The 72,089-nt window shown below is 33.2% G+C and overlaps 3 protein-coding genes across 4 annotated transcripts; 1 reads left to right on the forward strand and 2 right to left on the reverse strand.

The window, feature by feature from the left end:
* Positions 1-313: 313 nt before the first annotated feature.
* LOC124373886 (alanine aminotransferase 2-like) lies at positions 314-16,931 on the forward strand (the record flags this gene model as incomplete). Its single annotated transcript, XM_046832205.1, is given in 13 exon segments — positions 314-403; positions 1,885-1,993; positions 2,310-2,440; positions 3,916-4,029; positions 4,119-4,248; positions 11,553-11,632; positions 11,804-11,924; positions 12,238-12,341; positions 12,343-12,360; positions 14,162-14,347; positions 15,277-15,339; positions 15,342-15,430; positions 16,727-16,931. Coding segments are annotated over 13 exon segments (1,326 nt in total), but the record flags the coding sequence as incomplete, so codon positions are not given.
* A 959-nt stretch (positions 16,932-17,890) lies between these two features.
* LOC124373885 (mitotic spindle assembly checkpoint protein MAD1-like) lies at positions 17,891-52,558 on the reverse strand. The gene is made up of 12 exons (XM_046832204.1): positions 52,115-52,558; positions 47,217-47,389; positions 42,996-43,163; positions 41,319-41,531; positions 35,484-35,614; positions 32,614-32,883; positions 30,258-30,402; positions 28,189-28,369; positions 24,660-24,834; positions 23,604-23,776; positions 22,183-22,373; positions 17,891-18,464 (listed from the first exon to the last, which is right to left on the reverse strand). The coding sequence occupies exons 1-12, from the start codon at positions 52,398-52,400 to the stop codon at positions 18,312-18,314; spliced, it is 2,259 nt and encodes a 752-aa protein (XP_046688160.1). The 5' UTR covers positions 52,401-52,558; the 3' UTR covers positions 17,891-18,311.
* A 3,238-nt stretch (positions 52,559-55,796) lies between these two features.
* LOC124373884 (alanine aminotransferase 2-like) lies at positions 55,797-69,698 on the reverse strand. 2 transcript variants are annotated; one of them, XM_046832201.1, is made up of 7 exons: positions 69,527-69,698; positions 67,804-67,883; positions 67,402-67,519; positions 66,635-66,756; positions 58,649-58,834; positions 58,062-58,210; positions 55,797-55,934 (listed from the first exon to the last, which is right to left on the reverse strand). In XM_046832201.1, exons 1-7 carry the CDS (start codon positions 69,663-69,665, stop codon positions 55,844-55,846), a joined length of 885 nt encoding a protein of 294 aa, XP_046688157.1. In that variant the 5' UTR covers positions 69,666-69,698; the 3' UTR covers positions 55,797-55,843. The 2 variants fall into 2 exon arrangements, with proteins under 2 accessions (XP_046688157.1, XP_046688158.1); XM_046832202.1 differs by lacking the exon at positions 58,062-58,210.
* Between the last annotated feature and the right edge of the window lie 2,391 nt (positions 69,699-72,089).

A 72,089-nucleotide genomic window follows, 5' to 3' on the forward strand; every position in this document is an offset into this window, starting at 1 on the left:
CAAAATAAAACGTTGCTATTTGTGACATAAAAGAACATTAACATACAACTTTAAGTTTATGTTATTGTTTTGATATGAGTTTATACAACAAGTAAAAATTGCTCGTTCTTTGCTATGACTAAGCGCATCATCGCACATTCACGGTGCTTATTGATAATTAAATACCTAGTAGATTTTTACTAAACACAATTTTGGTTAAAAAAACATCATGCAAATGGAAACTTTTATAAAATTATTTATTTCATAGTTTATTATTCTCTTGTAAAGATTGATGTATGCAATTTGAAAGATTTAATGATATTTTTTCTTCCAGGGAGCAAAGAAACCTTTTACTGAAGTTCTTAAGGCAAATATAGGAGATAGTCATGCCTTAGGCCAGACTCCTATAACGTTTATCAGGCAGGTAAATCAAACCAAAGACAAAAAGTGGTTAAACATTGTGAGTACTCCATATTCTATGTGATTAGTATATTTTATTCAAGTAGAAATTAGCGAAGTTCTAATTTTTTATGTATTTCAATTGCCAAAACAATTTTAAAATGTTGGCATGAGTGAAAGGTAGGTGAAAGACACGTGTAGTATAATAAATGTTGAGGTTCAATGAATAATTTCAAGTTTATAGCTTATTTCATTAATGAAGATGAAACGACAAACAATCATACACGAAAAAGAAGTTTTTACTTCCCTCGGCAAAAAAAGAGAAATGTTGTCAACCTACTGAGTGATAGACTTCAACGACATGTAGCCAAATTTCATGGTCGGATATGCAACATGTGCATTGTGAAATCTTTCTCGAGGTGTCTTGTCACACGATGCATTCAAAATTTTACATTAAATTGGGTTTCATACCAGTGTTTAAATAATAGAAGTCTCCATATTAAGTCACCATAAAATAATGTTGGATGTGTTGGGGTATTTAGGCTACATGAATTAATATGTAACATATTAAAATATCCTGTGAGTATGTTGAACTCTCTTATTTGAAATCTATAAGTCAGTTCGTTTTCAAGATATCGTGCCGATAGACAGACAGAAATTAAATTTTCCGGTCCTTCTAGTGACAGGCTCCGCTAACGCTGGGTAAATAAAAAAGTTTGTTGGTCGTCTCTCAAAGCCATGTAAAAACTTTGAATTGTCAAAAACCTCTCGAAGTACTAAAATATTCACACGTACACCAGTACAAGCATTTAATATGATGCTTGATTTATAAACAAATACTCCAATAATTAGACTATTAAAATTTTTGTGTGAGGCCTTTCGTGTTCAAGAAACACATAACTGAAATTAAAGTGGTTATGTAGGTCTGATGATGTGTTCCTTGAACACGAAAGGCCTTACAAAAATAAAATTTAATAATTATTGGAGTGTTTGTTTATAAATGAATTATTATACTCCAATAAGAAGAAACTGGTAGAATGTATTTAATATGATGATTAATATAAGCAATTGGAAACACTTTCCACAGTAATTTACAAGAATTCCGGTACACAACTAGATCACTCCACAGCAAGGCTCTGGTCTTAACAATTCCTTTCAAAACATTTCTTAGGCAACACATTTATATTTAATTTCCATGAACAACCCTCATGATCCAGCACCCAAACCGAGACCACTTTATTCCTCTCCACCAGTCACTTGGAGCATAAGAGTTTAGTAACTTTAAATAATATTTAGGTCATGACATTTTCTGACTAGGTTATATATGAGGGAAATTCAGCGTACTTGAAGAGAAATGGGGGATATATGCGAAAAATACCATACCTTATTACGACATATTACTGTGTTTGGATTAGGTTTTATACAAAAAGTATTTACATCAAAGCAAAAGTAAAAGTTTACGGTTATAAATATTATAAAATACATTATTTATTCAATATGTCTCAGGTATTGGCGTTAGTTCTTCTGCCAGAACTTCAAAATGACTCCAAATTCCCGGATGATGTCAAAAAACGGGCCAAAGAAATTCTTGCTTGTTGCAGAGGTGGCAGTATCGGTAATTTCTTCTCTTTCAATTACTATAATTATTTTTCCTGCATCAATTCATATAATCAGAAATTAAAGTTAAGTACTATGTTTGTAACTGAGCACATATTTATAACGAAAAAACTGTATTCAAGATTAAGAAATTTAATTCTGGTTTTTGATACTCAACTCGAGTGATGAGACAAGAACTTGTTTAGTTTGTAGAAGGGTTAATATATATATATATATATATATATATATATATATATATATATATATATATATATATATGTAAATATAAAACTTTGCATTTATGCACACGATGATAAATATCTGGTTGCTTGAAGGAGCCTACTCGGACACTTGTGGTATCAACATAGTTCGGAGACGTATTGCAGAGTACATAGAACAGAGAGATGGAGTACCTAGTAATTGCGATAACATCCTGCTTGGCAGTGGTGCTTCAGAAATAATAAAGGTAGAAATTAATATAACAGTTGTGTGTTGTGTTAGCTTTATAATATGAATTATAATCATGATCAAACGGACGTATCGATGTCAAATCTGTCAAACTTGCAGATTAAGCTGGTAAATATCTAGAAGTTGTATAAAATCCTCCTAAAACTTTCTATATTTCATGTATTTTATACAAAATTCATATGTTTAGGATTTTTTAACCCTTTAAATAAAGCCTCAAACAATTTTAATTAATATTTATAGCCCAATATAAACTTTAAAATGTCACAAAACGTATATTTCTCAAGTATTTTATCCAAAAGCTACAAAACTCCATTGGTACGGTTAAATTGCGTTGGAATAATGGAATAAAAAGGTCGGCAGTTTGTTCTTCCTGTTGGGGATAAAGGGAATATTTTAATTAAATTTGAAATGTATTCTAAGCTTTGTTATAAAATGTGATATACTTGTATGCATAAACTTTACGCTTTAAATTATCTAGTTATTTTATTGAAGTATCCAATATTTGTTCATAAAATAGTTCAAAAGGCATTATTTTGTTTAGAACTTAGGGTTTGTAAAAACAGGTTTAGTTTTAATTTATTGACAATATGCATTACACGCCATGAGAATTCAAATGATTTCAGGCTAGACTATAAGCTATTGAAAATATTTTATACATTATAAATAAAGATTAGATGCGTATTAAATTAATATGTAATATGAGACATCTTTCCATAATTCTAGGAAAAAATAAGTTTTTTACTTTTAAAATATATTTTATGGGACTAAAACCAAGATGGCCACCAGTATAGCCGACTATAAAAAAGTGCAAAGGCATCTTCCAAATCACAGTGTCGATTATGACTTGAGGGCACATTTCAATTGGCATGGCCGACATTAGCATAGGCAAATACTTTAAACTTGGCTTGCAACCAATATTAGGTGTTGCAAGAGTACTAAAGGCTTTGCTTTCGATACTTAAAGATTCGATAACAATACTAATGAAGTACAAACTCATGTGTTACCAATTTATTTCATTTCATAAACTGAGATTTAGATTAGATTATATATTATAGAAGTATAGACTTTTTTCCTGTTCAAGAAGGTTTTGAGTACCTACTACTAGATTACTCAATTTAAATTATTCTTGTGAATCTAGATAATTTTTTAAGTTGAACTTACTCACGTCTCTCCAGATGAAGAATGAAATTAAATCTCAATTAAAATTTTCTAAAACCTTGAAAAAGAAACTAATATTCAAATATTTTTTAAGAATTAATTAAAACGAGGAGTTATTATATTTACAGAATGGATCTTGAGAACTTTCAGAACTTGATTAAAGAATTTATTCATTGGCCTTACTTCAAGAATTAATTTTGGACTCTGTCATGTATATCATTGTGATTTTCAATTCTGTCGTGCAGATTTCTTAATAGTGTTTTGAATATATCTCCATATTCACTTTGTTTTTACATCCAGTTTGTTTATGTTCAGAGCATTCTTAGTTTGTTGAATGGACCTGTGGAGGGAAAAAGACCTGGGGTGATGATTCCTATTCCACAGTATCCGCTGTATGCGGCTCGCATAGTTGAGTTCGGCATGGAACAGGTAAATTCCACACATGTGACATTTCCTGTGAAGTAGCTTGATGTAACTTGAATGGATTTTGCATTACTAATCTCATGCATGTGTGACAGATAGGCTACTATTTGAAGGAAGAGAACAATTGGTCTTTGGAGACAGAAGAGTTGGAGAGAGCCTACCGTGAGGCTGCCAAGATCTGCAGACCTCGAGCTATTGTTGTAATTAATCCCGGGAATCCCACAGGTGAGTTCAATATTGATATTATATTATATATGAATTATTATAGAATTTTGGTTATTATAGCCATTAGATCAGTTATTCTTTTTTAACTACAGTGGTACACATTCTCATGAGAATAAGAATGGATATACAAAGGGGTAATCAATTTAATTATATGTGGTAACTTCCAACTTAATTAAGCTTTAGCGTTTCACAATTTTTATAATGCTTATGATCCTATAGTTTCAGAGTAATATCACTTGAAACTGCAGGTACACCCCTAATAAATTAATCTTCACTGAGGGGCTCTGAAATTCATTGAAAAAACTATTAATTCTCATTAAAATCATGCTTTTCTTATATGTTAAGAAATTAATGTATGTACATGAAGCATCATTGATATATAAGTTGTTATACTAAGAATTATGCAGTGGCGTAGCAAAGGGAGGCGGCGGGGGCGTGCCGCAATGGGTGTTACCTTTTTTGGGATGACACCCTACCTGGTCTCTCAACGATATGTATTGCTTTTTCTATTAAGCAAATGCATCTTAGTACTTATAGTTTGAATAAGTGTACCTTTCAAATCCTCTGACCTTGTGTATAGAATTCTAATATTCTCCATTTCTTCATTTTTTTGCAAGTCACTGTCAAAAGAGTCTATATAAATATCCGCATATCTAATGCGATTTTTTATTCCAGTTTTGGAGTACAACGCCTACAGACATTCAGTTCTACGGATTGGTCCTTCTCCTTTGACTTTTTCTAGGCCTACATTAACAATAATAAAAATGACAAAAATTTCAGCTAATCTAATCATTGTTATTAATCTCATTTACGGTTTAATATATTATAAGTAATTGGTCTTCAAATCCCTTTTTTGTCTTTAAATATTTCTACTATGCTTTTTTAAACTTAAATTTTTATGTACCCTCTGGCAGCATATTTTTTACTGTTTTATAGTTTATTTAAGAGTCCTACAGCTTTCGTATGACCAACATCAGATAGAAAATCTTTAGAGCGTTACTAGTTTACTTTCTTTTTTTGTATGTGAAGCCTCTTTCCCTCTGTCTTTCCTTCTATTTTCACTTTAAAAGAGTCCCCATCTGGTGGTCCTCATGCATAATCGGTCATTCTCAAGATATTAAGGCAAATTACCTGCACCATTCTTCTTTTCGTCTGAATTTAGCAACTTTAGGTTTTTTTTAAAAATGTTTCCAACCAAATTAAAACTTTACCTGACACACCTGAAAAAACAATTCAATCTGAGGTATGTTGTTTTAATTGTATTCTTAACATAATCTAGTTATTTACAGCCTAGAAGTCTTATAAAAGTATTTTCTTCTGATAGCATGTTAACAATAGAGTTAAAACCGTAAATAATGTCAATTATGCATCCGTACCTAATTAGTGTGTCACGTCCGTAACACAGATGTCTTAGTAAAATATACTTTATTCATGTCAATAACATACATATTAGTTGAAAAGATTAAGTCCTTTCCTTAGAAAAGTTTCAACTCCAAAAGATAATTTATACAAATTTCATTAAAACTTTGAGATGTTTTATGTTACAGGCGTATATATTTGTTCTTCTAAATTGCTTAGAAACTTGTTCAGTTTTACTTATTTGAGTTAACTACTTTATATTATGCTGATGCAGAAATCTTCAAACTTCCTTAACAAAATCCCTATTTATTCGAAGGAAAACCAACAGTTATCAAAATCACATATTCAAAATATAAATGCTTGTTTATCCACAAGCAATGATAATATCAACTATACACTTAAAAATATAAGAAACTGGAATATTTACCCTTAATTTGTTCATCTAGGGTAAATTTTCATGTTTTTGTGATGTTTTATGTAGTTTTTATCAAAAATCTTTTAACAATAATTTTGTATTGTATGGTGTATGTTTGAAAAGAATGGCTGTATTATTTGTTAAATCTAACAAAAAAGATGGAAAGGCAACGTTTAGAGAAATGATATTGATACTCTGTTTTGTATTAAAAATGCATTAACTTATGTTAATTAAACATTTAACTGCAGTATTTCCAGGGCAATCCATTGTCTTAGCATCAGCTAAGTCTATTGGACAACGCAACGGTACCTTACATCAGTCTTTCCGCACGATATGTTGAAAACTAATTGAGTTATAAACTTTATAACCTACATTAAGTTTGAATCCTACAATGGAAATATATCAAGTTTGATGATATCTCTCAATGGGATTTGCCTAAGCATTAGCGAAGCCTAATATTAAACAGGATATCTCGAGAAAGAAGTGTGATATAACTTAAAATTTTCATTAAACAATTTTTACTTGAAGGAAATGGAGTTTGATTATTGTGCATGTCATTAAGGTTTACCTGTCATGAAGGTGCCAAAATCTCTATTCTATCTGGTTATCTAATTTTGTGTCTGTCTGTCTACCCATAGAAGGTCTTGAGAACGAAGTTCTATGACATTTTGTATGAAACTTCAGTGAAGTCTTTTCACGACACGCGATGTCGCATACTCATATCTGGTATGAGATTAGGAAAAGTAAATGTGTTCATTAGTTCACATTTTCCTTCGCAACATGACATAGAGATAAATTGATTCATCACTCTATTAAATAATGATGAGTACGCATGTAATGGTTTAAGAAGCTGTTTTGTTTCTGTACAGAACTTGGGATACAGAATCCGATTATTTGTAGAAGTTTTAATGTCTGTCAACAGTTTCAGAACATACCAAATTTTTAATATATAGCATTTAAAAAATCAATAATCTATGCATTCCTCATAACATATGAGTTTATGTATTTGGCCTCAACCTAATTCTTCCTGTGTATCTCTACCTGCTGCATTACCATGTCTACACTTTCCACTTATAACAAAAACTTTAACCATGTACAAGTGTTAGGAAGTTTATAACAAAGCGGACATTTATTACAAAAATTAAAAATAATACACCTAAAATAACTACTATGCAGGTTTTACAAATTTGAAGAGGTAGGTGAAGGAATGACGTATTGGAGGACATTTAAATAAAGGATTTGCATATATTGTTTTTATCATAGGCCTAAGTGTCTAAGTGGGTCTAAGTGTAGGCTATAGTTGCGATCCTCAACTTACTTTCAAACGATTGGCGTATCACGTAAACAAAACCATGGCCATGTTAAAGATTGCACGGAATGCAAAGTACAAACCAATAATATGTATTTCATATTTATAAATTATACACTGTCTACATATGTATTGTACTACTATTACACCTTAATGTCAAGTTTTAAGTCATCATCAAACTTCTATCAAATTTATGAGTTTTGGCGTTCTCCATCGAATGGCATAAATGTTTGGCTCGTCGAGTTTGTGAAAACTCTTAGGTTTATGTGAATTTTTATAAATGTTTGCAATAACATGATAAACTACAGTTTGCAATGAAAATCATTCTAGTTTTTGTATGGATAGAAATAACTAGGTGCCGTGTAACCATTGTGACTCAACAATCAAGACTCTAACACCCTACTTTTTATTTGTTGACACAAGACATGATGAATGTGTATATTAGCATCAGCTACCAAGCAACTGAATTAGTGCGATTACACATCATCTAGTTAATATTAAGAGTGAAGTGCTCTCCAAAGATATGGCCGATATTATACTATCATAATTCTATGATATAAATATGTTATCATATGTCTACATAATTTATTTCCATAGACAAAACGTATCAAATATATGATATAGATCTGTCACAGACAGGGCCGCTCAAAAAGGGCGAAACACGACGCCGATCGTCGTGGGGCCCAGCACTCGGTAGTGACCATGGTCGAGATAATACATTTAATTCTGTGGTATGTGTACTATTCTAAGGAAATAAATGGAGCATGATTGGTACACTAGTATTTTGGTGTTATCCACGATTTTTGGAAGAGTTGTTCTAACCAGAAACCTAAACAATTACATTATTAGACAGCTTTATTTGGTAATATGAAAATTTTCACATTAAGCCAAATAAAGTCTGTTTTCTCTAAGAATATGATATATGTTAGGGTGAATGTTGAGGGTTGCACGCAAGAATGAAATAAATTAATCCAAGTCCATTATATATTCACACTTGGTACTCGAACTTGGTCAGTATTCATTAAGTTAGCAAATCTGTCATATAAGTAGAAATATGAGACATATTAAAGCCTTTTTTATTTCAAGAAAAATACGAATAATAAGGATGAAGCAATACAAGTACAAAAGAAAGACAATCCAAAACTTAATAATGGAGTATCTTGACAATTTGATAGAAACTAACGTTTGAAATAGATAGTTTAAATTTAAACAACATTTCTTCGACTGATGTGAAAAGTAAAAGTCTCCCACTAATATTCTTCGATAAAATTTATAATTTGAAACTTATAGTTTTTGTGTTTTGTACTCCTCAGTTTTTTTTTGCATTTGAGGAACAAACCTTTCTTTAGTGAAACACTGTTCAAGATCCACTTTAGGAGCAATAGAAACTAAATCATCTTACTCTGTTTTAAATTGAACATGAACTAGCATACAGAATTAATTATCTGTCATGGACAAATTTATGGAAGCAAAAGTTAGAAATTCAAAATGCCGAAGAAGTAAAAATGTGTATAAACACCAAGTTGCCAAGATACAGTGTTTTATATAACACGGAAAAAATTACTACCATGAGAATTAGGCAGTGGTCAGAGAAGGATTATATAGGATTATAGTAATCGCTTCGTTTTTATTTTCTTTGAGAAAAACAATTTCTTCATATTGTATTTATATTTTGAGATTCATTGTAGTAGAACTTTTAAGGAGAGGACTCAATTCTAACAGTGTGGGGAGCCCGTCAAGGTATGAGCGGCTCTGGTTATAGAACTAACGTAGTGTAATACCGCCTAATGCATGGTGAGAGCCCTATCCTTATAATGTGGGGAGCCCGTCAAGGTATGAGCGGGCCTGGTTATAGAACTAACGTAGTGTAATACCGCATAACGCAGGGTGAGAGCCCTATTCTTATAATGTGGGGAGCCCGTCAAGGTATGAGCGGGCCTGGTTATAGAACTAACGTAGTGTAATACCGCATAACGCAGGGTGAGAGCCCTATTCTTATAATGTGGGGAGCCCGTCAAGGTATGAGTGGGCCTGGTTATAGAACTAACGTAGTGTAATACCGCATAACGCAGGGTGAGAGCCTTATTCTTATAATGTGGGGAGCCCGTCAAGGTATGAGCGACCTTGGTTATAGAACTAACGTAGTGTAATACCGCATAACGCAGGGTGAGAGCCCTATTCTTATAATGTGGGGAGCCCGTCAAGGTATGAGCGGGCCTGGTTATAGAACTAACGTAGTGTAATACCGCATAACGCAGGGTGAGAGCCCTATTCTTATAATGTGGGGAGCCCGTCAAGGTATGAGCGGGCCTGGTTATAGAACTAACGTAGTGTAATACCGCATAACGCAGGGTGAGAGCCCTATTCTTATAATGTAGGGAGCCCGTCAAGATATGAGCGACCCTGGTTATAGAACTAAGTTAGTGTGATACGGCCTAATGCAAGATGATAGCCCTACTCATATTCACTTTACAGTGACTGTTAAATCACTTCTGTCCACTATTATATTGTTAGCCTAATCACGCAGTTCATCAGAAAATTTTTTTTGAGTCACTGAACAACGTCAAATCTTGAACCTGCATGTAGTTTTTAACACTTTTCATTGCTGCGCAATAACAAAGAATATATATTTTGCTGAATTTAACACTTTTTCTAAGTCACAAACTATTATCTCACTTTTTAGCAATTTAAACTGTACAATATTGTCTAGCTTATAAGCAGAAACAATTCTGTAACGGCACCTTTTCCTTGTCCTACAACTAGAGAAACCAGAGCAGTATTGTCGATCAATATAATTTTGTTTTAACATTAAATTAAAAGGTTTATCTTAGCTGAGACTGACCTAACACTTTTTATTCTTAACTATTAAAGAGTTACTATTAGTCTGTCCTTACTGAAAAGAAGTGAATAACTTTTAACAATACATTGAAACAGTCAATCACTATCAAACAAAGCCTCTTGGTTGTAAGGAAGGGTAAAAGTTATCATCTCTGACTTCACCCTGCCTGGGTGCTGTGCTACGATAATCTTCCAAATTATTCAAAAACCCTTGATCTACATTCCTCGTAAGATTATTATGTTCTAGTATATTCAGTAGCGTAACTGGAACTTGGGCTTTTTGAGAGGGGATGAATCTGATTGATGTGCAGACCACACCAGGGAGTATCGAATATAAATCTGAATACATCTAAATTTGTATTGATTGAATAGTAAAACATTTGACTGCTGCACTTTAGACAAGATTGATTGATGTTAATATTTTATTGGTTCTTGGGAAGGGTCCTATCTCGTGGCGTATAGTTGTGTATACGTGTGGGAGATGAGGGGAGGGTGGCAAATATAAGGATGGCCTTAGAGAAGCATGAAGTTAATTAAGGCCCTAGTTCTATCCATCTCATCTTCCACTATAGTTATGCCACTGAGAATGGCCAAAATAGCTCACAAAATACTGTACAAATAGGTACTTTGTATGACTGAAAAGCAAAAATCTAACATATTTATTCCAGTTTCAACATGCAACCTAATATTAACGTATTTAATGTCATTATAAGTCTAGAGTTCTTTTTTATATAAAATTAATGTACGGAACTAATAAAAAGTAAATAATATATATATATATATATATATATATATATATATATATATATATATATATATAATTAAAATAATTGTGTTCTACAACATTGTTCATAACTTGTTTATTTTCGTTCCTATAAGCTTTTCTCATTTAATTACAATAATATTAAAATAACAACATAAAAAATAAAAAAAAAGATTTTAGTTTAGTTTTAAATCATGGATAAACCAAGGAGTTTTATATGTCATTAGACATTGCAGGAAAACAATTACACATGTTTCTTTGTTCTTTTAAAATGGTTTAGTCAGATTATCTAAACCTCTATACTCTATGATGGTGAACACCTAAGTGATCTACTGTCACTTTCTAAAATAACACACTTACTGTTAGTCAGTTTCTACAGATTGTTGGAGAAGTTGATCATTTATTAAAACTAAGTATTACACAGTAAAGTAAATCAGTACATAAAAAACTATTTGCCTTAATTTTGTAAGATCGTCTAGGCGTATGAAAATTTACTGATAGGTTTCTATGGAGGCGGAGCCTGCTTTTTAGATTATACCCACAAATTTCATCCAATTATTGATAGAAACTCACTTTTGGGTGTTTTACTCCTACATTTTATTTGTGACTTAATTTTCCAGGCCAGGTCTTGACGCTTAAAAATGTTCAAAGCATCATCAAGTTTGCGCACAAATACAATCTGTTCATCTTTGCTGATGAGGTAACTTTTAAATGTCTTTGATCATGTGACTATATTGATTTTTTAATGTAGATCAGTACCGATTCACAAGGCTATGAAAGCCTTTCTTTGGATTTTTATTTATTAATTACTTATAGAACCTTTCCAGAGAAGTAATTTAGCAATAAAAATCAGTCATTTGTTCTGTCATAGGTTTATCAGGACAATATCTATGCCGAGGGAAGCAAGTTCCACTCATTTAAGAGAGTGATGACACAGATGGGCTCCCCATTTGACAAGATAGAACTTGCCTCTTTCATGTCTTGTTCTAAAGGTACGATAACATTTGTACAGTATGTGTTTTTGGAAGAAAGTGTCATATTTTCTGTAGCATTACAGACTTAAATAGTACTCTTCAGCTAGCTTGCAAAAATCATGCTGAGTGCAGATATATGATTCAAACAGTGATGAACACACATCATTCGGCCATCTTCACCTGTTTTTTGTTACTCCTCCTATTTTTCCACTGTCTTTGCTGATTGAGACTGTCAAAAAAACAATTACTAGCACATTTGAACAAAATTTCTTTCTGTTTGCATTAAAACTCGAGTAATTGCTAACATTTTGTCTGTTCTATATCTGAACAGGATACATAGGAGAGTGTGGACTGCGAGGCGGCTACTCAGAGCTTGTCAACGTTGATTCCAAAGTGATGGGAATATTGGTAAAGTCTCTTGCAACAAGAAGGTGTCCCCGGTACTATTGGCCAAGTCAGTATAACATTCCCTATAGAGAGACAAAAATAGTTACTCTATAAGAATAAATATAAACTACATTTTGAAATGAAAATAAGGTAATTTGTGTAAATAAATTTTAAATCCAAATAGTGATTGTAGAAATAATAAATTACACCATATAATAAGTTTGATACTTTGAAACTCACATAAGAATCATCATTAGGAAATTGCTTAATTTTTTATTTATAGTAGAAGCAAATAAGCATATCACTTGATCTGGAAATTGTCATACTTGTGATAAAGAACAGTAAACATTTCAATGTCACATCTGTGGGAAAATGCACTTAAAATTCAATTGTTGATTTTAAATGAAGACTGCAAATGTTACTATAAAAATCACAAGGGGAAATCTAATGAAACAAAAATTGGGTACCACATTTGCATGAGTTTAGCCTACCTGCCAAAAAAGTATGTATGATAAGACAATGTGGTACTTTGGTATTATGTGGAGGCCACTCTGTCCCTATCAAATCCTGATTATTACGTGCCATAAGTAGGTGGTAGATACTTTAGTAAGTATATTAAATCGAAAAAGTTAAAGTTAACTTTAACGAGTGCTTCGTGACCTGCGCTTGAATTTAGATACTGTCTTGAGAGATGTTTTCTTCTTTCGCCAGAAGTGCAGGTTTACCGAAGCCTGCACTGATAGCCAGGGGTATTTCCAAAATCAGATCACGTTGGACGATATGGCATGTGATCTGAGTTTGGGAAAGTACCGATCGGAAATGACCCTAGCCATAAGTGTGGGGCTTCAACCTTTCACTTCTGGCAGAAAGAAAAAAAAAAAACAATTCTCAAGTTAGTACCAAAATTCAAGCTCATATCCCGTGAACGCTTGAAAAGATTAACTTTAACTTTGGTACTACTAGTACCAATATTCATGACAACCTAATCCAAACCTACTTATATCGCGTAACAATCAGTAGTAAATAGGTCACAGTGGCCTTCGGATAATACCAAAGTACCGACAAAGTTAACATTTTAATGTTCAGTATTGGGATAGTTGAGAGACTAACATAGGTTTTTTCATCTAAAGCTGCAACAAAACTCTCTGTGGTTTGTTAGATGCCAGTATATGAATATATACAATAGTAACGGATGCTGTAGGCTTGGTATCTACTAAGAAACAAGCCAACGATATATATGTAGTCGATTCTTCAGTATACTGTAAAGGGATAGACCTATATTTTCTTATCAATGAGAACAATACTGTATTGATTCTGTTTGTTTCAAATCACTAAAGATTCACGTAATTTTATCCTCAACTTTTTAAATTCTTACCGACATCAAGAGGGTCTAAAAGAGCTTCAGAAGGTGGAATAAAATAATACCAAAGCGTGTTACACAGTAATTTGCTATTGATGTGAGAGTTAATTTTAGAAGAGACCAACTGTGGTTACAGACTCAGGTTTTTGAATACATAAATACATTTTACAAAAGTCTGTGTAGGATTAGGTATCTGAACAAGTTAAAAGAGCATCACTAATATTTTGGTGTATTAGTAGACAAGTGGTTGAGTACAAGAAACATGGTACCTACCTAATATTTTGAGATTATTATCTCTTCAAAAAAAGCAACTAACCTTGTTAACCAACAAGTTGCACCGAACTATGAAATTTGGGTATTTGTTCCATCATTGAAAAAAACAACATTAAGTTAAACTAAACTCACTGTACAACTCAACAACACAATTTAAAAAAAATTGACAAATTTTCTAATTTCAGCTCAAATAAATACTTTGTTCTGTACCAATATATGTATATTGGTGTTACAGACAACAATGTTCTGCTTGGTAAACCCTCCCAAGCCCGGAGAGCCCTCATATGAGAAGTTCAAGTCAGAGAAAGAAGGAGTGCTCAAATCTCTGGCAGAAAGAGCCAAGATGGTGGCAGACACATTCAACAGTATCCCTGGCATGAGTTGTAATGCAGTGCAAGGCGCCATGTATGCCTTTCCTCAGGTGAATTAATACTTATAATTACTTATTGGTGGATCTAACAAATAGCCCATATCTCAATTCTGATCAGATATTACTTTTGAGTCTGGAGAGTAGTCTTTTCTAGATTCTGATTGTTTCTACTTTTGGAAGTTCACCGTTTCATCAGTACATGTATTTTATATTATACATTATTCATAAACTTGGGGCCCTATTTTTGTAAATTTTAATTTTACTTATAAACAACTTGTAGTCTTCTGTACCAATAACAGAAACAATGCTAGATTGCTAGACAGCTCTTCATTATTAAACAGTGGTACCAACTGCAGGAACAGAAATTTCCTTTTCAATGAATGTCTCTTTAATAAGATCCTTTTTCACTCTACCTTGTGTAATCACTATCATGCAGGTTTGAACAATGCATCATGAATTACTAACTGAATTTGCAAGTAAAATGGAGCTCCATCAGGAATTGGTTAATGATAATAAATTCATAACACTTTACCAGCATGCTTAAATTTCCATAATATATCAAAATGCCAACTAAAAAGTTTTGATACTTTAAAGATAAATAAGAAATAAAAATTGTATTTTAATCATATACAAATTACTGACCAGTGTTACTAGTTTTTACCAACCTTCTCCTTTTCTTCATATACTTATTTTAGCAATGTTTTTATAAACAAATTTGACTTTTATGTCTTAAGAATTTACTCTTAAAGTCCATTGACTGCTAAAACATTTGGGATTTTTTAAGATTTTGTAATACTCTAAAAATTTGTATACTTGCCAATATTATTGTGTACTCTAAATTGCCCATGACACTTGCTGGCTTTTAATGAAAACAACGTTTACATTTAAGTAAATTATATTAAAAATGCTCAAGCACTAATTGCTCAACTTATAAATGCTATCATAATGCAGTTTTTGTTGTAGTTAATATATTTTTCCAGCTGAAGCTACCTGAAAAGGCTATAGCGAAGGCTAAAGCATTGAACCAGTGCCCGTCGACATTCTAACTAACGTTTTTCAGTTACTGGAGAACACTGGAATCTGTGTAGTTCCAGGAGTTGGTTTTGGCCAACAGCCTGGGACTTACCACTTCAGGTACGACACCATACTTTTCATAATTATATTATATTAGTAGAGTACTACACAAAACGCTCTCGAAATAACAAACCAGATTTTCGTTTTTGCAGCAGGTATTATGAGTTATTTATGTTTTCTTCAAATAATATGTTTCTTTAATATTATGAATTGTATTGAGGTTAAATGTAATAGTCTTTTAATAAAACCAAGTCTACACTAGAGATTGAAATACATATTATTGTTAAGTTTTTATGTAAAAAATGACAACCGCAGTAGAAATATCACTATATCATAATAAAGCCATGAAGGGTTCATTTCCGTTTGGATTAGATCTGTCCAAGTAGGACCTAATACAGACACAACAAATTGTGAACTAATCTCGTTTACATAAGGGCAACCATTAGATGTCGGTCTAGAAGAAACAAGTATACAATCCAAGATGTTGAGATAATGAGGAAGGGGTAATTTGACTAAAACGTCCAAATTTACTGCGGAGAATAATGGTTGACGTTGGTGGTGTTCTTTCAATTCCAAAAGTAATAAACAGGCATAGGTAGGGAAGAAATTTGACTGGTAGAAGCTAAGGTCAGTGTTAGATGTTCTTTCTTAAAAAATAGCTAGAAAAGCCCTATGGTGAATATTTTTTGGATCTCGGCAGGACATCGCACCATTCTAGAAAACATTAAAGGTTTAGAAGCATGAAATTTTAGAATTTCTTGGCTTTTGGACAAACAAAAGAAACTGCTAAAGAATGGAACAAACTTATTTGTTTCATATAGTAGATATTGCATGTCACCACTTTTACACAATCAGAGACTTCATGAAAGACTAGGTTGTCTGGTTACATCATTTTCAGATCACATTGTTTCAGTTGCACTTAAAAAAGTATTGAGCACAGTCTAGAAAATTTTTAAATTAAAAAACTGATAAAATTATAAAGCCTAATTTTACTGTAACCTATACAATTTGGGAGCTATATTCTTATTTTCTGTGAAATAGCTATTGATATTTTAAAACTTATTATGCAATGGAACAAGTTTTCAATACAGTCTCTTCGAAAATCTGCTGCCTGCAATTCCAACCTTTTGGCTTATACCATCATACAGTATGGTGTTAGTGTGGACTGTCTTTTTGTTTTACAACTGATAAGCTTCATCCAAGTCATGTCCCTAGTTATGATGCGATTGATAACTTTGAAACCATTGTATCAGTTTTTACATTGTTCTTACATTTAACAGCTGATATTACTAGCTCATAGTTCTTATCTTGAACAATACATATGAAATTTGTTTGCTATACATTTTACTTTTACAGGACCACAATACTGCCCCAGTCTGAGAAGCTGAAAAACATGATGGCAAAGATAAAAGAATTCCATTTGAAATTTTTGGAGGAATACAAATGACACAAACGGTTACTTGATAAAAGAGGAAGAATTTGCCATTATTTATATATAAAATATAAAGTATATATTATCTGAAAAGGTTGTTTTAACAAAATACAGATTTTATTAGCTGAAACTAATTTAAATGATCTTTACTACGTTTTAGAAAATTGGGTTTTATGAGCGAACGTCTCAGAAACATTACAACTTACATATAACATACTCGCCCTGCAAGTAAGAGACCCGGGGTCCAAGTCCCGACAGAGCAAGTACTTTTTGTGATTCAATTTTTATTGAAAAATTGTATGTATATATCAAAGATAGGTTAGGCTAGATATGTAGTAAATACACAAGATGAAATTATTTACAATTTCCATCTTACTTTACACATTTTTCACATGTATATCACCAGTTAACACTTTTATTGCAGCATGATACATGTACTTACTGACCTTAGGATAACTGGAAAAGTCGTAAGATATGTCCACCGTCACCAATTTTGTTTATTTTAGAATAACGAGGATGTTTTTTATTCACTCTTTGGATTAAAAGAGAAAACTGGATTTTTAGCTCATAAGATAAAATAGTTTGTAATTGCTTAACACCTTGGTGTCAAGTTCAGGGCAAAAGTGCCACAATAAAGAAAATTTGCTGTATCTACATTTTTTCCAACATAGTAATCTTCTCCCAATTATTCATTGTAGTTTAATAATAAACTGGACTTTCAAAGAGATATAAAAATATATGTGAGCAATTCTACAGAACTTCATGTGACATACACAGTATGTTGACTTTGAGATTCTCATTTTTCAAAATATGTTAAGTATTAATTTTTAACTTTTTTATTGGTATTATCCTGTCTCTATTGATTCATTAACTTTCCTGTTACCAAGTTTTAGGTTTATATCAGCTAAAGGCTTAGAAGTACAATATGCAAATTCTATCATAGTTTTGAATATACGGATTACTTCAAACAAAAATGAAAGAAATAGATAAAACAAAATAAACATTAAGATATTCACATAAATTATTATTCATAATAAAGAAATTCATTATAAGCTATAATAAACAGGCAACACACAAAAAAGACACTATAAAAACAAAATATGTATATTTTTATGAAATAATTGTTCAAGCATAGATACATCTTAAAAAAACTAAACGTTCACGGTAGCAAATTGAAACAGTATCATATTTAAATAAAGCAAAAATAAATGTTCATTATCAACTGTAAAATACAGGATATAATAATTATAAATTGACATGATATAATCGAGTCAAAGTCAAAAACTTGATAAAACATTAAAACGATACAAATTGTACATCAGTTCTCTTGGAGAAAATATTTTTGATCTGGTAAAGCATACCAAATAGTTTTTGTATGGTGTTCAAAAAGCATGTATAATCAATAATTTATTTTTATCGTGAGCATTTAACAAAATAAATTACTTTATGAACACTCAGTAATGAGTTCAACTATTTACACTATGTACACTTAGGATTATTAATACGTCTTCAATGAGATGTTAGGGTCTGCCGTTGGAATAGATTCATAGTGAGAGCAGACAAAAATACAGGAATGGAGTGTTGTTGGTGAAGATGTAGATCAATCAATTCTGAACAGGTGGCCGAAAATGGTGTCTCCAACAGTTCCATACCTCCACTCATCTGAAAACAAGTTAATGATTACCAAGGAATCTGCAAGAGTGACAAACACTAGATTAAGTGTATAAATCTACTTAATGCTAAAACTGGCAAACACTTAATATCTATCTGCTGAGTATGTCACATCCTAAATGGTAGTACCTAATATTAAGGCCTTTAAACACAACTTACATATCATGTTAGTTTTTAAAATATAGTAAAATAGTATCAATCAAACCCGTCTACAACAAATCCATATTTTGTAAACAGCACCTGTTATCTATAACTACTTGGTTGTATAAGCATAACTTTTGTAAGTTAATAAACAGTATTGTCTATAGTTTATTATCAGCAATACATAAAACTAATGGATATTTTTATTAATACTATCTGTTTGATGGATTGAAAGTTATAAATAGGAAAAAAGGTTAGGACATTTCAAATGGCTGCCACTTTGAAACGAAAATTGAAAAATTGATTATTCTGTTCCAACTAGGGTGTCGAATGGATTAGTAACACACACATTTTCAAATCACTCAGTTAAAACTGTTCCAAGAGATAAATTATTTAGTACAAAAAAAGTGCTGGGTAGATGGTAAAAGGAGGAGCATTTTAAATGTACCTTTACGTTGTGCCCATACAAACAATGTGTAGAAAATGTACCCACAAATTACAGAGAAACCCTGCATAGATTTATACTGCATTTTAGTTAGCTTTATTTTTCACCAATATGACAATGACCACTGTTTATTCGAATAATTTTTTGTAATATGTGTTTGTTTCCATGGTCCATGTTGTCCATTTATATACACCCTTACTTAGAAACAGTACCTACTAAACAAATAAATTATCTATTTAAACCAATTTGACTAACTTTCCTATTTTATAAATTATTTGCTCCAGTGCTACAATAATGTTATATATATATATATATATATATATATATATATATATATATATATATATATATATATGCAAAACTCAATTAATTATCCTTGTCAATAATTCAGTTAATTTAATAATCAAACATTCTATTCTGCATTTTTAATACCTCATCAGGCATGTCAATCTCATTCCACCTGTTCTGGGAAATATTTATGTACCAATTCTAAATATTGATTCAATTTCTATTTCATCCATTTTTCCAAATTTAAAATTATTCAATTTTCTGACACCACTTACATTGTTTTGTTAGAGTGAAAAATAGCTATGAAAAAACAAGTGATAAAATAAAACTGGAAACTTCCAACTACATTTTTGAAAAAGTTAACAATTAAAGGTTTTCTATAAATTCCTGAAGATCATCTCTCCTTCCTGACTTCCAGCAATAACAGCAAATAAAGACTTGTGTTATAGATAAACCGTTTACAAAGGATAAACCGTTTACAAAGACACTGGGTGATTTAAGTTCACACAGGGTGGGGTAAATACCCTTCCGACACTCCCAGTCTCCCCACCACTGCTCGACGCTTGCACGCTCGCTCTGTCTTCTACCCTAGCCACTGCATGGATAATCCTACACCAAAACACAAGCTCCCTGACAATTATAAATAGCTTACTGTCTATGGCTACATGAGTCTGTTCAATTAATATTTTATGGTTGGACTCGACACTTGTATAGGCCTACACACAAAAATACAATACAGTTATAGAATAGGTAAGTAGCTGCGTTGTAAACAAAAAGGCTCAAGCAAGACACGATCAACACCGCTGATAAACAGAGACAAGGAGATGCTCGTCCCACTCCACACACATCACTGCGCACCACTCTCCCTCCACCGGAGAGGGACTCCCTCCTGTACACAGCTACTAATATATTTGCTTCTGCACAGATTCCTTTGCAAGAGGTTATCTACAGCTACTCTTCTGGGTATTGTACCAATTCCTCAATAACAGTTTATTTTAGCAAACTACTCAAATCTTTCATGCAACTATATTACCCACAAAAGTTTTAATTATCCCTTTGTAATTTCAAGAGATCCCTGTAGCAAATAGACTTCTTTTGGTAAGAAATACATTTTAATAATCAACTTCACCATTTTGGTATTAAACATTTTAAAACTGAAGAAATTGTTTTGAACTGTTCACAAAAAAAAAAAAAAAACTCTAATCCTGGCAAAAATGGTAAGCCTCAGTATTCTTCTAAACCTTTATTTTTACAATTTAAATTATTAACTATGCATGCGGTACATCTTGAATTTAGTTCTTACTTTACAAAAATATTTTAACAATTTAAATAACATAGTATGAAAATATAACACAAGGCATCGAAATTATTTTCAATACCCCATTCACAGAATGATACTAATTGTAAAAGAGCTGATGTATATAGGAAGAAAATTATTAAAGAGCCTTTTATTTATTTATTTATTTTATTTATTTATTTATTATTATTTCAACGGCATCCGCCAATATACAATAATTTCACAACATTTTCATGCAACTTAAATATAACATCAACAAAATAAATAACAACTAATTAAATTACAGAAAGTAGTGATTATGCAGTGGAATAATAAATAAGTATTAAGATTTGTGAAATAATGTTACAATAGTGAAAAATCACAAACATCATCTCCAACTGATATTAAGGGGAAAAAACTCTATCACTCATTACTGTTGCAGTCTCTTTTTAAGGTGTGCGATGCTGTCATAAAACATATCACCATCGGAAGGAATGCTGTTTCCACGCCTATGAAGTCGAGCAATAGGACCGTGATAGCTGTAATTGTTTGAGTGGTGGCAGGTTGAAAACATATTCCTGGATCTGGTTCCAGCAGGCACCAAGAGGGATATCCTACTCAGAAGCTCTGGTGAATCGATCGCCCCGTTGATAAGCTTGTGCAGGAAAATAATATCAAACATTCTCCTTCTGCACTCCAGCGTAGGCAGAAGAAATTCCTGCTCAAGTGCGGGGACAGAGACCTCCCGATAGGCTGCACCTCTCAGCCTTCCTGAAGACTTGAAGAATAAGTGTGATATGCGGAAATTTAAGACTAGGCTTGGTAATTATTTTGTAAATTTCCCTATTTTGGTTGGATTCTTTTACTAAAAAGCAGCTAGTAAGTTTTAACCTTTCGAACACCAGGTTATAAGATATTCGCAGAGAAAATACACGAAGATCTCTGTGGCGACTGTATACATCACCGCGATGTATGTTTTCTATACTAATCTACTAACACAAGCTAAACTACCTAATCCAATCAAACTCATCTTTAACTTTAACATTAATTTTTTTCAAATTCCTTTGGAAAAGAGTTTTTATGAGTATCTTTGTTTACATTAACGTGGGTAGTTGTTAGTTGTATGTATTTTCTACTTGTGTACTACATGCATAAATACTACAGTCTTAAAAATTTATAAGGGACCTACAATGTTAATTATTTCAATCCTCAGGTAATATCAGTGGTTTTGTGTGTCATACACTCATTGATTTTTACAGGTCCCATACTTTTATGCAAAACTTCATAACAAGTTTATCTTTTAAGATATAAATCTATTTTTTTAACATTACATAAAACTAAATTGATTCCTAAAGCCGGTTCTGACTGAATGTTAATTAAAATTAATTTGTTTAACACATACAACTACTAACTTCTGGTGGCCAAGAGTTAATTACATGAAATATAATTTTTCTCTATGTAATGATTCTAAGTATAGATCTGTAAATTATGCAGACAAATACTCCCATATACATAACTCGAGTAAGCTGAACCACACACCGATCTTAGTTCTCTCCTACCTTAAACAGCAAATGGTCATCAGGAGCTTCAGCATAGAGGCTGCTCAGTCTGTATATCTTGTTGGGCAGACCGTCCACCTTGTAGCCAAACAGCTGATAGACAGCCTCGCGGAACTCGTGGCTTGTCGTCTTGAATACTTCCCTCAGTCGCTGATTCTGACGCTCAAACGACTTCATCTTCTCCTTTAGTTCTAATATTGAACAACATTTTCTATTATTAACAAATTTAACTGGAACTGGCAAATGCCTGATACTAGGCACTCTAGTCACAGTCTAGATGGCAGCGACTGTCACTTACCATGTCTTACCGGTTATTGTTATTACGTTTATAAAATACGGTCAAAGAGTATTTATTAATTTAGATATTAATACAAATAAGAAAGCTCAATTTATGTAGATAATGAACTCTCTGTCAAATTTAATGTTTACATGTGTATACAGTGGAGTCCCCGAATAGGTCCAGGAGGAAATTTATATATAACGATAATACACAACTAATTACCTAAAAAGTGAAAATGGGTGCATCATTTAGTAAAAAAAGAATCCATTAAATACGAATACAATTATTTTATTAAGCCAGGCTGCACTAAAGGCACTTGATACCTGTTTGATTCGAAAGCAGTTTGGGAATACAAGAATGCTCTGGCAGAGCTGGCTAAGAATAACTGAGTAGCACTCGGTTGGATGCCGGGCCATGAGGGCATTCATGAAAATGAAAAAGCAGACATCCTTGCCAAAAAGGGAGCAGAGTCCATTATGATAAGGCCAGAGCCAGGTTGCGGGATTGCTTTCTCCAATAGCAAAGCTCTTGTAAAAGATTGGGAAAACAGGATAAGAAACTTTAACTGTAGTAGCGCCTTCAAAATTAAGACTATCTAAAATGTTTATCTCTCTTTATGCTAAAGGGTGGGCATCTATCCTAGATCAGAGTAAGGAGGACATAAAAATGATATTAGGGATGTTGACAGGACATGGTCCCCTAAGGAAAACATTTTATGGGGGTGGGCCTTAGCCAGAGTGATGAATGCAGACTCTACGGAGAAGATGAGGAATCAGGGGAGCATATTTGGCTTAACTGTCCTGCCATATCAAAAATTCGGATAAGATTCCTGGGAGCATATCTCCTGAGCACCAAGGACATCAGATAACAGGAGCCCTCAAATCTGATCGGCTTCTGTAAAAATCTCAGATTCTGAGGACACAAATATAAGTAAGGGAGGCACAAAGGTCCTTTTAGGACTAAGTGCGGAGACAATTTGTCTCTTTCCCTCAGGATAAAAAAAGTATTTTATTAGGACAAATTGCATATGGTACTGGCATATGACATTAGACTACTGTTGAGTACAATTTGTACATTACTTTCTGAACTAGTCTCAAATGATTTACATTTAAAATAAAAATAGTTACAAACTGTTAGTTACCTTCCACTTCCTTGGTGGAGCTGGAAGCCATCTTGTCTGCAACAGCTAGTGTGAGGTCATGAGTGTGGCCCTCCTCTAACAGCCGTACCCTCTCTCTGAGCTTGGCCGCCTCCGCCTGACACTGAGCCAGCTCGGTCTGCTGTCGTTGCTCTGCCTCTGCCTGTGGGTTCATTCTGTGCCACCATAAACATGTGTATTACAATTATTGGTCAGAATATATGTTAAACGGTCAGAACAAAGAAGTTGAAAATCTACATTTCATTAAAGATGTGGTTAGCAACAGATTCATGACATATTGTCTTCATAAAGGACCTATAGAATGTTTCCAAATACCCAAAAACACTGTTCATAGACTCTTCGTATAGTGGACAAATTTTATGCATTAAATAACCTAGGATATTTATAAAATAAGACTCAAAATGTGGGTAAGTTTTTGGCATTTGACTGGGAGACCGCCCAATTAGAAGACTGACTCCGCTGTACTAAGTGGGTTGCATTGGCGATAAATGAAAAAGGCGTGATTGTAAAATTGTAAAAACCTACATACATACATATTGTCGCTGCAATAAAAAAAGATTTTGATTTCATTATTTACAAAAGAAATATATTTTAATTCTTAGCAGCTGAAACGGCTGGTGTCATGCCTATCATGGAAGTTTACAGGTTTTCACTGTGTCGAAAAACATTTTGGGACTTGGTTTTAAGTTTGAAAAATTCTTCTTGGCTGAATGGTATTTGACTAATACAACTTTTATAAGCTGACTTTTTACGCTCAGTTCTAAAAGAAGACATTGCAGAGCATGTTTCTAAGACGAAAAAGTGTTACTTTTCCTTTCAGATTTCATTTATTCGAGAAGTTTTCCATTGATCAGAGGATTAAGTATACTATGTATTGTAATTAAACATGAAGATGAATGGCATGACCTGAAAATATAACTAAGAATTTGGATATTTAATTAGATTTCATAAGATACTTTTTGATGCCAATAAGAGATCAAATAAATTAACCGTACATGTACGGGAAGTACGGGCTTGGTAATAATGAGGTAACCTTACCTGAAGTGCATTATCTTGCAGTCTCTCATGTCGAAATCTCCTTTCAAGGACCTGTACTCCATTTGTATCTTCAGTTCTTCCACCTCCTTCTGGAGACTCTCCTTTTCCTTCACCAAAGCTGCCTTCTCTGCCAGAAGAGCATCCATGCGCTCTGATGAAGCCTTGTTTCCATAACCTGCAATAATTCTCCTACAGTAGTAAAGTTTTATTCCTGCATTTAAAATGCCCTTAAAATGCAGATACCATAAAACAACAAAATGTTCATAAGTGTTAGTGATCCAAATTAGACTCACACATATGCCTCAAGACTTATGTAATCATGCAAAGCTACTACTTATGCACTCAAAATATATTTTAAGATATTCAACTTGGTGATTATTGCTACAGACATCCCATTAATATGATCAAGAGGCAGGAAATTATTAACAAAGAAAAGTCTTATTAGAAAATGGAAATAATCTTTTGAATTGTCAGCGGGAATGTGAAGCTTGGTCTTACAGTGTCGCTAGAAAGTTTAGGGACACCTGTCTGAAAGAGAAATGTTACAGTTGGCCCTAAACTAACTAATTTCTCAATGCTATTGATTGTTGGCTGTTTTAAGGACATCAATTCAAGTTTTTATTCAAAATTTCAATATTTTATCTCCAAAAATGTGGAAGAAGCATGCATTAATGTATTTTAAGGAAACTGCCAAAAAAACCTTGTTTTTTAGATATTTTATTTTTATAACTTCTTAACGGCTTGCCATATTGTAATGAAACTTGCACAGTACTTTTATTATAATATGATGATCATTTAAAAAAATATGTCATGTTACAAATAAATTTTGTACTCAACTGGTCAGGGTACAAATAAAATTTTATTTTCGAACATTTTATAACAAAAAATGTGAGTTTTTAATTTCGCTTCTACAAGTAGACGCCTTCATTTACAGACATGCGGTCTGCACGTCATTGTTCCTCTGGCGGTTGTTTTGTGAAACAAGCCTGCGCGCGCATTCCACACTGCCATTGTGACAGTTGTACTGCAATCTTCTTTGTGATTTGTTTATTTCGCTGTTTTGTGAAAGTTAAAGCTGTGATTATGGGCCGCTCATCTGTGTCCGAGGACATTAAATGGCAAGTTATCGGTATGTATAAAACCGGTAGTTCATACCGAACAATTGCATCCAAGTTACATGTGTCTAAAACATGTGTTGAAAATACAGTGCGACGTTTTAACCTAGCCGGTACCGTGATTGATGCCCCGCGGAGTGGTAGGCCACGTAAAACCACGCCTCGGCAGGATCGTAAGCTACTCGTGATGAGCAAAAAGGACCGAAATGCAAGTGCACCTGATTTACTAAGCAGCATGAAACAAGATGATGATCGTTACAATGTGAGTGTAGCAACTGTGAGTTCCAGACTTAGAGATGCAGGTATGAAATCATTTTACGCTATCCGCAAACCTTTGTTAAATGACAAGGCCAAAAAGACACGCCAAGTTTGGTGCAAGGCTCGATTAGGGTGGACAAAAGAAGCTTGGCGGCGTGTTTTGTTTTCTGATGAAAGCCGTTTTGAACTATTTCCAAGGCGCAGAGTTAGGGTACGACGTACCAATACTGAAAAATTTCTACCAGCATGTGTAGCGCCTGCAGTTCAGGCCGGTGGCGAAGCAGTAATGATATGGGGTTGCATTTCAAGTGAGGGTCCTGGGGAGCTTCAGTTCGTTGAAGGCACAATGAACAGTATTAAATATTGTCAAACTCTAGAAGAATTCATGTTACCATCTGCCAATAAATTGCTTGGTGAAAATTACATCTTTCAACAAGACAATGCACCGTGCCACAAATCAAGACACACACAAGAATGGTTCAGTAATCATGATGTTGAGGTTCTGAAGTGGCCACCACGAAGCCCGGATCTTAATCCGATAGAAAATTTATGGAATACCATGGCCAGTCGTCTAGCGAAGAACAAACCCAAGAACAAAGCTGAACTGAAGTTCATGTTGGCACAGATATGGCGGAGTATCAAGAAGGAAGACTGTCTGACACTCATTGATTCGATGCCAAAACGGATCAAAGAATGTTATAAAGCTAATGGAGGACCTATTGATTACTGATTTGTATGTATTCATGTCCATTTTACTATTTTGTATAATTTAAATATTTGTTTCCATTAAAAACAAACTTTTGTCAGAAATTTGTGTTTTTTTTTAAGCCTGTCCCTAAACTTTTTAGCGACACTGTATGTATTTTTAAGTTTTTATTAAGAGAATTAAAACAAGTGATTTGGCTAATAGAAAATGGTATTTTTAAAAGCATTTACAAAACTGGAAATGAGAAGAAAATTTGATCAGTGTGAATAATAACAAACAATGATGTGTTCTTAAAAGCCCAAAAAACTGAAAGGAAATAAAAATTCCAATAACTAAGGTTAGGTCGATATCGATACTTGACATTACAATTACAACTCTTAGCAGTGTAAAGGTTTCCTGATTCCCTTTCCACTTGATTCTGATACCAATATTTCCAACGTATTTTATTACAAAATAATTAATAAAAGTGCTTAAAATAGGCATGGAAAGTTTGTTGAAGCTGCACATCAAATCTTCAACTAATTCTATTCTTATTGGCAGTACGCAAATTGTCAATAGTTAAAACGTGTTATAGTCACAATTTCTTGTACGGTAAATTTTATATATCAAAAAAGTAATTACTGTAATTAAAAAAATAATGTTTATGAAATGGGGGAGGAAGGGAGGGATCAGAAACTCTTTTACAATATCTTTGAGAAATGTATAGCTTCAATTAACAATAATTTTATGTCTGTAATATTTATAATAATAATGTTTACACAAAAGTACATATAGTATAGAACATACATATATGTTATCATGACCAAGAGTATTTAAACATTTCTGTCTTGCCACTCTTTGTTTTAATTGTATAAAACAAAATTATCCAGTGCATTATATTCTTAGCTACTATCTATAATTAAAGAGGCCGAAAAGCCAAGTTTTTTAAAGTTAATTTAGATATGATACAAAAAGCAGGCATACCGATAACAGATTGTAAGGATATTTCTCTTCTTCTCCATTGAGTCATTAAAAAGAATGCACTTTATGAAGACGAAGAGAAATATCCTTCCAATCTGGTAAAGGTAAGTCTGCTCTTCCCATTCTATCTAATTATTTAGTTACTAACACTATTTATGTATTAGTTAAAAATAATATTTAGTTATTATTTATATAGGAATCTGTATCTGTAAGTTAAAACCAAATTTTAGAATCGGAAGAAATCAAATCTTTTTAGAATTGGCCAATCATTGCTGAAAAGACAAAAGTGCAAAATAGATCATGACCATAATTTCAGAGAAGAGTTCTACTAACCTTCCACATCCATGATGGCTAGACTGGGATCTGACTCCAACTGTAACATGCGTTGCTGATACCCAGACACCAGCTTCTCTAAAGCCTCCAGCCTGGAGTTGGGCTGGGACTCCAGTCATGGATCATGACCATAATTTCAGAGAAGAGTTCTACTAACCTTCCACATCCATGATGGCTAGACTGGGATCTGACTCCAACTGTAACATGCGTTGCTGATACCCAGACACCAGCTTCTCTAAAGCCTCCAGCCTGGAGTTGGGCTGGGACTCCAGTGAGACTCCAGTCATAGTCACCTCTTTCTGGCACGAGTCCACCAGGCTGCGCAGATCATCTCGTTCCTGTCACAATTTACAGTGGTTATGAATGAACACCAATCCTCACATTCATAACAATGGACTTATCTGCATTGTTGACGATGTTGAACAGGTATTACTTAAAACATCTGGTATGGTCCAGTTTCCATCAAACATAATAAAAAGCGTTGGCCTCTATCTATATATATAAAAATGAATGTTTGTATGTTTGTCCTTTATGGAATCGTGAACTATTGGACCGATCATGATGAAAATTTGTACGTATATGTATTTTTCCACGGAGAAGGTTTATAAGCTATGCCCATCCCTTTCCCGATTCAGGATTCCGCCCCACTGGTTACAGAAATACCCATAAGAAATGCATTGCAGCAAACATATGTTAACGTCTTTTCAAATTTTTAATCAGCTGTTCTTTGTAAACATATATTACACTTATAGTTTTAAAGCATAGAGTAAGCTTAAGAGAAACGACAAATTTTGTTTAAACTGTTTTTGCAATCACTGTTAAATATAGACTTTACTATCCAGATAATACAATTCAAATTTGACGTAAAAATTCACCTTTAACTGCAATATTTATTTAATATAAACCATGCTCATGCTTGATCAGAAGAGTAATGCAGATATCATAATTACTATCTTACGTTGGCTACAAATATAAAGAATGTTATAAAATCAACCTTAGTTGTTTTTTTTGACAGAAGTATGGTTCTCAAAACTCCGTGTGTACATATTCTCTCGATCGAGACAACAAAGCAAGCTCAATCGTGGCATCGGAGATATAACTAATTTAATCTAAAATTTATTATAGTAAAAAAAAAAATTTACTAAGTAATATAAGGACTTCGGTTCTTAAGATTTGCGTGCGAAGCCGTGGGTAACAGCTAGATAGAGGCAGGAATATGGTACATACCTTCATAATACGCCCAAGAGGCTCACGATGGAACGACTATCAATTATCTCAGCAATGTTTAGAATGTGATAGAAAAAGAATAAGTGAATATAGTGTACTGTTTTCAACGGGAAATTGCGTGCGAAGCCGCGGGCAACTTTTGCAAAAAATTATTGAAATGCGCAGCAAAGCGCGCCGGGCCCGCTAGTAAGTATATAAAATAATAGTATTTGTCCTACATTAAATAGGCAGATAGTATTAATAGGTAATATTTCCAATAGAACCAAATACTCAGAAAGTAAAACAATCAATGCTGGTCACCAGAGCAGTTGAGAACTGGCAACAATTAATGGTTCTCCTGCTGCTGGATGTGGTAGACGTGCTTTAGTATAGTCCGTTGCAACTTCTTCCTTGCTCCCAGTCTATATAGGCTGTAGCCAGTACACCTTTCTACTTGTATCTTTTCCTGTTATTCTCTTTGTTCAATTCAGCCTACTACCAAGCAACTCTGAACTTATCCTGTGATGTGATACACATTCTTTTTTCTGTTATATACAATGCTCTTGTTGCAACCAGTGGTTTGGTACCTTCTGGGGCCACTTCCAATCATTAAGTATTTTCAATAAGTTACAGTAGTTAGTAAAAAAACAAATGAATTTACTTTCATATTTTCTAGATATTTTGAGGGTTTAAAACTAATTGTAATATATTTTGTATGTACAAGTGTTTAATATGCCTCCACAAAGCGGATAATCCATAAGCTGTATTTACAATTAATTTAATATTGTGAAAATACCATAAAACACACACACACACACACACTTTTCCACATGAAATCAATTTAAATGATATCTATGCCTAACCTAGAACTAGATATTTCAAAACTGAATATAATGGTCGAATTCACATTACATTTAAACTACAATAATCTTTTACTTGTGTTAAATGTTTTTATTACACGTGATAGTTTTAAAATATTACTTTCATTTTGTAATTATAGATATTAGAAAGTTTACTTACCCAAGTGATAAGAGTGATCTGTTTTCGTAGCCTGCGGATCTTGGTGGATTGCAGCTCCAAGTTTTTCTTTGTGTTAGCAAGCTGATCATTGGCTTCTTGTAGCTGTTTTAGTTTTTCATTGTGAACTTCTTTGAGGCTTTTCAGTCTGAAATTTAGAAACACAATAACTCTATTATATTGTGTAGAAGTTATGTGTATAATATACATTATATATTTATAATATATATTATAAAAACTTGTTGCAGTGTTCCACTTTAAAGGTTATGCAGGTGTGATATGTGTTCTTGACTTCTGTGCAGTGACAACGCCTGCCTGCATTTTCTTTCATCTAGACTTCCAGCTGTTGTCGTATATAATGCGTTTATTTCAGTGGCAGTTCATTGCCTCACATTGTAGGTTTTTAAGTACATGTTTATATATAAAGTTAAGTACAACTTAGGAGGAGGGTAAATTTCTATTCTCGAAATGTAGTGTTTATATACATTTCATAACATACAACAATGACAAATGTTTTGAACCCCTACTATCTATCCTTTCTAACCATCCATCATCAATAATAAACTTTAAACAAAGAAAATAAGTACTTGTGAACAGCTGACATCTATACATACAAACATTGATGCATTAACGTAACCATAAAAAACATGAACTGCAAGTCAAATAAAACCACAATACAGTACTTTGATTATCTATCTACAGCTTCTTACTCACAAAAGTATGAGGAAAACAATTTTACGTAATCAATAATTTGTTTACTCTTAATCAGCTGTCATCCGTAAATATATATCATACACAATCATAGACATAGAATTTACGAACTTAAAGTCAAATACGTCTTATAAAAATCATATTTCCTTTTTTTTTATCTATCTACAGTTATCACGAATATTTGATCAAAATTTGATATTGAATACATATAAACAAATTATTATATAACTTTTTATATATTGGAAGTTTTATATGCAGGGTTTACACAAAAGAACTCCAGGGTTTTGAGGTTAAATATTTAAATCAAATTACAAACTTAATCAGGGTTGCTACAGGAGTCCAATAATGAAATTCCCTGACTTTTCCCTGATTTCCAGACCAAGTTTTTCATTTTTCCCTGACTTTTTTCGACGCAATCCCCAGGGTTTTTGGCAATTAATGGGTGGAAAAAAGCGGTGTTGAGGCTAAAAAGCGGTCGTCTGCAGGCTTGGACTCGGCGCGGCGGCAGTAAGTTTATTTGTGTAAAGGGATTTTATATTTTTCCCTGACCAACGTCTAAATTCCCTGACTTGAGACCGGATTCCCTGACTTTTCCCCGATTTCCAGTCCTGTTTATTTTTCCCTGACTTTTCCCTGACTTCCCTGACCTGTAGCATCCCTGTTAATGTAATGTGTTTATACATAATTTTAAAGGTAATATAATCAACATTATTTTACAATTCAATAAATTTCAATGTGGACCCTATTAGTGACACAGCATACATCAAAATAATATTCTAGCTCTCCCCATATCCTGGCCAGCATATCTGGGTTTCCATGCGAGCAATTATTGTTGTCGAACAATGGTTTGAGATTTTCATAAATAGTAGTTGGCAGTACTGCTGATTGTTGACTTTGAAAATACCTTAGCAGACACTCACTCAGTTAGTGTAGTGCAATGGTAACACCTCGACAAAAGGCACAATGTGTTGGCTTGTAGAAACTAGTTTAATTGTTACGGTTCAGAGGAACTTTCAATGCAATTATGGTGGAGATGTGCCCACATTGAAGTTTACTGTTGTAAAAAAGTCTTGGTTATATTACTTTTAAAATGAAAACACATTAAATTAAGTTTCTGGTTTGATACAAATCTTTAACATCAAAACCCTGCAGTTCTTTTGTGGAAACCCTGTAATTGATGTATCACCATTTCTTTTGAACATTAATACTGTATTTTAATTAACTAGTAAATTGAAAACTATATTTGAGATATAGCTATTTAACCTTGTTTCCCAAATTACAAAGACCCTACAATAGAATACACTAGTAGGGAACTAATATTAGTTCCAAAGAGGGTTTTTATCTACATGTTGTAGATATATCTTTCTGGTAAAATGTTGTTTCAAGTTATATAAATACTACCTTTTAGGCAACTATTATGACTGGCTGATGTTAACATAGCATATTATGCACCACAAATTTATGTTCTAATCACACAGGTTTAATTTTGCTAAGAACAAGAAGTAAGCTAATAATAAAAATTTTGAGAGTTTTGTAGAAAACTCCAGGAATTTTCAGGCCAAATTTAAATACAATGTATTTTTCATGTTTTAGGTCACATAGCAGGCATCCTATAATACACCTGTATGTCACAAAGTATGTGACTTACACGCTCTCTGCTTGCGCCTTCTCTTGTGACAGAGTCAGCTCACGTTGCTGCAGTGTCTCTATACAGCGGCGTAAAGCGAGTGGGCCATGCAGTGGAGCGGACCCCATCACAGAACGGGCCAGTCCCTCCCACTCATTCAGCCGCCCTTGGGCTACGCCTACCTCCACACGCAGACTCACGCACTCTCGCTCACGCTCCTCCAGTTGCCGCAGCTTGGTGCGCAGGTCCTCCACAAGCCCTTCCAAGTAGACGGTGTTGGTGGTCGCTTGTCTGTAACACAACAAAAAGCACCAACTTGATGACATGACTAGACTTCCGTAAATAAACAGTTACGATTCATTAAAAATTTAGGAAGATAGCTAGGAAAACTAGAAGACTTTCTTTTTGTTCAAAATAAGAAGGATTGACAGACTGGTTACATGTTATGCTTAATCTGGTGAATACCAAATTTACAGTTTTAATGGTATTTCTTTCATGACAACATTGAATAAGGTAACTTCAGTACAGAAAGTTGCTTTTATAATAGTAATTTAGTAATTTACTGCTACAGGAAGATCATTAGTGTACAACAATAATTAAAATTAGTACATAAATAAATGTATGCTCTATATATATATATATATATATATATATATATATATATATATATAATTTCACTAAACATTGAATCACAAAAAGTACTTGCTCCGCCGGGACTCGAACCCGGATCTCTCACTTGCCGGGTGAATGTGCTACCATTATACCATTACACCACAGAGCGCTTACTTTTTCCGATTCAATTATTTTGTATTTGGCCGTATCTGTCACATATGCGTTTAAATAAGCAAACTAACATATGATCGGAAGACCAAATACCTGTCAAACGACTTTTATTTACATTATGTGACAGATACGGCCAAATACAAAATAATTGAATCGGAAAAAGTAAGCGCTCTGTGGTGTAATGGTAGCACATTCACCCGGCAAGTGAGAGATCCGGGTTCGAGTCCCGGCGGAGCAAGTACTTTTTGTGATTCAATGTTTAGTGAAATTAAATAAGGCTATTGCCATTTATCCAGTTTAATGTATATATATATATATATATATATATATATATATATATATATATACCCATCCACAAAAATTAATAATAATGTGAACATATTTTAACAGACCTCAAAAGTACAAGAAATAATGGTTAAAATATAACAACTTAGGTGAATATATTAATATACAAGTTATCAAAATAGTGTTTACATCCAACTATAGTACTTATCATATTTAACTATAATTTATTTAAAAACTATAAATATATATAATGTTTTTGTTAACCTTTATCTAATAGGACATTTAAAAAAAGACAGTCTATAGATTTCTTTTTTTAGTAGCGAAACAAATCGAAGTATTTTTACCTTATAATTGAACTAGCTTGCACACCTTATGCTAAATCCTGTATTGCCTAATATGTAAAGTACACAGTATATCTAGATATCTAATTATATACAGTATGTCCCATGAAAATATTTACATATTAAAGCTTCCATAACATGCTCATTTACTGGCCCATCATTTTGAAACTTTCCACACTTTTCAATTAGAATATCAATAATAGTGTTTAAAATTTACAACTGTCTCATTCAAAAGAAACATATTTAAAATTAAGTGCATTAAAAGAAAAACATATAAATGAACAACTTATTGTAAAACCAATTTATTCAATCTAAAATCCATCCACAGAAACAACAATATACAAATAACTTGTACACTCTTAAAAAGATTTCTGGGTATTCACAAAAGTTCCTCTTTGATAACGTAAACATGAGAGAGTTGTAAAATGTACATCATTCTTGGTATCCAAATTGTAAAGTGTGAAAAGTTAAAAATGGTCATATAATCTTAGATGTGTAAACTTCTTCATGGGACACACTGAATCTTAAAATAATACAATATAGAAACTCTATTTTGAATAAAAATTAGAAACCATTAGTTAATACAAATAATGAAATGAAAAATTTCTTTATTTACAGAGGCAAAGTTAGGACTTAAAAGTCCTCTCTACCACTTAACCTCCATATTTTTAACAATAATCATAATCATAATAACATATTTATTTATAATAACATTATATTAATAATCATATTTTTAACAGTTCATTAGCATTGACATTAAAATATTAGCCTTTATAGAATATATTTATAGATTTGAATTAGTTTATATTTATAATGCAGTTTCAAATTTTACTCCTATTTTAAAAAGCGAACTTAAGATGGATAGCTGGCAGCTGACAATGTTTCCGCTTAAAATGAAGCATCTTCCGTAATTCTACAACTAAAATTAAAATTGAGAAAGTGTTTGAGGTTTAACACTGTTCTTATGGAGATTTGAAGATCACAGTCAGAGCAGCCAGGCGCTGTTTCTTAAGGGTGAAATGTATCCTTTAGAATAGAAACTGCAGGATTATTTTTTAAAATGTTTAAAATATAAAAACAACTTGCTTTTTCAGACAATGCCCCATATCTAGATTAGAAAACATTATTTATATCAATTGTAGATAGACTGAATATTAGCTAATGACTGCTAGGCTATGGGATAACTTTTAAATCATGTATTTAATTAAAGGGCAATTCAAAATGTAGTAAACATTTAAATTAAGTTAATTTGTTAGATATAAAACATAAGTTTGTTTTTAAACTCAATGTTTGCAGATCATTATATCTTACAAAACATGCATGTATTGATTAAATAGGCAAGTAGTACCAATAAAGTGATAATGTTTGTGCATAATATATTTATAATTTTGTCAAAGATAAGTATGTTAGGAAGTATGATCATAGGACATTTGTAATATTCAATATTGCATAGTCATGTCACAGATTTGTACTTGTACTAACCTCAGATTTTTATTATCCTCCTTGAGCAGACTAATTTCCCGCTCAAGTTCTGAGATCCTGAGCAGCTTGTTCTGCTGAGTCTGCGCCAGATTATAAGCCTCTTGGTGAGACTCTTTCTCATACTCCAGCTCCTGAAATAACCATCACTTCACAGTTAATCGTATGAAACTAGATATTTGCCTATGTAAAGTATTACAAAAACACTTGATACCTAAAATATAGTTTCTTCCTCAGGTTAAATAATTTAACATACAGCAAATAAGGTTAAGCAAACAAATAATACAACAAGACATGTGACATGGTGCGGCACTTAGTGGGACTAGAGCCGCCATCTTGGCGTCAGAGTGTTTCTACACTCAGCACACAACCAGCTATGGTAGATTGTGTATGTGCCTACTGTAGTGGAGTGTTGAATTGAGCGCCAGCGTTTTGAATTGTAATTTAAAATCCTGCCAGTTGTAAAGTGCGATCTGCGATAAAGTTTTTGTTGGAGAAAATCATAAACCAATTTAAATGTATTGCCAGATTTGTGATGTGTACAAGGAATGAGTGAAAGTGAGTGATGTAGTGGTGCATTGACTTTAAAATTGGATGAACCAGTGCTCACGATGAGCATCACAGTGATAAGCCTAATCTTGCGGGTGATGAATTAGTGACAAAAATCAATGAACCAATCCGTGAAAATCGTCATTCACGATTACAGAACTCTCAGAACATTTCCTCCAAATTTCATGAAGTTTATTTCACTTGGTAACCACAAATTTTGTGCCAGGTGGGTTCTGAAAAACTAACAGAAGACCGCAAAAAACAGACTTGATGTAGCTCTGAGATTTTTGGAAGACAAAAGTCATTATACCGTAACCGGCGACTAGATTTGTTTAAAGCAAGGCACCTGTAAAACAAACCGATAGTTGATGGAGTAGGGACACACTCATTTGCCCAAGAAACTGAGGAAGTGTCTGCACATGGTGTCAGCAAGAAAAATCATGAGTTCTGTATTTTGGGACACCCACAGAGTGATTCTAGTTTATTTTCTTGAACATGGCTAAATTATTATCTCAGAGAGGTATTGCCAAACACTCAGAAACTTATGACGTGCAATACAATACAAGCATTGGTATAAACTCAGTAAAAAAGTTTTGTTTTCCACAATGCTTGTCCTCACACAGTCAGTCGTACCCAAGAGCTCGTGGATGGTAAGTTATCAACCATCCGCAGTACAACCCAGATTTGGCCCTAAGCGACTACCATCTGTTCCCAGCAATGAAGACATGGCTCGCTATGCAACGATTTGACACTGACGCTGAACTGCATGCCAATGTTAACCAGTGGTTATGCTTAATTTACAAAGGCAGGAGTCAGTAAACAAATATTTTCAGCCTTAGATATTCAAACAATTTATGGGCTATATATAATGGAAATGGTGTTAGCAGTAAGGCTTGCTAGACAGTTTACCTAATTAGGCACTTTCCACAACTATTCAACAAGAAACCAGAATCAGATGGCAGCCCTAGAATTTACTATGAAAAACACCAACTGCATTAGAATTTATAATAACTCACCTATAGAGATTTTAAGAGCAAGCCATTTTCTGAATTTTAAAAAGAAGCTTAAACAGTACTTAATTGCCAGGTGGTTGTATTCTTTTCATGAATTTTTCCAACAACCTTAATACTTAAAATGTATTATTTAAAACTATATTTAATTTGATACTCAACGTCGGTTGTACAAGTCACTGTAACTATTTAAGTTAGGTTATTATGTTCATTGACATTTTTTCATGTTTGTATATATATTTGTTATGTACAAATTTTGAATAAAGTTTAATTTGAATTTGAACCTTCAAAATTTAAAGATTAAAGACTATAATTTTCACTTTTTTCATTTCAAAACGTTTTACTTTCTGGACAGCCCTTGTACATACCATCAAGAAAGAGATAATATTTCAAAGTCTTTAAATTAAGTATTTATGTTTTTGAATTACTTAAAAATGTAATGGCATGTCTGTAAATAACCTGTTACTCATTTTATATTTTTAACTCCTCATTCACTTTAAATCTTACATAATAATATTCTTTCTAAAAACTCTTTCATGTTTGAACAAGTATTTGAATAGCTACAAATTAGAATACTAATATAATAATAAAGAGCAAATAAACAGCAAAACTGTGTAAAGAACATACAAAATATATTTTGTTTGTTACTAAACCAATAGTTGCAGGAAGTTACAAATAGTTGCAATAATTCTGTAAGATAGCAGTACAAGTTAGGAGGAACTGTGGGTGAAAAAACAACTAAATTACTGGTAATGAGGAGATTGATAAAACATTTCATATACTACTCCTAGACAGCACCCCTAGACATGCACAAAGCAGAGAGCAATGATAAGGCAACTGGAGGTAATTAGCTTATAGCACCAGGCAACCCGTTGTGGTGATTTAGTACGGTGTTATTAACCTAAAAAAAGGCCTAACCTTGACATCCAAAGTAAAAGTTTTATTCCAACTCCAAATTGTTCTATATAACCCTCTTATTGTTTGGTAAAAAGTTACACCATTTTGAGCGTCGGGTTTGGGGGGGAGGGGGAGAAAAAGTAGGAAATTTAGTAGTTTTTTTAGTTTTTTGGAAATTGGTTAAAAAGTAAGCTGTTTAGCACAAAGAGTGTTATATACAAAAATATTTTACATGAAATTTTAAACAAAAAATGTCCTATGCATATTCCCTGTAACATTTACGGTTCATGAGTTGCAGACGGTGTAAAAAATAAAAATGATATAATTTTTAAGGTTTTTTTTTCCAAATAAAGCTATATAGAAATAAGTAAATGATTTAATTAAAGAGTAATAATATACTACAGTATTATAGTCAAAAAGAGGCTAAGAGGCACCATAGAAGGTTGAAAAAGAAAAGAATCACAGCGACAACTACTTGGATCAATTCCATACCGACTTGTTCTCGGGTGTGCGAAGCAATGGAAGAGTTTGCAGGTGTTCGCAGCCTCTCTTCAGAGCAGCACGTGGAGCTACGAGATGCAAGGCAAAAAAGAAACAGTAAGGACTTGCAAACCTTCATTTCTTGGATTGAAGAACATAATCCGTTCTCTAAATCACCTGAACTCTCTTCCTTGTCAACAGGGGTTATAGGTGATGAAACTGTAAACTGCGATAAAGCATTTGAAATAGGAGCCATATCCATCAAAGCTATTGAAAACAAAACATTTAAAGAAAAACACATGAAAAGAAAGTTTGCTGTCAAGTCTCTAGCCTCTATAACGAAGTCGGTGAAAATTAACAACAACATGGTATGTATAAATCCTAACACTCTCTTACATCGGATGGTGTGTACAGTAAGGAGTGATGAGAGATTAGAGGAAATTTTTCAGTTTGAACTCTGTGCATATCCTCCATCACTGTTTGACGAATCTGGCTTGATGAGGAAGGGGAAAAAAATCATCAATGGTGACGGTTTTGGTTTCAGATTCAAAAGAATCATCAAACATCGATGACCCCGTGAAAGTGTCCTATATAATTGACGGAGGCCACCTCCTACATCGTGTTGTCTGGCAACAGCCTGCTACATTTAAACAGATTTGCGAGCAATATAGTGATTACATATGTACTCATTATGGAAAAGCGACTGTTGTTTTTGATGGTTACGAACGAAGTAACACAAAGGATCAAGAACACCTACGAAGATCACGTTCCAACATTGTGGTCAAAGTAGAAGACTCAATCCATGTCAACATAAATCAAAATGAATTTTTAGCTAGTGCTAAAAACAAGATGGGTCTAATAACCCTCCTTTCATCGCACTTGCAACAATGTGGTTGCACAGTTCTTCAAGCATCGGGTGATGCTGACCTATTAGTAGTATTAACAGCTATTGATGAAGCGAAGAAAGATGTTCAAACGTGTGTTATTGGTGATGACACGGACTTATTAGTACTGTTGACTGTCCACGCACCTTCAGGGAATAAACTGAAAATGGTCGTACCTAAAAAAGGAAATCACCAAGAAAAAGTGTACATTATTTCTGACATTCAGCAAGGCATTGGGGATATGAAAGATGTACTTCTGGTTACATACGCCTTCACAGGATGTGACACTGTGTATGCTGTCTATAAGAAGGGAAAAATTGCACCTTATAGGAAAGTTCAAGCCAACAACGTTCTTCGTGAAAAACTTCTGGTCTTCAACAACCCCAAAGCCGACCCCAGTGCAGTGGCTGATGCAGGAAATTACTACTTGCAATGTTTGGAGCCAAGAACACTGAAGATCTAGATTGTCTCCGCTACCAGTCTAGTTGGATGCACTACCCCCCACTTCAGGAGCGTCCAGACTGCATTCATTTACGATCTACCACCAGGTACAACAGTGGCTGAATGAAGATAAGGATCCACTCGAGTGGGGTTGGAAGAAGATTGGCGACCACCTGACACCAATTACAACAGCACGTCCTGCAGCCCCCCAGGAATTACTGTCCCTTATAATGTGTACTTGCAAAGATGAATGCGTTCGTAATTGTGAATGCAGAAGGAGTGGTCTAAACTGCACTAGCATATGCAGCAATTGCTCAGGCCAAGCATGTGATGACATGGACAATAATAACATCTTAGACGACGAGCTAGAGGAGGAGGATAATGTGCTGGAGGATGAGTGAAGTTAATAAAGACATTGAACATTCCAAATTTGAAAGATATTTATGCTTAAGAAGTGAATTTATGTTGCAATGTTCGTAGAAAGTTCAGGGTGGGTTTCTCCGTACCACAGGTTTATATGGCCTAGGCCTGTGGAAGCCTCTTTTCCCTTAAAAAAGAGTGCCCCTTGATAAGGTGGTGAGGTTGTCGTTCCTTCAAGGGCTTATCACTAACATACCACCGGCCAATAGCAACATTCTTTTACAAAGCTTTTTTTTTTAAATTATCTAAATTACGAAAAAGTTAACATTTACACCGTCTGTAACTCTTGAACCGTACAATTTAGAGTGATTATGAAAAGGACCATTCTTATTTAAAATTTAACGTAGAACATTTTTGTATATAACAATGTTTAGGATAAACCGCTTAGTTTTTGAAATATTTACGAAAAACTAAAAAAACTAGTGCTTTTTCAAATTCCCCCCCCCTCACCCCCAAACCCGACGCTCAAAATGGTGTAACTTTTTACCATAGAATAAGGGGACTATGTAGAGCAATTTGGTGTTGGAGGAAAACTTTTACTTTGGATGTTGAGGTTTAGGTCTAATTACACCGTACTAATTAGATGTAATCGCCTGGGAGAGGGTTAACACAAGTCAAGTTTCATGTAAAAAAGGACAAAGGACGAAGCCTTTTAACAACATTCTTTTAACAACAGAGTTAAATCCACTACAATTGGCACTTGCTATCCAGGTAACAAAACACACTTCATTTATAAGAAGGAAATGGCATTAATTTTAAAATATATAACATTTAAGTATAATACATGTATCTAATTTTCTGCAGGATATGTTTTTTGAAGATTTTTATAAGAAATCTAATAATTCCAAAAATATTTATTTATATACTTTAATATATTATTTACAACATAGGAATAAAATATTTTTTTAATATTCTCTGAGTATATTTGAGTTAAACATACAAACATAAAAGTTTTATTTTACATGATTACCAGTATATTGGTATGTATTATACATACATTTATAGGTTTTAATATTGTTTTAATATACTTACAGTTTTATATAGCAAATATAGTTATGTTAGCTTGGATATATCCAACCCTGCCACTTGGGAATCTTAAACAAAACAGCTTGAAAATTAAAGCTCTTCCTGAATTTCGTCCAGTATACAAATCTGACCTTGATACGCTGAGTAGCCACGAGCAACTTAGACTTGTCGGTCTCCCACTGCCGCAGCTCCCTCCGTCTGTCACGGAGTTCCGTCGTCAGTTCCTCTGTTAGTTTCCGAGCCTCTACCAGCTCTGCCCGTACTCCAGCAGCCTCCGCCTCCACTCGGGCTAGCTGACGCTCTAAAAAAACCGCCTCCAACTTGTCTCGGCTACTACTCTCCAGCTAGGCAGACAGCACCACCAAGTTTTAGATTAATTTTTAAACATTTACTTACCATGTTGACTGGCATAAACATCACAGACTCTTGTTGGTTTCATACCAACTAGCCGTATGTCAGAGTAATACTTAATGAAATATACACTTGTTACACATCTATGCTAGTTTTAAGAGATACGACAGATATGGACCATCTGTAGCTGTTCTGTACTTGGAGATTTCAGATTTCTATATTGGAGTTGCATGGGCAATTCTCTTTATGCATCAATCATTATATTATTGCATGTTATTCATTCAAATTTCATATAATCTTACTTCATCAGCATTTTCTATGGCTAATTATTATAAGCTATTTTCTCTGGCCACCCTTTCCTATTGTTTTTTAGTTTTTTTTAAATATAGCAACTACAAGTACTCTTCAAAATGTTATTTTTCAAGTCATGGATTTACTAATACGTTTCTTTTACACTCTGCATATTTAGTATTCATCATGTAATAACAAAAATCAATAAAGAATCCTGCAATAGTAAATACATGAATATGTATTTGTAAATAATAAAATGAAAAACTCATCTTAATTCAGTGTAGAGGCTGTATTCTAAAATAAAACCAATTATCCTCTCTTCAAAAAATGAGCTTTCAAAAAAGTTAAAAGTATAAGATGATAATTATAAGATTAAAACGTTTTTTAGAAAATTATTAAAAGTTAAGAACTTGAGATGCCAATTAATTATAGTTCTAGTTGCATATAGATACAGAATCTACAGTAAACTGATATGGGAGAAATAGACGGCTCAATAGTGGTAAAATTATGAAAGAACTGAAACTGTCTTAATGGTTCAATATAATTACAAAATTCTTAATTTGCCTTAAGCATACTCGAAAAACCATACACAATTAAATGCAAGTCTAGTGTTCAAATCATGTTTAAACTGCTGAAAGGATATTGAAATAGTTGTCTTAGGTTAGTTACTTAGTCCGAAAAAACTATGTGACAATTTTTAAGAAAACAAACTCAAGTAAGTCATAAATGCAGTATTTCTGAATCCAGATATCAAAATCTAGATGTAATTCAGAATTTTCAATAGAGCTGGGTTTTAATAGGTATTTTTTTAAAACCATACCATCATTCTCTGCTGACCTTCTCTCAAAACAGATCTGTTAAAGGATTGTCTAGATATGATTAAAACCTCTCTTGATGGGAAATCCAGCTTCTCGCTTGATCATCAAACAATTAGCCAAACATAGCTCAAATTTCAGAAAACTTCTACAACCAGGTCTTTTGAAGAGAAAGAGTTTTATATTATAAAACATCCTAAAACCATGTTCTGTCTTTATTTTTAGTTACAAGTCTTTAGCAAGTAGTTGTTTTATTTTGGCAAGTTGTTTATTCTTTCTGTTTTGTGGTTCAGTTTTTGAATTGATATACCACTTAATGACATAGAGATAAATGTTGAAGGGCTTACTAACCTCTGCCAGTTTGTCCTGCAACTGAGCATTGTCAAGCTGTAGTTTCTCACATCTATCATCTGAAACATATTTTTCTTGTTTCTGTGAGTTCCGCAACTTTTCCAACTCCTCACGTGCCTCAGCATCTCGCTTACGAATAGTTTTCAGCCGATGTTCTAGTTCATGGATCTACACAAAAGCCATATCAAGAGTGATTAGTTGAAGTATAAAATCAATGGTTAGTACTTTTTTTAGCACATTATTCATACTACTCAACAATTAAACAATATTCAGAATAGTCCGATAATGATTTTTCAGAACAAAAACTCTAAAAAAGTTGAAATTGTCTTCAGCTTCAATTTTTGATACTGAAGGAAATACAATTTTTTAAATACTCTCATTTTATATGATACCCCTCATGATTAAAACCACTTTCTGAATTTAAGCCAGTAATTGGTGACATTGTTGCTGCGACGGTCAAACATCTCCATGAAAAAGGCATTTTATGAAGTAATTATAATGCTTTTCGATAAAACCAATGGTAGCATTCGAAAGCGGAAAAATAAATGTATAAATTAGTAAGAATGTCAGTACTTTTTTATCTTTGATATAAGTCGGAGAAAAGAAGAATATTATATTTAATTTTCATTTTTGTAATGATGTAGTGAAACAAATAGTGTTTTGTTTCAAAATAACCCACTATTCGTAATCTATGTAGGCCTTGGCTAGAAGTGTCAAGTTTGTTTAATTTTATATGTTGAATTTTACCAACATTATATGCATTTGAAATAGATAGGAACTATTTATATCAATCTAGTGATATAACAGAGTTGTTAGACAGTGAACCAGTAGACCATAAAAGTGGTGGTGAATCTGATTAGGCCTAGTGTACTGATGGAGATATTCCATACGGGCCCTGGCCTGGCGATGCGCAGTGGTCTACTTGTCATTTGGAGGAGTGGGGGTAACGCTTCCTCAGTCTGTATCGCGGAGCTGTGTAGTGCGGACCTCGCGCTTGCTTGTTCAACACTCTTCTTGCCTCTGTGATACTTGCACTGTTTTGCCGCCGTTACTGCTTATAGGATTTCCGTGTGATATTTCTGAAATGGCGGGTGTAAACTTCTTGAAAAAAGTTGGAAGTGGTAAAGTGTATCATAGCCAAGCTCGAGAAATCGTAGCAAACGTTTATGAATACATGAAAAATGAGAAAGAAAGTGGCGCCGCAATAAACATAAACAATGTTCTCGTCCGTGTAAAAGCTGCAACTGGCGTGCCATTGACAACTATTAAAAAAATAGTTTCTGAGAGGACAAAAATAATTCAAGACAATGCAGAATTCAGCACTCCGAAAAAAAGAATCGAAATCGTACAAAACCTAAAACCGATCTAGACAATTTCGATGTAGGTGTTATTAGGAGGACTATAAATGAATTTCACCGAATTCATGGCGAAAGACCAACAATAAAATCTCTGCTATCTGTTCTGAAGAGTTCAATTAATTTTAAAGGTAGTTCTTTCTCTCTTCGATGCATTTTAAAGAAAATGAATTTTAGATGGAAGAAGGCTACTAATGACAGAAAAGTATTGGTAGAAAAAATTAACATCCGAGAGAAAAGAGTAATTTTTTTGAAAAAAATTACTCAGTACAGATCTGAGAACAGACCCATTATTTATATGGATGAAACTTATATTCATACGACTCATGAAACCCCTAAAGCCTGGACTGACGACAGCAATGAGGGATGTAAAGTACCAGTTAGCAAAGGAAAAAGATTAATTATAGTACACGCTGGAAACGAGAAAGGGTTTATAAAAAACGCGTTGCTAACTTTTGAATCAGGCAAAAAAACCGGCGATTACCATAACGATATGAACTTTGCAAATTACGAGAAATGGTTGAAAAGTAAATTAATTCCTAATCTCCCTGAACATTCTGTTATTGTGATTGACAATGCCCCATACCACAATGTCGAAATTAACTGAGCGCCAACATCTAATTCCAGAAAAGGTGACATGATTAAATGGCTATCAGACAGAAATATAAATTTCCAAACAAGTAGCCTAAAACCGGAGCTGTACAGTTTGATTAATTTACACAAACCTAAATTTAAAATGTTCAAAATTGATGCAATTTTGGCTGAACACGGTCATTCAACTCTGCGCTTGCCTCCCTACCATCCCGAACTTAATCCTATAGAAATGATATGGAGTGTCATGAAACAGAGGGTAGCTAAACGTAATGTGTCTTTTTCAATGGAAATAATAAAGCAGCTTGTGGAAACAACATTTGAGGAAATAACTACTGAAGAATGGTTATCTCGTGTAAACCACGTCAAAAAAGTAGAGGAAGACTACATTAGGTTAGAGCCTCAAATTGACGAAATGACAGAACATATCGTCATTAATTTGCAAGATGATAGTGACAGTGACAGCAGCATGAGTGAGAGTGGCAGTGATGATGATAATGGTGACTTTAATCTAAGTGGGATCGAAGCTCTACCACAGTAACCAGTTTACAGCATTCAGTAAGTAAACAAAATTATTGTTCTTAAATCCTAAGTTTCAATTGTATACATTAACGTTTAAATTCAGATAGAAATATTTTAATTGTTACTATTGGAAGTATGTTAACTATACTGCCAATGTTAAATTTGTCTAACATGTGTTTAAATAATTGTACGCAGCACGCAGATCCAGCTCACTGACAATAGTGACAGTGGCAAGCTTTGTGGCGCGACGGCGCGGCGGCAGACAGCCCCTCCCCTCTTTTGACGGCTTCTCCCACTCCGTACGACACCACTCCCCTGTTGCGCTTCTTAGGACCCGTATGGAATCTCTCGATGTATAAGATCTCAGTGCCCCAACTGAAACTAGGTTTATAACTGAACATTTTTGTTATAAAAACGATTTTTATAACAATTAGGAATATGTGTTTACAATACAGAATGTGTTTTGTGGATAAATAAAATTTTGTTGTTTCAAATGAGAAGAAAATTTGAACATTGCCTCTAACTTTGGAGGTACAAAGAAAGTTTGACATAAAAAAAAAATTTAAAAAAACATTTCCGGATTCATAAATATGGTAAGTTGTGTTACATAATTTTGTACTTGTAATTGTTATCGACAAATTATATGTTACTGCTGACTCTTGATGTGATATAATACCGTTTCATGTAAGGAAAAAATATTATTGCTGTAATATAGTATTTTACCAGGATAATGTCGATTTTCATAAAAGAATTCTCTGTTGCAAGTTTTATCAATATAAAAATAAAAATGTATTCAAAATTCTTATAATTTTTATATTTTGGAATTTTGATTTAGTACAAATATACCATTTATGTAGATATGGTCCCATGCATAATTTTATTTATAAAAGTATGCATAGTAAAAAATACAGATTTTAATGAAAAAAGTTATATAAAATAATGCATAATCAAATAATTTTTACTATTTTTTATATGTTTATAAAATGCCATTGCAAAACCTGGAAAAGTGGCCTGCCGATAGAAGTAATTTAGTTGCCAGTTCTTGGGTCAAGCAGTTTGAACATTAAAAAAGTTTAATATGCAATTTTCTTTAAAAAAAAACAAATAAAAATATTGAAAATAAAACTAGAAATTTGTTGTGCTTTTTATGTGAATGTCATTTGGTAAAACATAGCTGGTTAAATCAATACCACACTATACACAACATAACAAGTAATTATGGATCATACAGTGTATGTGCAACAATCCTATTTATACAAATATAACTTCCTAATTTATAATGATATTTTATTAATATTCAAACCTATTAATTGATATCCTATTAATGAACCACCAATATTCTATCTCGTAAATAACGGTTAAAGTGATTATTTGATTTTTTTGTATTGAGTGAATACAAACTCTTTGCACACTTATGTTGATACCACGTTACAAAATCGGCAGATACAAATCTTCACTGTATAACGGGTTTTCGTAAATCATGCCATGCGCCCAGTGAGATAGACGTTGCTATGCATTTCTTTATTGCGTTTTTATTGTTTAAACCGTCTATGGGAGCAAATGCAACAAATCTATATGATAACTATTTCTATTCTCTTGTAATCTGACATACAACAATCACTTGAACTGAACAATGTTCATAGTCAACACTGTATAGATAGGTCCTTCAACATTTTATATTAAACCATTAAGTGTAAGTCTTTGAAACTTAATACATGTTCCAAATTACAGGTTACTGGCTAGTGTTACTCACCTTGATCCTATCCCTTTCTATTTGTTTTTGAAGGGCATTTTTTTCTTGTTCAAAAACAAGCTCTGTTTCTTTGCGAAGAGCGTGAACCTGACTAAATCTTGTCTCCAGAGAGGCAATTTGTGCTCTGGCCTCTGTCAACTCAGCTTTCAAACGCCGTGTTTCCCAAGGAGAGGCTATTTAAAACAATCATCCAATTAGGACAGTATGTCAAACAGAAATCAAAATTTTAATGTCAGACCGTATCATAACACTTTAGGGTGGTTCAGGAAGTAAGTTTTATGTTGACAATGTTTATTGTCAGTTTTCAAGTATTCGACAATGTTGCTAAAACATATCTTTGAGCTTCAGAAATCCAATACAACATTTTATAAATGCACACTTATTTCTAACCTGATCTAACGTACAGAAAATTTGGTCATAAAAGTTAACCCTTTCACTGCCAACATCTCGAAAACTGAACTTTGGCAATCTACACTTAAACTGTCTGTTTTTCTGGACATTTACAAAATTAATTATAAAATATATTAAAGGTCACATTAGAATGAATTTAAAAGGAGCTTCTAACAAGAAGCTCCCAGACCCGGTTTTTGTATATTGAAGAACATAATCATCGATACCTAATATTCGCATCTCGAATCCTAGATTATCAATTGATATAAAAGTATCTATAGTCCTAAATAACAATCATATGTTTTAAATTAAAATATGAGCATATAGGAAAACTTATAAATAATAAACAAACCAAAACAAAATAGATAAAACAGGAAAACATATAAATAATTATGAGCCAAAATTCGTATGGGTTACGTCATAATTATTTAATTGTTTGTAATTATACACATGTAATTATATATTGTTATGTGTATGTATAATTATAATAATAATTATTGTTATATATACACGTAATTTTATATATAATAATAATAATAATAATACGATTACTATTTGAAAGTGTTTCCAGCTGTTGATATAGATTAAGTTAATTGTTCAAAATAATTAATCAGTATCGATTGGTTATATCGATGGTTATGATTAGGTAATATCGTGGGTAGGGTACAATAAGAAGACCCGGTTTTTTATATCAAAGAATGTAATCATCGATACAGTACCTAATGTTCGCATCTCAAATCCTAGACTATCAATTGATATAGAAATATAGTCCTAAATAACAATCATATGTTTTAAATTAAAATATTAGTATATAGGAAAACTCATAAATAAATAAGAAATTACATAAATAATAAACGAACCAGACCGAGATCGATCAAACAGGAAAACTCATAAATAATGATGAGCCTCAATTCATAAGGTTCATGTCATAATTATTGAATTGTTTATAACTATACACACGTAATGATATATTATTGCGTGTATGTATAATAATTATTATTGTTTTATATATATATACGTAATTGTATATAATAATACTAAGATTACATGTATTATTTGAAAATGTTTACAGCTGTTAATATAGATTAAATTTATTGTTCAAAATAATTAATCAGTATCAATTGGTTATATCGATGGTTATGATTAACACTTATACCGAAACCCTGGCTGTCAAACGTTTACCGAAACCTCCGGTCTGTGAGACCTCTTTAAATAATTTAGCTTCTATATCGTATGTGTATGTTAATAATAAAAGTAAATTTGCACTGAAGGTTTTTTTAAATGATACCACAGCATTTTAAAAATCTTAATGTATAAGTTTATTGTCAAAATAAAAATAAATGTATGTAAAAGAACATTTTAATATAGAAACTTTTAACAAGTTCTTTCGAGCAGCTTACACATACTTTTCTACTACACTCAAAGCATATCGCCTTGTTACACTTAATGCACTTGTAAGCAGTTTTTCGTTTTTTGGCAGAAGGGCACGTTGAACAAGTCTTTCTCTTCTCAAGGCGATCACTGGGGTCCTCTTCTCCTTGGACGTCTCTCTCTCGATGCTCACGTGGCAGGTCATCCCCCAAAGTCTTCTTTATAGCTTCTCTTACATCTCTTTGAAGACTCGGTGTAGCTAGTCTCTTCTGAAGGTGGGGAACAATCAGTCTGTATCCTAGTTCTTTGACAAATTCAAAGCGAGTCATTACAGGTGTATCTCTGTAGCTCATGTACAAAATGAAGCTATTGACAGTGCCGATATTTAGCATTCTGTAGAAAATCGCCAAGGGCCATCGCCTGGTCTTTCTACCTGTGGTGAATATGGCACATTTCATGTCCAGTAAATTGACACCACATTTTGTGCTATTGTAGTAGCAGATCATTTCTGGCTTTCCCTTTTCTTCATTAGTCTCAATGGTGTGGTGCATTGAAGATACTAGTAAAACGGCTCTGTTCTTTTTTGGAACAAAGCTGAGAAGTGTCATATTTCCCCTAAAACCATAAAGGGAAGACATAACTGGTCTTTCAGGATGTTGGAAGAAATCTTCTGGGATTTGTCTTTTACTTTTTCTCATGGTTCCAACGTAGGTTAGCTGTCTCTTTGCAAGTTCATCTACAACTTCTATCGATGAAAACCAGTTATCGCCGATGACATTTCTGTTACTAGTAACAATAGGATGAACCAGTCGAATCACAGACTGTGAAGGAATATTGAGTGACTTTTCTCTTTCACTGAGACCTAATGAGTCACTACTCTTACCAGTGTAAATGTAAGCATTTAGAAGATACGAAGTTTTTAAGTCACACAAACACAATTTTTAGTCCATATTTCTTTGGCTTCTGTGGCATATATACAGTTTGAAATATTTCAGAAATGGCAGCTGTCTCATCTGTTATTTTCCTCTGATCACGTGTTGCTGCGTCATCAAATCTGAGGCACATTAGGAGGATTTCATACAGTTTTACCGACATGGTGGCACTGTATATAGGGCGGCTAAAAGGACCTTTAGTGAACAATGATGGTATTTGTTCATCATTGAATCTGAAAATGGAAGACAATATATGCAAGCCTATAAGGGCACTTATTTCTTCAACATCGGTATCCCTATAGTTGTTTTGTTTGGTCTGTTGAGGTAACTTTGATCTCACACTTGCTAGCTCTTTGTTGGTATTTGTTACAATTGTGTGTATAATACTAGTATCAAATAAAATATTCCATACCTCTTCCTTTGTAGGCTGATTACCTAGAGTCCTTGCTCGTCCTTTTATTCCTGGTAATGTTCTAATTATATTTCTAGCGGGAGTTCTAACATTTCTTGGAGGCTCTTTGTTATTCCATGCATTTGAGGCACCAAGTTGTGTTTTGATTGTTCTTTCTAAATAGTATGTATCTTGTTCATCGTTCACTTGTAACATATTCTCCACTACAACTGGCCCGTTTCTAGAAACTTCTAGTAGATCATTATCCTGTTCCTCTTCTCCTGAACTTGATTCTTCAATTAAAACATCTTCAGTATCAGTGAGATCAAAATCTGGGTCCGCATCTGAGTCATCTACTACACTGCTGTCATCTTCGGAATATCCTGAATGGTCACCACGAAGGAGCCTGCCGATGTAATCACTAAAATTTGGATCACGTGGATCCAAGTTTTTTGGTTGTCGATTTGAATGATCCATTGTACTTTACCACTTTCTAAATAAACGTTCAAAAATCTAATAATGTATACAAGTACTTAGACACATTTATATTTAGCAACAAGTAAATACCAGAACCGGATCATTGTAAAATAATAATAACAAAAACACAAAGCACACACAACCGAAACCTCCGGTATGACAGACCTCGAACCTCAACACCGAAACCATCGGTTACTGAGACCGGCTCGTTTTTCAATATCAGTCAATATAGGAAGAACACCACGCTGAAACTGAACAAAAAACTGCATGCTTGCTGAGGAGGGCGAGGGAGGAAGGTACTGTTCAGGCGGGCAGCTGACGCTAGACAGTGTCGCCACTATTAGCGGTATCAATTTACAATAAAGTGACCATGGAAATATATGTTCTTTTTTTTTACCTGAAAACTACAATTTTTCCTGAAAACAATAGTGAAGAAAAAATTCGTCGGCAACAAAAATCAAAGGAGTTACAATTTTTTGAAATCCTCCGAAAACTCGTGTTTTTGACAGTACCTCTGGCAACACTATCCATATTTGACAGTTTGGTATTACTCCGTGGCTCTCTCAAATAAAGAAGGGACGCCATTTTGAACTATTTTGTTCCTCCGTGTCTATTCTTAACCTCCTAGTTCAGTAGTGGTAATGGCACACCTTTGTGTTGGATGTTCATTAAGGTAAGTGATAAGTTACTGAAATGATGCTGACTAGTACGTTAATCCTGTCAACGATGCCTGCCCGCTGCGCACTGCTTGCTCTTTTAGAAAAAAAATTAACTCGAGCTTGCAAAAGTCGAATCCCAGATCACGTGATGCCCCTGCTCCTTAACGCAATAATGCCCGAAAGTCATCAATATAATACAATAATATACTTTCCCCCCAGTTTATATGCACCTGTGATAATAATACTTGGCTATAAATGCCCAACCCATGAAAAAAAATCCATTTTCCATGGTCACGCTATTGTAAATAAATACCCTATTAGCAAATGAAATTCCCTTGCGGTCTATGAGACCGGGGTTTCGGTGATAAGTGTTAAGTAATATCATTTGCCAATTTCGATATAAAAAACCGGGTCCGCTTATCGTACCCTACCCAATATCGTTTACCAATTTCAATATATAAAAACCAAGTCTGCTTATTGATCTCCGTAATCAATTGAATATCCATTGTCAGTTCGACCTTTAAATCAATAGGCTATATGCAATTATCAATAACAATAAGAGTTGTTATTCAATATAGTAAAAATCTTTATATTACGCGATCAAAAAAAACCATCCAGTATGCATATTACACTCATTAGAAAACTAACAAAATAGGTAGATCACAGTTGGCTACTTACCCATAACAGAAGACTCACTAACTTTTGAGGAATCAATTGAAGAATCAACAGAATCATCTCCAAGTTTTAACCTTTTTGAGGGTCCGCTATCATTTTGACTTTGAGAGAAAGAATCGTCAAAATTAAGTTTGGTTGGTTTCGTAGTACTTGGAGGTTGTATTCCAAAAGGAAACATGGGCCTTCCTCCCATTATTGTTCTTCGAGTTGATGCAGGATTAGATCGAAATTCGTCCAACATTTTTATGATGCAAGTAGGGTCTTTATCCTCACTACGATTCATATCCATGAGAGTTTTCAATCAATTAGTCTACTGAAAGTGAAAAGGAACAATTTTCTACTATGACTAGCCTGGAGCTACTACAACAGCGTCGTTAACATTTCCTAACCTCACCGCCACCCCGATTCATTCAAACTTCAATTCAAACTCAGCCAATTCACCAGAATCAGCAAACCTGCAAAAATGAAACAGAAATACCAACTGCCATACCGCCTATGATAATGGGAGTACACTATTTGAGTATAAAAAAAGATATTGCTAAATTCCTTAAAAATAATATACATCAAAGGATTCACCCTTGCACTGTAATCAATATAAGGATCCTTTAAATTTATTGTAATATAATAGCATTTATACACACTGCATCATATTGTTTACATGTTATTTCTTACGATCGATGTAGTTTAATTGGTAATGATCTGGTGTACTTATTTTGGCCTTGACGCATCTTTAATTGACTCTCGAAGGTGTAGTCGTCTATATGCCCATCAATTAAACGCTGTACAAACCAATTTTAATCCATCTGAGTATGTATATTATGGTAAAGGAAGGGCCATAGTATGTTATTTGGTTGTTTTTAGGTATTCTAATAACGAATAGAAGAGTAAGAGATTATAAAAGTTTTCAATTCTCTTTCAAATCAGAGAAGGTTTTCTTGGGTCATATTTCTAATTAAAGAAGCTGCTCATTTTAAGCCTTGTAAAATTATATTTGTTTTGTGGCTTTCGAGAAAGGTCACTATTAATCTGATTTCATAGCTATGGTTAGTATTTTCATATTCAGGTGTTTATAAAGCTGAATATAAAACGATTTTTCGAATGTACAAGCTAGGTACAGTAAAAATATTTAATGTCCTAAAAATAGTCTAAAACGTATCATTAATGGAGAGTAACCAACATTACAGTGATTCATTTTCTTTTATATTAAAAATAGTATATAATTTCTGTACAAATGTTTAATGAAACGGCGCCCCACTGAATCATGGAGTAGTGAATGCGAGACTTGATTAAACACTGGTTATATTCTTTTCAAGAGATTATAGCAATTTAATTTTTGAAATTCTGAAGTAAGCATTTATCCTCAATTTTCGTTAACTGTTTACTTAGGTTAAAACCATCCCCATATCTCAGCACTGGAAAGTCAGCCATTAGGTTTATTTCTCTACAAAAACATCTGATTTCTGAAAATATTTTAAATTCTTAATTTTTTGTTCGAATAGAAATTAAATGTGTTTTGTTTGGGCTCAGTTATAGTGTTTTAACTAAAACTATTAGAACAAATAATTCACCTTCACAAAGACGATAATTTCAGGTGTATTCCAATTTGTGAATTTGTTGAAAACGCAGTCCTGTCATCTGAATACACAAACCAATTTATTTTCGAGATTAGCTTTGTGGATTAATGTGAATTAGAAACATGAGGTAGCCCAAATCGATCTTAGTTGAAATTTGATTTGATGGTCTTAAATTTGAATGTATACATACTTTCAAATTCAGTTGCTCATGTATGAGCTAACTTAGGACAAGGCAGTGTATTTGACACTACACTGTAAAATTTGCATCAAAAAGTCAAAACTCTTGCTCATATCTGCATACGTTACCCTTCACCATCATTTACTGTGTTAATAAAATCGTTCATTAAATTGGCGAGATCCAATTTTGTTGACATATTTTTTTGAACCCATAGCAGCAACCACATGGGAGGTTATTATTTTCCAGGTATGCCACCAATTTGGTCACAGAAAGCTTTTTGTAACAATTTGGGGAAACAGTCAGTATAAGTGTGGGGGGTGTGCAGTCAATAGTTGCACTCTTCATTCTCGTCGCTTAAAACACTTGGTTTAACCTTAGTTGTCTTGCATCCTTTAGAACATATGCTTTTTGGATTGAGAATATTGTGTAGGATTTCCTCTAGACATTTTTCTGACAGAAATTTGAAACCTTCATGCTTAGCTCATCAATGTCGGTTGAGGGTTTGGGAGAAAACATAGTAAATATTCTTGATGACAATTCTTTAATAATTATAGGTTCAATTGTCACCTAAATAAAGTCACCTAGTGTCAACTTTAGAACATTTTGAAACTTCCAAAAATGCCAAAATTAACCCTAATGTATTATTAAATGAGAAAGATTTTCTTTATTCTGTTGTTTAGGCTATGTTTAATATATTTATATATCAATTCATGTGTCTCTTGGATTTTCTATTTAAGAAAATATTTTTGTTTGTTCTTTGACTTCACCTCAGTGTCTTTTATTAGATTTCGGATTTTCTTAGACCCAAGCTTTATGTCCTTCTATTGTACCTTTGATGGTCTTATCACTTTCGTATATTTGGGATAGGGCGCCTTTATAATTTTTCCTTATGTTATCTGTTTTATTTATTTTCTAATTTTATACTAGCGATCATAATTTGTTTGAGGTTTATTACTGTATATGATTGACTCATTTTAACTTATTTCTATTTTAACATTTTATTTCCTTACAAAGAACACGATATTACATTAAAATGGCAAAGGATAGTACCCATAAAGTTGTCATTCATTGTTAATATCCCGCTGTTTCAATACAGTATACAATAAAGTTGTCTACAGTATACAAACAAAGATGAAACTTTGTTACTCTTGCAGAATCATAAAGTTTTTTACAAAATCTATCAAGTACGCTTTTTACTCTCCAAGTTCATTATTTCCGTAAATGGCAAATTCGGCTGCTTTATATCTGTTATTTTAATTCAAACATAAGCTAAATAAGTTCAATAACCGATGTTAGCTAAAAAGGTTCACTATCTGTAATCATAAACACTGGCCATTCACATGTTAAGTTTGAAAATAGGCCCACATATAAGTTATTTATTATTTCACGGCTTATCTAACAAATATTTGTACACATTACTAACTATTGTTTTAACAATATTTCTAAGTTATTTATTATTTCACGGCTTATCTAACAAATATTTGTACACATTACTAACTATTGTTTTAACAATATTTCTATACCTAAGTTGTTTTATGCATTGGTTGAGTAGTATAAGTTTAAAAAAACAAACCAACTAAGGCACTTTCGCACATATAATATTATTAGGATACATGATATTATTTGTTTCTTATTTAAATTAAGTGGGTAAATTAGAAGATAATTACAGAAAATGTGATATACGATTGGTTTTGATAATATTAAAACGACAACTGTAATATTCTAGCAAAAAAACGCTGAGTATTTTTTGCTATTACTTCAATATTTATACGCAAATATTTATTTAGAAGGCGAGAGTCAATATAACTTGATAAGAACGTAACCTAGCTTAGAACAGAAGGAACAAACAATTTCTATCGATATTTGGATATCTAATTAATGATTCAATAAAGTATTTAAATACAGAATAGAACAATAATAGTTAAACGCATTATCTCAGTTTCAACATTTTTATTTATTACAGTAAAGAGCACAATTGACTCATTTATACTCCTCCAAGAACTTCAAATGGAATTCCTTTATTTTTTTCAATATAAATTTCAACTTGTCGTAATCGGATAGAATTGTGATCCTGTAACACATTATATTTTTTTCAAAGTAAAATCATACAGTGAGGATAATCTATGAACAATGAAACTCTCTTTTTATCCTGTCACATATTTTCAGATATTTAAAAAAATACAAATTACTATATACACATTAATGTAAAATCGCAATTCAATACATAACAATAAAGATACAAATTCATGTAAAATAAATCATAACAAACTTTTTATGTCTTTTAGGTAGATTATGTACCAGTATAATGCAATTGTCTTCATGGTAGCGCTTACTTAAAGGTTCTGCTTAACATCATTGAACACATCCCTCACAACCAAAAACCACCTCTAGGTCGAATGTAGGCTATATATTTTTATTGTATGCCATGTAACATGGCCTGTGGAAATGACAACTGACTGAAACAAGTTGAAACCTCGTACAAAAATTAGATTCGTTGGCCAGCTTGATTCACCATTTCGTTTTTAATACCTACAGCGGCCAAATTATATAATTAAAAACAACTATGTTGTTTATAAATTTGGATAAAACCAAAAAGTTTTATGGAATGTACATATCAACAATTATGAAATTAACAATTATGTTATATCTCGAACGGTTTCAAATTTTCTATTACGTATCAATCCCATAAGAATTTTCCCATTTCCAAAAACTAGCGATAGGAATGCTGAAACAAGTTCAATCTAGGTAGAAAATGGGTCTTATAAATATCTCGAATAAGTTCATTAGCCAGCTTGATATGCCATTTCGAAACAAAACAACACCCATCCAAAACTTCAAAAATTTACTACTCCGTTATTTATCAACCTAGAGAAAAAGAAAAAGTGAACTAGAATGCTTTTAACATTTTCTAAATATTTTGTTAAATAAATTTGTTGTACATCAAATGGTTTTCAAGATATTAAATGCAAATCGATGATGATGCATTAATACTATTTCAGTTGTCACGAAGTCTAGGTAGCTACTTCTGATTGAGCCAGAAGGACTATTTGATAGAACTATCACCATCATTAATGTAATTATTAATTAATTGGGATGTGTATACCTAAACGTAAGTATTCTCTGTCTAGTTGTTGAGACTTTGTCCTACATTTTTTACATCTTTGTTATTCTGAAACGTCTTACATTCTCTCTTTAGTGATAATAATCAGTATTTCATACTTGATAACAAACAATTATAGATCAAATATTGATAAATCTATACACTTTTTTATACGTGGTGTCCCTAAGTCGTTTAATGGACGAATGGACGATCTTTCGCTCCAGGTGGGTGAAAGTCCAATTGGCCGGAGAATTACATTTGTTCTATTACCTCCAGACAGTTTCTCTCTTATTGAATTGTATTTTATTTACGAATGTCTGCCTTATAATTTACTGTGCGCCGTTCTTCTGAATAATCACAACAAGCTGCACCTTAATCACTACCAAAACACCGTCAATCTAATCTTACTCATTTAGGTTATATATATGTTTCTCTAATTGATATAAAAAACAATGATAAAAAAGCTTCTATATTTCGTGGGATTATATACCCACATCCTGAGGAAGTAAAATAAGAATATAAACAGAATAATAAACACAATAAATAAGAAGAAAAGAACCACAAAATGTAAATAAGCAACTAAAACATTCAAAGACCCAGCTGTTATAGTATTAATGGCACCTTATTAAGTGTCATTATATACTATGCAATATATATTATAAGGACTCTGTATAAAAAATAGAATTTTAATATTTGTCATGTACGTTGATAGCTATTATGAAATGTGCCTAACCGGTTTTTTTATTTTTTGTTTTTTTATGTGAATTGGTTTAGCTCTAGTTAAAATTGTGCACCTGTTGAGACATTGACAATACCTCTTCGCCTAGATTACGCTATATTTTGTAGCCAAGGTGTCTCTGATGTCGAAACAATGTAAAGAGTCTGTATGAGCTTCTTCGTTGCTTTTGACTTTTTTGGATCTCTTCAGACAAACATGACTCTAACCAGATTCCAGGAGTCAAGTCTGCAATGGTACCAGATTCCAGACTTAGGAGGAAGGTTAACTGGGGCTAAACCCCAATTAGTAGACGAAGACCACTATAAGCACTATCAGATGGTACAAACAATTCTACTTTAGACATGATAAAAGAACCAAACCTGAAATGGTAAGTGCCAGGTTTTTGACCGAAGAATGATCCTGGATCAACATAGACTCCTGTTTTTTCAAGTAATTGGATAGCATAGAAGGTTGAAGGGCATTTATTATCTGACTTGGCCTTCGCTACAGCTTTTTCTGGTATTTTCACCTTGAATATTAGCAATGATCTTATTATAATTAAGCAAACCATAATATAATTATGTACAATACATTTTACAATACAGTAATAATTAAAAAAATATAAGGCAGCCAATAACATTGATGAAGGTCCATGGTTTGAAAACGTAATTTATAATCTGATTGTTTTTATAACTATTTTCATTGGTTTTGTTACAACAGTGAGTCATGTTGCTCACTTATGACCTAAAACATCGTGTAAATGATCATTATAGTATTTAATTTACAGATCTTTTAATAACAGTGTTTTATCAGTTTTAACCAGTCTAGTCCAGTTTAAATAATTTTAATCAGTTCGACAGAGTTCTAACAATGTCATTCCAAATTTTCATACTGAATTCAATTCCAAATATAAGTTGCGATTTCAGTAGCCTAATCTTTATACGTATGCATATATATGATTATTCACCTGAGGGAAGGCACACATAGCTCCTTGCACTGCATTACAACTTATTCCGGGGATACCGTTGAGGCCATCAGAAACCATCTTGGCTCTGGCTGCCATTGACTTGAATATTCCTTCCTTCTCTGACTTGAACTGCTCGTAGGAAGGCTCTCCTGGCTGAGGGGGATTAGCCATGCAGTACAATGCTGCCTGTACAGCCAGTTAGCATTAGTGAAACCCCTAATACAGAGAATATGTAGAGAAAGATCTATTTTTTTCCAAATCTGTATTAATCTTCATCTTATGGCTACATTATCCTACTCGTTTTAAAAATATTGATTATACATCTTGTATAACCCAATTAAATTAAAGTAAGAGCCAAGATCCAAGGAGCCATAACTAAGATACAAACAACAACGTCGCACTAAAACTGAAACACATTAAACTTGACTGTAATGAAGATGAGGAGAGTTATGAGTTTATGTGATTATTTGCAGAATTGGGGATTTTCTATGGTTCTTGAACAACATTGTCAATTTTTAAACAATGGATAACCATAAAGTTAAGTACTGATGAATAAGATAGTGTCTCTCTAGGCACAATCACCATATTTTGTGTTATTTTTCTTGTGGACATTATTTATACAGGTATGTGGAAATTATACTATGGCAATTTTGGATAATGCGCATAGGCTACAGTGACTGAGTTCATATATAAATAACTTACAAAGTGTTACTGTATAAGAAATTAAAATTCCAATCCCCAATTACGATAATGTGTTGTAAAACCGAACAAGGTGATTTCATAGAACGGATAGGGGATTCCTTCCAGTTAAATCCCCCCATCTAAGCATAACCAGTGTTGATGCTCTGATGTACCTTTTTGGGGTGGGGAGCATGTACCTTTTTCGGGTCCCATGTTATTTAAATGGGAGTACACTGCAACATGTCGGTACCATTATCTCCTAAACTATTAGACATATTGACTTTAAACTTTAGGGTTTTGTTCTACATTAACAGCTTTATATGTTCATGCCTTTTTTTTAATATCTCAATAAACAAAAAAATTATCGTGGTAGCAATTTAACAAATTTTTTTTTTTTTTAATTATGTAAATACAATATTTTTTAAAATTATAAAAACATAATATATATTGATAAAAAAGCATGAATCTACTCACCAACTAGTCTGCAATAAGTGTGTAAAATTTGAAGTCTGTAAGTCTAATAATTGTTTCACGACGTGTTCCGAAATGTCACAAAACGGTACTTTCGGTAAAACAGCTTTAAAGTTTTAGTTACACTTCAAAACACATAATCACTTTAAAATCCACCTGGACAGTAATCATCTTCTTCATTTTTACTCTTTTTTCCTATCCTTCTTTTTATCCTCTTCTTTTTATTTTCTTCTTGGACTTCTTTCTGTGCCAGCTGCGTAAAGAGTGTTAAGTCCAAAATTGGTCAAAATGAGTTATTGCTACACCGCATGCAGAATAATGATATCTACGTTTGTGTATAGGGTGATAAGTCCCAATTTCACATAATAAACAGGTTATTCACTTGTGCGCCAATGGTATAAGTAAAAAGTGAACATTATTGATTGTGTAAAGTGTATTTAGTCCATGGTCACATTTTACTCAAACTATACTGCTTAAGGTCTATTTGTGTTTAGTGTGTTAAGTCCAAGCAATTTGTGACTTAACGCACTCTTCACTAATTTATTTATTAAGTTAACACACTTTACACTGTTTAAAGCCTGATTTGACTACTTTAGTTTTCAGTAGTTGTATTGACCATACTCTGGAAAACAAGCACATAATAATCATCATAACCCAATAGTTTGTTGGTTAATGTGAAGTGTAGTGTACAAGTTAGTTTACCATCATGTCATCAAGATCTAAGCGGATTTTGGAAATGTGTGGTGCAGGTAAAAGCACAGATGACAACTTCATACCAGATAAAGAAAGCAAAGGTAAGTATTTTGTTATTATAAATTAATGTAAAATAATTAAATTGCTGATGACTCATTTTTATAATAAACAACCAGTTAATTGTTCAGAAATTATAAAGTAAAATTTTCATTGAAGTTATCATTAAAACATTTGTTTCATTGTTTTCTTTTGAAATACGTATATAGTATTTTACTGTACTGTTACGTAAAGAATAGTTTGTCTAATGTAATGGAATTCCCCCCAACATTGTTCATATTTTTTTGCATTGTATAAGTCTAGATTGTCTATCGTTGAACTATTTTCAATGTGCACGTTTGGCTCACAGTCTCAAGGTCCGGGATTCGGAACCACGTGGTGGTCGTATACTTTTTTGCCATCTGAATAATTCCAATTTAATTTAAATTTTAATCATTACGCTATAAATTAAAGATTTAAAGTAAGTAATTTTTTGCAAGTGAAATCATTTTTAAAAAATCCACTTAAAATAAGTAAGTAAATCTAAAATTAACAGACACTTTATTGTATTTTTTCAGACTCAAGTCCTGCCCCAAGCTGCCACCTGAACTTATGGATCTATTTAATTCTGATGACTCAGATGTAGACAGAGACTACAATCCGGACGAAGACCAGATAGAGGATTCGTCAGGAGATGAAACACAATTTTTTTGTAAGAGAAGAAAAAAGATGGTGAGTAAGACTTACACTGAACTACTTCCGGCTAAGGTGTTTAATTTAGAAACAGTCCGACCAACTGAAGAAAAAACTTTATCTCGAGCAGCTGAAGAAGCTAGCGATATTCAGTCCGATCATGGAGGCCTTGAAGAGACTTTTATAGAAATAAATGAAACTCCACTTAATAAAAGTGGAAAAGTGAGACAAAGAGGTTTGAAAAATGAAAGCCGAAATGTAAGAAATGAAAGAAAAAATTTAAGAAATCAAGGTTTGGAGTATAAAACAAACAAAGGAAAAGTAGTAAAAGCAAGAAAGTAGGAAAGTTTTAGATTTATGCAGAAACAAGTGTGCTGAAAAAATACCGGACAATGTCCGTGAAGCAGTGTTTGAAGACTAATGAAAATGAATGACTACAACAAAAGATGTAATTATATAGCAGCCTTGATAGAGGTATCTGAATCTAAAAGAAAAAGGGAAAGGAAACATGACAGTGATAAAGTTAGAATGGCTACCGTCAAGTACCATGTTGAAGTTGAAGGTAACAAAGAAGTTGTTTGTAAAAGTATTTGGTGAAAATCTACGGATGCTGGAGACTGTAGTGATAAAAAAAAGGCGTCTTCTTCAGGCTTAATCCAACCAGATGCTAGAGGAAATTTTCAAAAAACCACTTTAGCTCAAGAAGCCAAAGACAAGGTACGTGACTTTTCTTCTTAAAATTCCAGCTTACGAAAGCCACTATTCGAGACGAGATTGTGGTAAAAAGTTTGTCGCTCCATTTTTGACAATAAACAGCATTGTATGAAGAATAAAAAACCACTTTACCCGAAGCCAGTACTAATCCAGTGAGTTTCACAAAATTTCGTGAGGAGTTCCATAACTTGAACTTTAAAAAAAAACCCCAAAATAGACACTTGTTCAAAATGTGACAGACTACAAATGCAAATAAAATTTTCTTCGGAAGATGAAAAAGGGGCGTATTTAAAAAGAAAAAAAAAATTGTCACCTTGAAGATGCAGAATTTGCATATGAATCTAAAAAGTTAGATAAAGAAAAAATCAAAAGTTGACCATACCACTAAAACAGTGACATTTGATTTTGCAGCAATGCCTGCCAAGTCCTCTAGTTCACAATTCTGTGGCTTTCTATAAACGCCAACTTTGGACTTTTCAACCTAACAGTCTACGACTGCTCTGAAGGCTTAACCTACTGCTACCTTTGGCATGAAGGTATAGCTGGTAGAGGTGCCAATGAAGTGGGTTTCATGTATCTATTCGTTCACTTCGGAAGCAACAAAACCTGATGTGACATGTTTGACAATGTACACAGATACATGTGGGGGCCAGAACAAAAAACACACACATAGCTGCTATGTGTACGCTGGCCTACAAAATTCGCCAGGACTAAAAGAAATCAACCATAAATTTTGATACCTGGGCATACGCACATGGAGTGTGACACATCTCACGCTCTAATTGAAAAAAGTAAAATAAACCTTTCACGGAAACATTCACCACCCCCACGATTGGAGCCAGCTTATACGAAGTACCGGATCAAAGCATCCTTTTATTGTAAAGGATATGAATGAAGAAGACTTTTTTTACTTTGCTAAGCTTTTCAAAAGTGATCTCCAGCAGCGCAAGCAAGATTTTGTAGGAAACAGTTTCAATTAGAGGAATGTGCAGTGGTTGAAGTACCTAAAAAGTGATAATTTTTACACAAAACTTCCTTGGACCCCAATCAACCATTTCAATGTATTTCAAGTTTTAAAAGATGTAATGAAATCACTTTTGCAATGACCCTAGTCTACGTTACAAGGGCCCTATCCCTGAAAACAAAAAGAAAGACCTCCTTGACCTATTACCTTTTATTTCACCTGTGTTTCACCAATTTTATAAAGACCTGAAGACTTCACAGGAAGCAAAGGATACCTATCCAGATGAACATTCCAAATGAAGAAACTGAAGAGGCAGTACCATTAGTTGTAAAAAGGAGGAACGCATAAAATCCATAAAAGAAGAAAACGTGTGATCAAAACGAAAAGAAATAAATATAAAAAACAATCCGCCAAAGGAAAGGGTTTAATGGACATTTACAAAAAATAATTAAATTGTTTGAATATTAAAAATTCACTGCTCTGTAAGATTAGAGAATTGTTAACTTATTTACAGCTATTCCTAAACACAAAAAAATAAATTTTGTCAATTTACCAATATGTTTGCCAGAGTAAAACTTTTGTGTTTGTATAAAATATTTAATCTAGCCTTTGACTTAATTAAACAATATACTACTTAAAGTTTTTTTTTAAACCCTACAAACAATTGAAATATTTAAAGACAGTGTAATAAAAGTTTACTGTTTCAAATCGCAGCTTTCTTCTAGTGTAAAATAAGTTAAGTCCATGCAATTAGTGTAAACCGTGTTAAGTCCAAGTCAAAAAAGTTTTACATTTTTTTCTAATAAAAGAAAATATTGTTATGTTATTTTGAAGTATAGTACCTTTTAAGGTAATACACAAACTAACATTTTAATGAAAATAGGAGGTCTGTAGGAGTAAAATGTCCACAAAACTATTAAAAAGTGTAGGTTTCAGATTTTACTGAAAACTTCAAACGTGAATATCTCAAAACTATGTTTTTGGACTTAACACTCTTTACGCAGCAGGCACAGCTTTGTCAGCTTTTTTAACCCTATTGGAATCGATTTTGTTGAAGGCCTTCAACCATAAAGCGTCCTGGTTGGATGCATAATCGTTCCAAAACATTCACTTTGGCCATTGCTCCTTCATTAAAAACTAAGAAACTGCATCACAAACCCCTAATTTTAATGTCTGAATGCCAACAAATGTGGTCTTGGGTAGCCTATTCCAAATTACGCTATTGACGCTTTCATTAGGGTTCTGTGTTTTACCGTGCAGACACCTCTTTAGTAGGGCTGGGGCTGATAAATCCTTATAGATTGGTTTTTATTTCTTCCATAATAGATTCAGGCAATGAGTTTGTATGTTTGAAATCATCTAGCTTATTATTTGCTGAGCTTGTCTGCATTTGCACCAAGACTCAATCCCAGGCGGGCATAGTTCGTGCTGAGGTTTTGCGTCAGTCGATAATTTGTGATAGAACGTAGCCCATATTGCTCTCTTCATTTTTTTCATTATCTTCAAATTATTCCTTATTGCCATCCATAAAAACGTTTGTAAGTGATCTATCTCTACATCAGTCAACCTACCTTGTCCTCCAAGTCCTTTACCATCCTTCAATTTGATTCCTTTTTTTATCCCTCTTCAATCGCTGCAGTCTTGTTCCTAGTCGCTTCTGAATATGGCCTACACATTCAAGTTTTTCTAACAAAACATCATCACCATAGGGATTGTTTGCCACAACATGAGTAAACCCCTTAGAGTCCCCATCTCCAAGGTATTTTGTGTATCGCACATTGAGTTTAGCCTCAGAGCGGCGACAAAGAGTCAGAGCTCCCGCCACCTCCATTCCACCACTTGTACCTGAAAAAATTTGCCAAACAAGTACCAGAATTTTTGTGCTGTTTCAATAGGGTTTTGTCATGGCTTAGAGGTTTTCTGACACATTTATTACAATATTTGCTGAAACACTCAAAGTCCATAACCTTTCCTGTATCGAAGGATGTTGCTGTCATTACGCCGTTCACAGAGGTGAAGCCTCGCTTCTGCCAGGTACCGTCAAAAGCGCGTGCTGCTAATATCACGACAATCATCATTTAGGCTACGAACTTCATCAGCTGCCTGTCTAAGTGAACAATTCACTTACCTCTGTTACAGCAGTAAGCAGTTTTTTATTATATTTTTCAATTCGGCTGTTTGGTGGAGCGATATTCATCACAGCAGAAAATACCCTACCAGAATCTAGGCCTTTGCCGATTGAACGTAGAGCATAAACATATCTTAGATCAACTCATACATATTTCTAACACATTTGGAGCTTATTACTGAGTCAGTATGTTTACATACACTGCAATAAATATTTACACGATGTACTATTCCACACTTGAAGTCTTCATCTAGGCTTTATGTCAATGCAGTCGGAACTACTACAATATTTAAATGCAGTGAAAGATTTTATTAGGCCAGAAATCTGTTGTAAATCTATTATAATATTTACATTGTTTATGTCATAATCACTAAATTTAGGCAACTTTGAATCATTAATCTTCTTAGAACTAGATGATTGTTTAGGCCTAGGCCTATTAGATTCAACTTGTACCTGGAGAAGCACTTAGTCCTAGTTCACTTGAATTTTTACGAAATTGGTTACCTTTGTAAGACTATTTTATTGAAACCTTTTCACTCTAGGCATGGCTAATACACAATAATATCACTTATTTATATAATAAATACACACTAAGAGTCCAAAGTTTTTATCACTGGCACCACACAAAATAGAATTACACTGACAAACACTGTTAGTAAACATAAAACAATAACAATAATATCAATAGTGTAGGTTAGGTAAGTTACAGATGACTTACATCCTTCAAATGCATCTAAAGCAAGCAGTGCTACCAACCTAAAGGGAAAAACTTAATAATCATTACAATTGGAGCAAGTAATATGTATATAATACATTCTGACACTAACAATCCATAGCGCGCCATGTTGTCAGCTGAAAAAAGCGTGCATACATTTCTTAAAACACATTTTACACATATTTCTAAACCTCTCAGATATAGAGTGTTATATATTTTTTAAAAGGGCATAAAACGTAGTATTTTTTTATGATATGTTTCAAAAAATCGATATTTTGGTGCCAAAAAGGTACATGCTCCCCTTAACCAGTAACTTAGATAATTTTCAGAATATTCCCCAACATTTAAAACGAGAGCTTGGAACTGTCTCAGGACAACTTTGGATGTCCTAAAGGTGATCTTACCTTGCACTAGAATGTTCTTGATACTGTTGCTAGTTTTTAATGCCACTTTTGACAACGATTCAGATTCAATATATTCATTGACAAAAATCACGCAAATGCCAAGAAAAAGTGAAGTTTAAATATTTAAGCTATATACGATTAGAGTAACGAATTATTAACTTATCTAAATTAACTTAAAAAGTTAAAAGCGACCCATACGCATTACGAATACTTAACTAAATGTCTGAACTTGGCTTCATCTGTTACTAAATTTATTTGATAATTCAAAAGTACTTCTAAGTGAAATCATCATGAACGCACTATAACATATAGTACATCGTAAATGAAAGGCTGATATTTTGAAATCAGACGATTCGCTTTTATTAATTTAGTAGCGTTAACTGCCTCTGTAAAAATAAATGTGTTTGTTGTCTCAGTAGGTGGTTTTAGAACTATTATTTTCTGAAGTTAAAAGAAAATTTGTAATCCGCTGGTTATTTATACTGACCTGGCCATCTGTGCCGGAACATAGTCTAGCAGAAAAACTCTTTACCAACATACTTATCACCTGGGGATCCATGTTCACAACTTCCACATACCCGCCTTTCAGGCCACTTTCATTCATGTATCCTGTAAAAAAAAGATTTAATCAATTAACTTTAGTGTAAATAGCGGTTAGTGTACAAAAAATAAAATTAAAACCCCCTGAAATAATTTCAAAGTATTAATTTAATATCTCGATATGATGAGCAATGAAATGACCAATTCTTGTGTGAGGTTGAATAAACGTTTCTCAGTTCTTGTCTTTGAAGTATTATTCAATGTGAAAATGCTCAACAAATTACTTTTATGTTAGTATTTTCTAGGAATTATTGATCTGTGATCATGTGCGTCGTCAGAATGACCTGTTTTATAAAAATATAAAGAGAGCATATCTCGGTTTATTTACTTTCAAAAGATTTGAACATTTTTACTGATTTTGTAACCACTTTTTTCTTTTAATTCACATAAAACACTGTTTCCAAAAAATTAAAATATTGGCAAAATGCATTGCAAATCAACCAATTTATCAAAACATTTTGAATATTTTTTGGTAGACTATAACTTGCTTAACTCAAAACCAGTAAAATTTGTATAACATTTTAAATGCAAGTAATTACTTTAGACTCCTTCTGTTGTGTATTTTAGATACAGTAGCCTAAGAATGAAATAATCAACAATTATTTAAAATCGATTCGTAAAAAAACTAAAAATGTACACAATTTGCTGTCCCACCTTTTGAACACGACATGAAGGATGCCAACTCAACTTCACTGAAAGGAGAGCCCATTTGAGCTATCGTTTTCTTAAATGAGTAGAACTTGCTTCCCTCATAAATGTTGTCTTGATAGACCTGTCAAAAGAGCATACAATTTTAATTGTATTTGTAAAATACTTTATACTTAAGATCCTGTTCATAAATATAATTTTATAGGAAAAACGACACTAATACTAAAACGAATTTAAGTTGCACAATAATGTATGTGCTTTTATGGAGGCAATCATTACAGGATTGGATTATGTATGAGTAATTTACATATTTAAAAATTGCGAGACAATTAAAATAGCTATACAATACAGCATTATTTTATAACACAATTTCTCTAAAACAATATTATTATAACACTAAAATTCTACCTCATCAGCGAGAATGAACAAATTGTGCTTGTGAGCAAACTTTATGACATTCATTATGTTCTCCTCTGTTAAAACTTGGCCTGCAACAAAAGAACGTCAATATAAGAGTATATCAAATACAATAATGTAACGCTTTTGCTATAAAATAAAAACGTTAATACAATCACATTTTCAAAAAATATAAATTTTTGTGACTTTTTACAATATGATAAAACTTGTACCTCATACCATAATAAATCTAGATAAAATAAACTGATACAGGCTAATGGAGTATTGTAGGATCCGATAGAAAAACACAAGTTATCACACATACATACATGTGTACGGACTTCAATTTGACCTTTTTACCCCAAAACCAATAGAGCTCTTCCTTAGACCAAGAGGAAACTATATTCCAATGTTCAAGTCTCTATGACTTTTCTATCAAGAGTTATCGCACTGACAGACAAATGGGTGGACTGTTCTTTGACCTTTTTGATCACAAAATCGATAGGATTCTTCCTTAGACCAAGAGGAATCTATTGTTCTATAGATGGAATCAAGTGTCTATCGAGTATTTAATTAACGAGTAGAGCTCGCCTGACGATAAAACACTTCCTTTATTTTGCAGTGACCTTTATAATACAAGTATAAATACCTTTTCCGGTTTAGTTTCAATGAAAGTAGATGGCACTTGTGGCTGGCATCTGGAAGACTCAAACTGAAGATGCTTTATTAGTTAATACGATTAATGTGTGATAACTCTATGAAACATGTTAATATACTCATAACACTGCCAGGCATGTAGAAATTCCGTCATCTTTGAAACCTTACCAAAACAAAAATTGTTATATAAGCATTTGGTTCTAACAACGTGGATCTGGTTTAGTTGTAATCAGTAAAAAATGTGTTTGTAAACAAAGTCTCTTCTTGTAGTGATTTAATATTCTGGTTTAGTTCTAAAAAGTTTGTACGGTCGTTATCTCGAAATCGTACTAAATGTAAAAAAAAACCTTTTAAATGTAAACATCGTGCTAAACATCGATGTAAACATCTGGAACATTCTAGAAATCTTTTCCGTTTTGCTCTAGGATATATAACAGCTGAGATGTAGTTTTGAACTGCCTCCATCGTGAAACCTTGTAACAGGTATCAAAAGAGAAACAGGATTTTTATGGACATTTGCCATCATTCAGAGATACAAAAAATAAGCAGCAATATGTTTCAACGCTACTTTAGTTGCATTACTGAACGATGGCAATGCCCGGACAAGTCTTTTTTACTTTCACAATTCTTCCATAATTAAAAACAAGCTTTAAACAAAGAACTAAGCAAGAATAAAAGTTGGTGAAATTGTTTGACAATTTCATGTAAGTTGTAATATTGTATAATGCACAGTATAAAAATGTTGCGCAACAGAGAAAGGTTCGTCGTACGTTTTAAAATGTTGTGTTTGTTAAAAAATGTATTGAATACTGTCTATGAATCTGGTTAATCTGATTAAATTCAATATTACGCTAGTTATCACGTTTGCAAGCTGGCATTATATTCATTCTTATTTGTATGACCATAAGAAATCTATCTAATACATTTTGAATTTATATACGCTCTCTAACATGCTGTCGTTGATGAAAATTAATTATAAACACATACTGATTAAACACGATCCAGTTGTTCCAAATTCTGTGCTTACAAGATAATAGGAAATTGTGAACAAAATAGCTAAAGGTGAATGAGTACTCGCCAGTAGGGTTTCCGGGATTAATTACAACGATGGCTCGAGGTCTGCAGGTCTTCGCAGCCTCACGGTAGGCTCTTTCCAACTCTTCTGTCTCTGGTGACCAGCTCTTTTCCTCCTTCAGGTAGTATCCAACCTGTCGCATATGGCTAGTATCAGTTTTCTCTATTCAAATAAAATTTACCCAATGCAAAGATAAATCTAAAAGTTCATTTTGCTCCTCTTCAGTGAGTTAAATTCCTTTTCTATTTCTCCGCACGTATATGGATTTTTTACCCAGTAACAGACAATCAGCTGTGGAAAATACTCTCTGAAGATTATTTCTAAATTCTTAAGATGTTGAGGTATTACCATTATTACGAGTAAGAAAATAAATCGTACCATATCTCACAACTTCGGTTTATGTCTGTAAAACGTGAATTTAGGTATTTTGTTTACATAGTACTTCAAACACAAGGAATTTGTGCTACAATAACATTGTGCTACATAAAGAACGTTATTATTATACAGTTTACACGTCACTTAATAAGACGGTGAATTAACTTTACATAATTATTCGAGTTCTGGTTGCTGAAGTGCTTGCATAGTTCGATGATTATAGGTTAAACTTCTGCTCATACTTACCAGCCCCATACCAAGTTTTCCTACCAGTATTTACTAATACGTAACATAGTGAGCATTGGTTTTATTCTTTTATTCTCACATATTATTCAAATACATCTCATACAAATTTCAATAGTTCATAACGAAATCTGTTCAGGCTGGACCTGTCATGTCGACGGGTTCAGCCCACCTGACGCTCAATTGAGCGACATGGAGACCAAATCAGGCGATTGCATCCATAATAACCAGTGAACATAACTACACTTTCAAAATGACAATGAAAATAAAAGAAAATTTAATAGAACTTGAAAAAGAAAACAATGACAACTCAAAAACTTCTGTTGATCACAACATGCAACAACACAAAAAACCACATATACAACGACTCTATAAACCTGAAAATACTGGACCCTTTGAGATTATTGTACAAGAACAAGAAAAGAAATAAAATGAATCCATTTACCATTGGCAAAATACTAAAACAGCACTACACAGATATTGAACACATCATCACGTGCAGGTAAAAACTTATCCATTGTGTGTACTAACTTTAACGGCAGCAAATAACCTAGTTAACTCGCAAACATCTATTAGAATATAATGTATTTGTACCCTCCATTAGAGTTCATACCATAGGCGTCGTGTACGCTGAACCGGAGGTAAGTGAACAGGAAATAATGCAAGAGGCATCATCCAACTATCCCATCATACATGCTGAGAGGATCAGACGACGAGTTAATGAACAACTCATTAACACTCATTTTATTAAAATTACATTTGAATCTGAGAAACTTCCTAACCATATATATTTGAATTTTGTTCGCATGAAGGTAGACCCTTACATGATTCGTGTAAACACAATGTTTATAGATGTTTTGCATATGGACACGTGGCAAGTTCCCCTTGCAATAGAGATAGAATCTGTAGGGACTGTGCAGGCCCTTTCCATACAGAGCCATGTCAAACACCTCGTAAATGTATACATTGCGGTGCACAACACAGCAGCAATTCTAAATTCTGCCCCGAATACGTACGACAAAAAAATATAAAAGACAGAATGAGTATCATGAAGGAAAGCTATCACATTTCCTCACATTTTTTCCCATCACCTACAAAAAAAACAGGTAAATATACAAAAAGTTTATCCTATACACAGGCCCGCTCAATTGGACCTAGCTGATGATGAATCCTACCCATGCTTGCCATCCTCCAAAGCCTCTACTCCAAGTAGCCAGATAACTGTAAGCAACAAATACACACCTCTGTTTGTCAATCAGAGAACCAAAACACCTGCAACTACCAACCCCCTGCTAGAGAATTTAAGGTTTCTCTAGCACACCTAACAGTATTAGACCTAATAGGATTAATGTCATGCATACGCCTAGATCTACGGTTGATAGATCAAAACAACCCTCCACCAAGCCGGTTCAGGTAGACAGACTCAGCGCACAAGAAAGATCACATCTTTCATCACTCCTGAAAACAAAACTCGAGGAAATAAGAGGTAAGCTTAATTCAAGCACAATAACAAGTCTTAAACAAGTTGATGAAATTATAGTAAGTTTTATGAACAGTGATTCAACTGTTCAAACAAAGACGTGCTCATTAACTAACAATACCAAACCTAACTTAGGAAACTCATCAAATAGTAAACAACACTCGATTAAATCGCCAGATAAAAATGGCAGTAAGTAAACTTAACTTAATACAATGGAACGCTAGATCTCTTAAGCCTAAATGGCCAGAGATAATGCAAATGTTTGCAAAAAAAGAAATACACATTGGTGTTATACAAGAGACCTGGTTACAAAAGGATGATATTCTATCCGATAATAATTACACAATATGCCATCTTGATAGATTGGATGGATATGGTGGCACTGCTTTTATTATTCACAATACAATCTCCTACAACATCATCTTAGAACATAATGATAGCACAAACCCAAATTCAGGCTATACAGGT

Source organism: Homalodisca vitripennis, unplaced genomic scaffold (assembly GCF_021130785.1).
Source record: "Homalodisca vitripennis isolate AUS2020 unplaced genomic scaffold, UT_GWSS_2.1 ScUCBcl_6612;HRSCAF=13908, whole genome shotgun sequence".
Classification (NCBI taxonomy): domain Eukaryota; kingdom Metazoa; phylum Arthropoda; class Insecta; order Hemiptera; family Cicadellidae; genus Homalodisca; species Homalodisca vitripennis.

Coding starts and splice junctions, on each gene's coding strand:
- LOC124373885 (XM_046832204.1), bottom strand. CDS start 52,400: ATGGATATGAATCGTAGTGAGGATAAAGACCCTACTTGCATCATAAAA. Junction 43,164..47,216: donor TAGAAAGGGATAGGATCAAG/GTGAGTAACACT, acceptor GCTTTTGTGTAG/ATCCATGAACTAGAACATCG. Junction 23,777..24,659: donor TGCAAGATAATGCACTTCAG/GTAAGGTTACCT, acceptor ATGGTGGCACAG/AATGAACCCACAGGCAGAGG.
- LOC124373884 (XM_046832201.1), bottom strand. CDS start 69,665: ATGCGACAGGTTGGATACTACCTGAAGGAGGAAAAGAGCTGGTCACCA. Junction 67,520..67,803: donor TGTTCATTCTCGCTGATGAG/GTAGAATTTTAG, acceptor CTCTTTTGACAG/GTCTATCAAGACAACATTTA. Junction 58,211..58,648: donor CTATGTGTGCCTTCCCTCAG/GTGAATAATCAT, acceptor CTAATATTCAAG/GTGAAAATACCAGAAAAAGC.